The sequence below is a fragment of the Halichoeres trimaculatus genome, unplaced genomic scaffold (assembly GCF_033239565.1).
Source record: "Halichoeres trimaculatus isolate MK-OKI-2021-1 unplaced genomic scaffold, fHalTri1.1 fHalTri1_scaffold_7, whole genome shotgun sequence".
Lineage (NCBI taxonomy): Eukaryota > Metazoa > Chordata > Actinopteri > Labriformes > Labridae > Halichoeres > Halichoeres trimaculatus.
Window position 1 is genome coordinate 4,568,572 of NW_027437185.1, and position 72,089 is coordinate 4,640,660.

The 72,089-nt window shown below is 41.4% G+C and overlaps 3 protein-coding genes and 1 non-coding gene across 8 annotated transcripts in view; all 4 read left to right on the top strand.

Annotated features, from left to right (window-relative positions):
• The window catches only part of abhd18 (abhydrolase domain containing 18), a 14,960-nt gene extending 10,742 nt beyond the window's left edge, over nt 1-4,218 (top strand). The window contains exons 13-14 of the mRNA XM_074674730.1: nt 2,268-2,430; nt 3,135-4,218. Coding sequence (XP_074530831.1) covers nt 2,268-2,430; nt 3,135-3,192 — 221 coding nt within the window. The 3' untranslated portion in view covers nt 3,193-4,218. The remainder of the gene's footprint in view (nt 1-2,267; nt 2,431-3,134) is intronic.
• A 5,300-nt stretch (nt 4,219-9,518) lies between these two features.
• rnf103 (ring finger protein 103) lies at nt 9,519-18,696 on the top strand. 5 transcript variants are annotated; one of them, XR_012598407.1, is made up of 10 exons: nt 9,519-9,883; nt 10,079-10,384; nt 12,202-12,350; nt 14,474-14,589; nt 14,992-15,438; nt 15,517-15,649; nt 15,742-15,828; nt 15,964-17,286; nt 17,324-17,344; nt 17,545-18,696. XR_012598407.1 is itself a non-coding variant. In XM_074674056.1 (8 exons), the coding sequence occupies exons 2-8, from the start codon at nt 10,159-10,161 to the stop codon at nt 16,861-16,863; spliced, it is 2,058 nt and encodes a 685-aa protein (XP_074530157.1). In that variant the 5' UTR covers nt 9,519-9,883; nt 10,079-10,158; the 3' UTR covers nt 16,864-18,696. The 5 variants fall into 5 exon arrangements, 2 of the variants coding, with proteins under 2 accessions (XP_074530157.1, XP_074530158.1); XR_012598405.1 differs by having other exon boundaries at nt 15,964-17,344; XR_012598406.1 differs by having other exon boundaries at nt 17,324-18,696.
• Nucleotides 18,697-23,294: 4,598 nt separating this feature from the next.
• On the top strand, nt 23,295-38,079 carry hspa9 (heat shock protein 9). Its single transcript, XM_074674369.1, has 16 exons — nt 23,295-23,614; nt 24,865-24,923; nt 25,356-25,443; nt 28,925-29,106; nt 29,713-29,837; nt 29,921-29,994; nt 30,722-30,828; nt 30,905-31,067; nt 31,156-31,248; nt 31,628-31,837; nt 33,802-34,029; nt 34,130-34,352; nt 34,500-34,594; nt 36,246-36,338; nt 36,745-36,885; nt 37,728-38,079. The coding sequence occupies exons 1-16, from the start codon at nt 23,534-23,536 to the stop codon at nt 37,809-37,811; spliced, it is 2,046 nt and encodes a 681-aa protein (XP_074530470.1). The 5' UTR covers nt 23,295-23,533; the 3' UTR covers nt 37,812-38,079.
• LOC141794040 (small nucleolar RNA SNORA74) lies at nt 31,350-31,552 on the top strand. The gene has a single exon (XR_012598487.1). It is a non-coding gene; the product is annotated as a small nucleolar RNA SNORA74 (small nucleolar RNA).
• Nucleotides 38,080-72,089: the final 34,010 nt, after the last annotated feature.

Consider the following 72,089-nt stretch of genomic DNA (forward strand, 5'->3'; position numbering starts at 1 on the left):
TTTATGAACAGATCAACTATTTTCAGATCATCCAGAGGTGACCTGTTGTTTTGATCTCTGGAAAATGTTTGCATAAGAAACACTGGTGCACAGAGACACTGGTTGACCTGCAGTGCTGTTTGAGGAGCATTAGAGGATCTCTTATTGGCTCCTTTGAACTGGTGTAGAGGCAAAAAGCTGCACACTCCTTGAGTGAATCAGGGTCTTAGTGTGTGGGCAGACAAAGCCCTGATTCCAGCCCTGTCTGATGGACAGTTCTTAACTTATTGTCTGCCATTGACTGCGTCTGTAAACATCTATTATGTTTTTCAGGCGTCTGATGGAGTGTGACCATCAAAATCAGGCTTGTAAACTAGTGTGGGTGCACTAAGCTCATATCAGTCTAGTGTAACATGCAACTTCCAACATTTTTAGTCTTCTTTCAAAAAGATATAAAGAGACCTAGGGCCTATAGCACGAAGCGCGATTAACTTACTATGGGTAACTCACATCTATCCATTGTGGACTAATCCCAACAGCAGCAATCAGGATAGTCAATAGCACCATGCAAGTTATCAACACGGTAACTCAACCCAGGTTTGTCTCATCAAGAGCCGTGAACGCACACGTATGAAGGGAGGGCTCAGAGACAGCTGACCAATCGTAATCGTGAGCGCAACAAACACAGAGAAGCAGAGTGACAGAGCGTCCTATTTTTCCTGTGAGGAACAACGTCTGATCATGATTGAATATGAAGAGGAAAGAGCCCGAGTAACAAAAAAGGAAACACCGTGGCAGCTGCCAATCACAGGCAAAATGCGAGGAAACACATAGCAGACTGATCAATGACTCAATCTGACACTGATCACACTCATGAATCTAAACAATATACTGTACAGATGAATTGTGTGTATCACAATTATCATCTCATTCTCCAGATGTAATCCCTCTGGAATAAAAAGAGCATGGGGTAAATAATTTTTATATAAAAATGTATTTAGAAAATAATAATTTGTATAAAAATTAAGCACAAACACATTGTTGCTTCTGGTAAGTTGGTCTGTTTCATGTCATAACATCATCAACAATTGAGCTTCAAGTTGTCCCCATAATGGAATCATGTCAAAATACCGAGGTGACGTCAGACCCAAATGAACAATTCACAAATCAGCTGCACTGAAATACACTGTCCCCTTTAAACAAAGAAACCCCTCAAAGACAATGTATGAAGTTTAGGAATAACATGATAGAATATTCTGCTGTTTCAGCATTACATCTTTTTTTGTTTTGATAAGCACTTTGCATTAGTATGAAAGAGGCTGTATAAAATGATATTTGATTTCTTTGATTATCCCTTCCTAGTTTGATACCTTTGGGACAGTCAGTGTCCTGCTCCTGTGGACGTAGATAAGTCCGGGCTGCGAGAACCAGTACCTCTCATAAAGCGTGTCATCGGGTAGATGCAGTGGGTCAGAAAGGTACCGGAACAACCTCTCACGTCTCAATGCTTGTTATACACGTTGTGTGCCTCTGTCTTCTGGGTACAAAAGAAAAGGACAGTTCATTGTTTCGGAGAAGCTGATTGGCCAGTGAGAGGAGCATTTTATAGGATCAGATTCAACCACCAACTTACTCTGCTCCAGAGCAGGTCAGCTGTTCAGAGTAAGTCACCGTGGTGATCCATCCCAATAAGAAATGAACCAGCTTCCTGCTATCGATAAACCAGGGTTAACCCTGAAGTTACCTAGCTAAGACATTAATCCTGCTTCATGATATAGGCCCCTGCTCCTTCGAGCCCAGCGGCTCCTGCAACAGGTTCCTCGTTGCAGGAGCCGCATATCAAAGAGTCATTTTTTTCCACATTTCAAGACTACCTTTTGAAAGAGACATCAAGAATATATCTTGTGGATGACAGACAGTGAAGACTTTAAGTTCCAACATTTCTCAACTGGAAACAATCACATAAATAAATAAGAGGGACACAACAGACAACATAGGCCAACCAACTTGAGAATACTGTTTTTGGATCAAAAACAGGACCAGAGACATGAAAGAAGAGCGTCTCCTCTTCTCTTAGTAGTTTGGGTGTTTACGTAGTCATAGATCATGATACTCTGTAGGTCTTGACGGATGGGTCAAAATGCTCTGGCAGCCGATGAGTTAACGTGTGACAGAGGAGCAGGAGCTGCTGTTTGTAGATTTCAGACTGTGGAGCTTCAGAGTCTCACATGAGACACACTGATGAGCTGAATGTTGTGTTAATGTCAAATGTCCTCTGTCCTTCTCAGTTCCAGTGGACACAAGTCTGATCATTGTGGTTCAGGCCAAAGAGGACGCCTACATCCCTCGCACAGGGGTCCTCAGTCTGCAGGAGATCTGGCCTGGCTGTGAGGTCCGCTACCTGAACGGAGGACATATCAGTGCATACCTGTTCAAACAGAACGTCTTCAGGTACACCAGGACTTAGACGATGTGTGTCAGTAGCCACGGTTACATGAGGAGTTTTTCGTCTTTCCGAATGGAATCTTTTCAAATGACTTTTCAGAAAGCACTAGTATACATGGAAAGGAATATTCCAATCTCTGGTCTACATGCACCGCTGTAATCAGAGTAGTCAATGGGGCATGCGCAGAAAAACGTAAACATCACGAGATTTATCAAAGCTGAAGGACGACAGTTTGTTTATCATACTGTTGCAATACTCTGTATTGGGAGTTTGTCGTCCGTCCAGTCTTGAAATTATGTTCATTTCTTTCAAAGTTTGGATCAAAAAAAAAACTTTCCGCAGCAGTCCAGTGCTGACGGCTCGCTGCCATTTTTAAAGTTGAGGAACGTCTCTAGTTGCGTCTTACATCATATCTGAGCATGCGCTGAAAGAACGCACCCTGACAACTTTCCGTTTGAGTGGATACATGATACCTCAATCGGTTTGGGGAAAGGAATATTCCACCCCTGTGAAACTGATTAAATGTCCATTCAGGTTGGCACTTTTCTTTCAGAATGAGGTGTATACAAAGGTTAAATTCTTTCTGTTTGAGCAAATAAACTGAATGCAAGCGGAATATTTGGGTTCATGTATACGTGGCTAATTTCTGTTTCTGTCTTCAGACTCCGTGTGTGGTGTTTCAGTGGGTTTTTCTGTGTTGTGTTTGCAGGCAGGCCATATATGATGCATTCAACAGATTCTGTGTGAAGTATCCCAACCTGCATTAACACAGACATCCAGAAAGATGACCAGAGCCAGGACCTGGACCAAAACCTGGACCTGGAAATGGACCAGAGAGACCAGAACATCTGCAGTCCACTGTTGATGTGTTTTTACTGAAACGTGAAGATCCTGACTGAGCAGGTCGGGTCAGCAAAGGGGCTGTATGTGTGTGTGTGTGTGTGTGTGTGTGTGTGTGTGAGTTTGTGTGTCTGTTTTGTACTAATTTTACTGGTCTCAGTGGTTCAGCAGACTGGATTGTGACTCTCACACTGATATCAGTAAAACACCCTCTGACTGTTGCTGACAGAAAGTTGCACACGCACAGGAAGTGTGAGGTTGAACCACTGATGGCCGCTCAGCCGTACCATTGTGACCTCCTCTGCTCGGTGTGAGGTAACGTTGCACTGTTCAGTCCCATCTTTATCTGTTAATACAACCAAAATCAGTCCTCAAACTCACCCATTTCTCCTGCTTCGACACACGAACTTCAAGCACAAGATGTTCACCTGCTGCCTAACATATCCCACCCAATGACAGGTGAGCCTGAAGAGAGATGCTGGTATTCCCTCCACCCATCAGAGGTCACAATGTCACGGATGAGCTGCGTGTATCAGTAGTGTTTTATAAATCATAATAATTCCATCCTTTTTCACCTTCCCTCCCTCTTTTTGACGTGTCTGTGTCAGAGTCTGGACTCCCTTCACTTTGAATCACCGTCTGTTTAAACAAACTGTATTCTCTTCTAAACTATCACTACTCACTAACCTGTGAAGGCATGGACAGTGATTCGATTTGTGGTACCTTCTCTGTAGAATAAAATCCAATTACTATTTCTGAAGGCATGATGGGGAAATAACAAAAGATTGATTTGTTTGGTCGTACGGTAACCAAACAACAGGGAACTGTGTATGTAAAACCTGGGTTATGACATCAGTTGAACTGTTTGACCCTGACGGTCGATGATAGCGAAGGAGGAGAAGAAGGAGCTGCTGATAGTTTCCCGGACACAGTTAAAGGGATAGTCTGTGTTTTTTAAAGTCAGTGTGCATGAGGCACTAATCAATATTTTTTCCAAGGAGAACCAGGTCAGCTCAGCCCCTTCACTGAGACACCAACAGAGAATCAATACAGAAGCTATGCTAACGCCGTCTGCAGACAGGCTCAGCTCTACAAACTCCAAACAAACACAAAAACAGCTTTGTGTAACTCAACACCACGTTTTGAAAATATTAACTTTGCTGTCAGACAGCTGGACTGCTTCTGTGCTGTAGGATGCAGCACATTCATGTTCCTCCGTCGGCCCACCTACATCTACAGTCTGTATCACACACCATCCAGGGTTCCCTGACTCCACTGAATGCAGCTGTTTTACCCACTTTCTTTAATTCCAAAACCTTCAATCAGAAAAAAGTAGAGCTGAACTGAAGTGTGTCTTCTTTAATGCATACAGACACAACCCATGGGCCTTATATGGAAGACTGGGATGAGATAAACTCAACACACATCACCGTGCCAACATGTTCAGACTGAGGTGTTTCAAAATAACTCAAAAAGAGATGTAAAAAGATTAAGATCTACAATATATCAGTGGTTTGTACATCTGATCCCAAAGCCTCAAACAACTACACTTAAAAAAGTGACTAAAAACAAAAGGACTATCCCTTTAACTAGCTCTCCCTGATGCCAACACTGGCAAACAAACTACTGATACTCAACTCAACATGAGGAGGCAAACTCATTGAATATCACAGGAGAACAGAGCTAAGCTCGGTCAGAAACATGGATAGATTTCTTTTCAGTGTTTGTATTTGGTTTAAAAAGTGCTCTGATGTGACCCTTTGGTGTGCCATCCTGTTGTTGTTTATGTTGTTTTGTTGTTTCCATTAGCCCGTTTGTATGAACTACAGCTACACTATGTCCTTTTTTATAAATCTCTATGTTTGTATGACTTACATAGAAAATTAGATTGAATTATTTCAGATTTGTTTGAAAATCTGTTTAAAGTTGGATTTGAAATGTTTTTATCTTGAAAGAGAGAACTCTGATTTTTATATTGAAAATTATAAATATTTATAGAAATAAAACCGGAATAATCTTATTGAAAGAACTCACCCAAAAAAAAAACGTAAAAGCCTTTTTACCCCTGAGATAATGAACACAAATAAACCTGGTGATCACTCAATGTTTCCTATGTGCCAAAACCTAAAAAAAATAAACTCATCCTTATCAAGACTGCATGACTGACTGCTGTTTTTTTTTTTTTTTTAACTACATAACACACATTTACCTGGATTTCTGTACAAATTGGATATAAAACGTGTTCTGATCTTCACATTCATTATTTTATTAAACACACCATGGAAACATTCACAGGGCAGGCTGGAAAAGGACCAATGACTTCTCTGAGAGTCAAGTGAAGTCAGGAGTCAGCCAACGTGGTTGAAGCTGCCTTACCCTGTAAAAACCACACACCAGTTTGAAGTTTGTTGTTCTCAAGAAGAATCACCTGGTATGAACCATGCCTCACACAAAGGAGCCCTCAGAAAACCTCAGATTAAGAGTGATTGACTTGTATGAAGCTGGACCAGGTTGCAAAGGTATTTTTAAAGACCTTGATATTCACCAGTCCACAGTAACTGCCTGTCACTGTAAATAAATGGAAAAACTTCAGCACCGTTGCTGCTCTCCTTCAGAGTGGACCTCCTGTAAAGATGACAGAGTACAGCGCAGAATGCTCAGTGAGGTGAAGAAGAATCCTTAAGACTCACACAAATCTCTGGGACATGCTGTTAACATCTCTGTAGATTAATCTATGATACATAAAATACTCAACAAGACTGGGGTTCATGGGAGGACACCACAAAGAAAGTCACCGCTGTCAAAAACAACACTGCTGCATGTAGAAGAGCTTCTAGATGTTCCCCAGCTCTACTGGAAAAAATGTTCTGAAGACGGATGGAACCAAAGTGGAGTTGTTTGGAAGGAGGAAAAAGGCCCAGCCAGGGGTGTAGCCACAATTAGGCAAATGCAGGCAGTTGCCTGGGGCCCCAAGATTCCCAGGGGCCCCCAAAGCATCTCTTAAAAACTGATTTATGAAGTTCTCTTCAATTGAAAGCATTTCTTTTTTCTAAACCTTACTTCACATGCTTTAAAATACATCAAAAGGCTTAATCTTTAATGATGGTTTTGGTTACTCCCCCTCCCTTCTTATTCAATGGGCTATTCCATGTTACAACACATCTGAAAATTTGATTCAGGAAGAAAGTGGTAAAAAAATAAAAATAAATCCCTTTTTTTTCTTATTTTCAACCAAGTCGAAATCTAAAACAATGTTGCTCTGAGATCTGAGATAAACATATAAGACTTTTAGGATTTTAAGGACTTTATCTAGCCCAGGAAACAGGATAATTTTCTCAAAATCAAACATTTTGAGTTGGTGATAAACATCATTGTACAAAATCTCTTTTTTGGATACATAACTCACTGGACAGGGGGTCAAATAAAAATACATTCACTTTAAAATAATAGTACCAAAAAGTATGGTAACTGTAAATATCACCTCTTTCAGTAGATTTTTTTCCAGTTTTATGTTGTGCTTGATATTTACATATTTTTTCTTAACTAAATTATTTTTTTCAATATTTACCTATTATAATGTTTTTCACTTCATATTTTCTTGTTTGTTACTGTTACTCTGTAAATTCCCCACTGTGGGACAAATAAGCTGTCAATTGACCATAAAAGATTTTAAATCCAGGTCAAAGTTAACTAAATTATGTATTCACTTTTTTCAAAATCAAACTAAAGTACAGACCTTGAGGAAATGCATTTAGTTGCGTTACGTTACCATGTACAAGATAAGCACTGTCTCATGCCTTGATTCTGGGAAACAGACAGTGGACCCAGGGAAGGCCAGTCTACCTCTGAGGAAGATGAGTTACAAGGACATGGAGGGCCCTGTTGACTGGGTTTGCCTTGGGCCCCCAAACCACTAAATATGCCCCTGGGCCCAGCACACCAACATCAAAACCTCATCCTAGCAGTGAGGTATGGAGGAGATACATTATGGTTTGGTACTGTTTGTTGAATCAGAGCCTGGAACTGATTGCTATCATCAAAGGAAAAATGAAGTCCCAAGTTTATAAAGACATTTTACAAGAGAACCTTAAGCCATCTCTCTGCCAGCTGAAGCTCAACAGGAGAAAGGAAATCTAACTAACATTCAAAGCGCAGAATCGAATCAACTACAGACTGGCTTTAGAGTGAGCTGTAATTAGGGTTTTATTTCAGGCTTACAAAACTGTGAAAAAATGTGCTTTTCTTCTTATTTTTTTTTCTTCATAATCTGTTTGTTTGCAAAGTATTTACCTGTAATATTCTAAATTTATTAGTTGGCAAGCTAAAGCTCTAATGAATTTCTGATAAAAATATTGGTTCATCATTTTGTCAACTGTGTTGTTTTTTTTTAACATAAATCCACTTTATTCTGAATTTAGGGTTTCTATGTCAGACTATGCTCCCTAGAAATGACCTTCATCATTTATATCACAGTTTAGCCAAAATTTAAAATAATTATGGCACAAAAATCCCAGTAACCCAGCTGACAGCACAAGAAGAGAGAAACCTGTCTCTACAACACTACATTTAGTGATGCAAACACAGTCAACATTTCCTCCATTTTTTGTTCCCTGTGCTAACTGCAGACCTTGAACATGCCACCACCTGACCTCCATCAGCTCATATTTCTGCTAACTTTCTTCACAGTTTGGTCTCCATAACATCTATAGTAAGAACAGCAGAAATTGTTGATAACACAGTTGATGGAAAATTAATGCGCCCCATGTACAGACAATCACTCAGATTAAATATTGATAAGTAGGATTTAAAATAGGCAACATTTTCTTTGAGGTTCCCACCAAAACAGATGTGAACTCAGTTGATTTAGGTTATTTGACTTTGTGGCAAACATTGCTGATTTAAAGGGTTTCCATTGGGTAACATAGTTGACGCAGATTTCTCGGACGTAAAGTAAATTATTTTATCTATATTAATTATTTAGATACTTTTTAAAACAGCTAATGCTGAAAACTAGAGGTAGACTGATATTTCGGCCGGCCGATATATCGGGCTGATATTTGGACATTTGTGTCTATCGGCCATCGGCCGTATTTTCTTTTAAAAAGCAGATTTTTGATCCGTTGTATAAAATGACGCAATTTTTGATCAGGCACAAAAAAGATGAGCCCCTCAAACTTGTGGAACCACTTGGATACATTACATACTTTTGTTCAAATTATATTAATAAGTTTAAATTTCTTTTTTGACATTTTAAGAAGAGTGTGAATGTTTACTACTGCTTGTTACATTGTGTGTTTACTTAGCCAAAGTATTTCATTGTTTTGAAAGCTGAATAAATGTTCAGAGGACTGGACACGACTTGTTGTAATAGATTTCTTTTAGTTGCTCAGAAATTGCTGGGTTTCACAAAAATGTGATAAATATATATTTATTTAACAATCGGCCTGAATATCAAATTGGAAAAATCGGCTATGCATATCGGCATCGGCTGCCCAAATTTGGAAAGCATCGGCATCGGCATCGGCCCCCAAAAAACCCCTATCGGTCGACCTCTACTGAAAACAAAAACCCAAACATGTATTCTTATGTTAATTTTGAAGAGCAAACTTGACATTTGAGAAACCAGACAGCAAACCTGCAAATTCCAAAGCATGATTTGCATGTTTTGTTAAACAAACAAAGAAATTATGGAACCTGTTTACTTTCTGTAGGCTATTTAATAAATGTGAAATATCACCTAAATTACCCACTGTAAAATTGGTCATTGCTTGAAATCAATATTTGGTAAAATTAATACGTATACCCCATGGACTTGAAATGTACTCTTATAGAATCACTCTTCAACAGAAGAAAAGTGAACCAGTCAGAGTCCTGACCTCAACCTTATTGAGATGCTGTGGCATGACATCAAGAGAGCCATTGCACCAGACAGATGCTACCGAAGGAGTGTCAATTAGTTATAAAATCCAAGTATTTACTTCCTTCTTACAGGCTGCCATGAGAAAGTTTCCACGGTGTGTTCAATAAAATCATGAAACCTATCGCCGTTTGTGTAGTTTGCAGGCTGTTTTTGTCGGTTGTGATTCAGATGAAGATCAGAAAATATTCTATGACCAGTTTATGCAGAAATCCAGGTAACTCCAAAGAGTCAAAGACTTTATCTTCTAAATAAATCTCATCTCGACTTCAGTGTTATGTAAATTTGCGGCTTTTATTTTGTAGCTTGTTTACATATACGAGGTGGAGCCGGACGTGACGTCAGCTCCACGGTGTACAGCTGATCGGAGCGGACCCAGACCCCCGTCACTGTTGTTGTTTTTAATGTGAACACCTGGAGCTCACAGCAGCACGCGCAGCGGACTCTCAGCGGGAACCTGCAGCGCGTGCAGCGGACACCCGAGATACGTTTCCAGAGCCGTTACCTGTTCGTTTGGACTGTGACATCACCAAGGCCTACCTGTCAGGCTAACGAGCTAGCTGTCACCGTTAGCAACAGACATGAAATGCTGCGTTCAGGGACGATAACGGACTACGGGAAAACGGGTTCGAGAGCCAGCCGAGCTAAGCTACGCTAACAGCTGCACAAGAGTTTGTGTGCGCTGAGATGTTAGCCTGAAGGTAGACGGACACACACACACACACACACACACACACACACACACACACACACACACACACACACACACACACACACACACACACACAGAGGAGTTAATCCAGGATGTGGTTCTGGTCCCTGAAGCCAATCCACATATCCACTGTGGTCACCAACAGACTCTGAGCAGCTCTGTGACTGGTTCTTTTTCTCTGCAGGTCTCTGGGAGTGTCTGGGGGTCTCGTGGGTTCTCTGAGAGCGTCTGGGTGTCTCTGAGGGTGACCAGTCAAGCTTCAGGATGTGGCTCCGCCTCTTCTTCCTCCTGCTTTACTTCCTGCTTCTCTTCCTGCTGGCAAGGATCTTTGAGGCCGTGGTCTGGTACGAAACTGGGATGTTTTCCACACAGCTGGTGGACCCGGTCTCTCTGAGCTACAAGAAGCTGAAGACCATCCTGGAGACTCGGGGACTCGGATACTCAGGTCTCGCTGAGAAGAGGGATGTGAGTGAGCTGGTGGAGAAGTCAGGTACGAGTGTTCTGTCCAAACCTGTAAAACTAGACCTGCAGCCTGACCCACAATCAGTCCACCCCTTCATCTGCTCATTCACAACCACTGCCATGGGATGGGGGAGAGTTTTAGATTCTCCCAATACACTAGATTGTCCTTTATCAGCTTCTGTAGGACACACTCAGCCATACATCATGAAAACAGCTGATCACCTGCTGTCAGGTGATCTGAGGCCTGGAAACATCAATTGTTGCCCACAATTTAATCTTCACGTTGAGAAATGCTGAAGGAGAAAAGGGTGAGCTGAGAGACAGAGCCTTACAAATCTTTACCTCACACATGGGTCGTAATCACTTTTTAGATTCCAGCTGTGGAATAAACAATAACTAATTATTCAGGCAGTATGTGTGTCCTCAGTTTCATTTTGACCAGGTTACTGCACCCAAACTTAATTTCTGTCAGCATAAATGGAAGCAATAAGAGATTTTTTATACATCTACATCAGGCTGATAATGAGATGTGAAGCCAGGTGTTCTCACAGTCTGTCTCATCCTGCTACAAGAGCACTCTGGTTCTCCAAACTCCGCTGTTATCTTGTCTCAACTCTTGATAGACTCCTTTCCTTAACTTTTTGATGTTCCCTGTCCTATCCCTCCCTATCCTTTCTTATCTACCCAGGAAAAGTACACAAGAAAGGATCAGTAAGTATCATAGACTAAACAATATATGGACGCAGGAGCAAATCGGCCTCTAAACTGCAGAGTTAGAAAAAAATCACCCCCTGTACAGTGTGTGCCAATAATGAAATTAGTGACTCAGACAGGAGATATTTTTTGTACCATAAACCTGTAAATATGTTTATTTCTGCTGTGAAAATAGCTTTTTGGCTAGGTGTGTGTGTGTGTGTGTGTGACTTCTGGTACTTTTGGAGCCAGCCTCCAGCGGATACTCGAGAAAACACCAGATTCTAGCACTTCCACATCGTCTCATATTTTCAGATCGGCGGTTGCTGCTCTGTCAGAGTATGAACCAGCACAGAGATAAACAAGGGAAAAAATTAGACCAAAATTACATCAAAGCATCTAAGAACTACTGAGTGGCTGAAAAACACTGCTGCAACTAAACAGTTTGCTCAGCTGCTGGGGAAAAAGTCACTCCCAGCTCAGATGCCTTAATACTCAGGCTGCTCTGCAGGGAACCTGTCAGTCAAGAGATCTTCACAAGATCTTCAGGAGAGCTTCATGAGACTTGTTTAAATGATGAGGTTAGCACATAAGGGTAGGCCTCAAACACCAAGGTCTGTCCATAAAAAGAGGCCTTAAAGAGACCGCAGCTAAAGTCAAGTGTTTCAGACAGAGGCTGAACTAAGAGTTTTCTAAAACACTAGAGAGGGAAAAATAGATTTTTTTTTTAGCCGTAAATAATGTGAAGCTACAGCAGGGGAACCAGAGGGACAGAATAAAGCCTACTAAAGCCCAATACCCCCTCTTTAAGGTCAACAATTTGGTCTTCACACATGCAGGCAAACTTTACAGAGAAGTTAAGTGATGACTCTGGATTTGGATGAGGGAGTTTAAACTGGGTAGAGGGACCTACTGCAGCTTAGCAAACAGAGCAGGTTTAGGAGCTACAATCCTTTTTGCACTGATCATCCAATAGCCCCCCTCTCCCTCTCTTGAGCTTTTAAAACAAAAGCTGAAATTTCACAAAATCTCAGGAAAAGGGGTTGTTCTCTATTTCAGATATTGTACTTGATCTTTATAGTAACTTTATTGTTTGTTGTTATCATGTGATAGCATTACATCATGACAGTCTTTTTGGCCCCACCCCCTCAGGTGAGCTGACTCATGGTGAGCTGTACTCCGCCATAAAGAAGGAGACGGAGCAGACGGAGGCCGGGGACCTGAGCAGCACTAACTTCAGTGGAGAGATGCACTTTTACGAGTTGGTGGAGGACACTAAAGATGGCATCTGGCTTGTTCAGGTGAAATCACACCTGGTTCACAAGATCACCTGTTGGAATGTTTAAAACAACATCACTTACACATGAAAGGTGTCTGCTCTCCAAACATCTATATCAGGCAGTGAAGACTCAGGGCTTATTTTGGGAAACACCTTTTAAGACTTGGCAAAAAAAAAACTTTTCAGACAGGGAGACACAAGGGACAAGAGAGTTACAGCAGAGAAACACAAGAAAGATACTGGAAAGACAACGAGACATGTGAAAGCATTACCAGAGAGATACAAGAAGGACAAGAGAGTTACATGACAGATATAAACACACGCTAGTTACACCAGGGAGACACTAGAGTGACATTTTAGAGACACGAGAGACAAGAGAGTTACAGCAGAGAGGCACAAGAAAGACACAAAAGAGACATGAGAGATACCAGACATGAAAGCTACTGCACAAAGACGTGAGAGGGACACTAGAGAAACACGAGAGGGACCCTCGAGAGTAACTTGAGAGACATACAAGAACAACAGACAAACACCAGAGTTACATGTGAGAGACATATGAGGTTATATTTGTTTAGGCTCTTGCACCCGCCCCGCAACCCCGGAAGGGATAGCCGGTATAGAAATGAATGAAATTACATATGCGCCCCGTTAGTCTGAGCCATAGACTGTGTGTAGAGTGGACAGCGTGGCTGCCGCCATTTGTCATTGTATGGTTTTGAAGCCAAAACACCGCCGTCACAGGCGCCACCATTGTGGCAGTTTGGAGCCAGATTCTACGCAGTAGAGACTTTGAGGGATTCTGGGAGAATCTGAGTTGAGCTGGGTGACAAAAATAATAATAATTTTTTTTCTTTCGAGAGCCTAATCACTTCCTGACTCTACCTCCCGACATATTTTACGATCCCCGGAAAAAATACACGAGAACGGCCGCCGTCAATCATCGTTAAACGTTACTTGAAGCCTTGTTTTTAACCTCGTATAACTAATGAAAATGAAACTTTTCAGAAAAAAGAGGACTTGAATACAAGACAGCCAAATGATATCTTCAAATCACCACAACAATCGGACGTGAGAAACATTTCTAAGAGGTGTAATAATTTTTTAAAGTTTGACCACAGCCCATCTGGATTGGCAGGAGAGCCAGATTTTTTTTTACCTATACTGCAGCCAGCCACCAGGGGGAGCAGTTTTTGAGGAGACCTCACTTTAAGCCGAGCAAGCACGTCCATTTTTTTTACAGTCTATGGTCTGAGCAAAATGACTGGAACACCTGAGGTCGGAATTTCCTACTGGGAACTCGGAGGATCCTCACCACCTCTGAGTTGACAATCAAAGATGGCTGCCTCCCATTCTAAACAGTTATTAAGCTCCTGTAATAATAAGTTCATAAGCACTTCTGACAAATGTTTGTAACACTAAATCAGCCATATACATAGTATTGTCCAACTTATATTTGTAGAAATGCCTCCACAGTGTTATTTACATCCCTTGTGTGGTATTTGTGAACTAAAACACAGGGCATGCTAACAATGGCTAACACAACAGCCCTGGTATGTCGGCACATTTTTTTCCAACTTAACGCTGATTCGGTAAAGACGTCACTCCAAGTTCTGAGGTGAATGGAGCGCATCACCACAGGAGAGTCCACAGATGTGTAGAGAGTGTCTGTGAATCTGTGCTCAATTAGTCTCCCTTAGGGGCACAAGATGACGTAATGGTCATGCCGCTCTGAATTGAAACTGAATAGTAAAACTGAATCTGCCTTTTGTGAATTAAAATTGAAATTTGCATTTTTGAATTGAAAGTATAAAAGAGTTGAATTTTCATAAGTAAAATACAATTTCAAAATCAATGAAAATAATAAATGTAATTTAAAAAACATTAAATTCACACATCATGCTTTTCAAATTCAATATTTTAATTCAGTTTCTGGTGGCACAAATACAATCTCAATGAGACACGAAGGGGGATGAAAGGTGAATTTTCTCTTAGAGTGCGGTAAATACCATGCGTACCTGCTCTGGTCTTTTTTATGTTCTCTTTCCAAACTTCTGAGGCCAGATTCAGGGTCCTAAACATACAGCTCTATTTCACCGTCAGTTGTTTTCAGCAGAGATCCAGTCTGGTTCCTGTGTGTCCCTGCAGGTCATTGCCCAGAACCGGGATGCTCTGCTCAGTCAGTCTAACTGGGGCAAGATGGTGCAGAAGGTGTCCCAGTTTGGGATCAGAACTGGAACCTTCAACTGCTCCAATGACCACAGGTGAGACACACCTTACTCCTAGAACCAGAACCTGTTTCACTAGCTGTGTTTCCGTTACACCTAGAATTGCACAAAACGTAAAAATCGCAACAAAAGATGTTAATGGAAACACCAGCAAGGAGAAATCGTTGTTTATCGAAACTTCAGAAGTATCGCTTTTATTGTGCGAAAAACTGTAATGAAAATGCAGCTTCTGACAGCAGATCCTTTTTTCTGGTTATACATACAACATCACTGATCTGCTGATGCTGGAGATTCAGATGAGTCCAGTCAGTCAGTAGATCCTAGACCCTGTAGTCCAGTAGTCCAGTGTAGAGACGCTGAAGCAGTCACATGCTGTTTACTCTTAGATGATTGGTGCTCCAAATAAATATCTGTGTGTGTGACCCCCTCCTGGTTCAGGTTCCTCTTTGCTCCACCCCTCAGGTCATGTATCAGGCGCGGCTGGCAGCGGTCCACCCTCATCATGGCGGTTCCTCAGACATCAGCATCAAAGGGTAAAGTCATGCTCCGAGAATATGACGGCCGGCGCATCGAAACAGAACACATTTTCCGCTGGATGACCTCACACGTTTCCCAGCGAATCAAAACCCTTCGCTGCTCTGAGCAGCTGAAGGAGGAGTGGCGCTCCGACCCCGCTCACCCGGTGAAGATGTTTTTGTTTGCACGTCTGTCACAGCCCCCTGCCTTCTTCTCCTCACTGTCTGTGAAGTTCACCGGCAGGATAGACTTCATCTTTGTCGACATCCGTCACTGGGACAACCACAGCAGCCTATCAGAGATTGGGGTGACACAGAGTCCCGCCTACATACTCAAGATGCCTGAAGGCATTTACCGCTACGGCAACAGGTAATCACTGATCATGAAAATGATAATCAATCGTTTCAGCAAAGAAATGCACAAGTTTTAACTCCCATCCCCTCTCAGTAAGGGGGAGTTCATGTCTCTGGTTGCCATGGACACTTTCTTGCGATCCGTCCAACCAGAAGTCAACGACCTGTTCATCCTCAGTCTGGTACTGATCAACCTGCTGGCCTGGATGGACCTTTTCATCACTCAGGTGACTTCCTGTGTTTTCTTCAGAGCCAGAGATTAGGATGAAAAAGGATTTGTTTGTTTTTTATTAGTAAAGTGTTTTTTGATTACCGACAGGGTGCGACGGTGAAGCGGTTTGTGGTTCTGATCCGGACTCTGGGAACATATAACTCAATTCTTCTGGTGTCCTGGCTTCCTGTCCTGGTATGAAATCATTTTGTCTTCTGTTTTTTTTCTTATTTATCAAAGTCATTGGTGAACTCTGCTCACAAACTGATCTCTACAAACTGGGTTAACTGCTTTAATGCCGTATACTTTTCCCTGAATGGTCACCCCCAGGCTCTCCTGCAGCTGCCGTACCTAGACGCTCTGTACGGCTACAGTCTGAAGCTGCTCAGGTACGCTGACACCACCACACTGGCCAGTCTGGTGAGAGCAGACTGGACCTTCTACTCATCGCATCCTGCTCTCTTCCTGTCCACGTACCTGGCTCACGGCCTCCTGGTCGACTACTTTGAGAAGAAACGCCGCTGTGGTGTCAGGAGTCAGGAGGACAGCACCACCAACCTGGAGTGGCTGGCCAGTCTGTGGGACTGGTACACCTCTTACCTGCTCCACCCAATCACCTCACTGCAGCAGATCCCATCTGACCAGTCAGACTGGGACGAGGATCCAAACTTCCTACTGGAACGTCTGGCTTTCCCTGACCTCTGGCTCCGCCCTTTAGTAAACACAGACTATATAAAAGCCCTGCCCACATGGAGGTTTCAGGCTCGGAGCAGAGCAGAGGGGGCAGGGTCTGATGAAGAAGTGGATAAAGAGACAGATGGTTCTCGTTCAGACTCAGAGAGTAGTGAACATGACGGACTCAGCAGCTGGTCATCATCAGCCCAGGACAGCAGCCCACACACTGACCCTGCAGCGCCCCGCTGTCCTCCTGAAGACTTACCGTGTGACGGGCCACTGGAGCATCAGCCCTGTGATTGGTCGGTTTGGCCATGTGGCATGCTGCACTGCTCAGAGTGCGTGGTCTGTCTGGAAAACTTTATGAGTGAGGAGCTGCTCATGGGTCTGCCATGTGGCCACGCCTTCCACCAGCAATGCATCATGGTCTGGTTAGCATCAAGCCAACACTGCTGCCCCGTGTGTCGCTGGCCAAGCTACAAAAAGAGACAGCAGAGGGCAGTGGTGAGCAGTGGCGAGCAGCTGGGCCCAACACTCACTGATGACACTCACTAACTGTTGATCCTGGATCTGGTCAGTCCTCATTCACAGGCATCAAAGCTAGCTTAGCAGGAGAAAACTGTAGGTCTGCTAAAACTGAACCTTTTTTACTTTCAGTCTCCTCTGAACTCATGGACTCTGAGCTGTCTGTGTGAAAAACACCTTTACAACATGCCCGACACACACTCACTCAGCAACCATACCGTTAGCATTATGGCTAGCTTACCGCTTCTCTGTTACCTCAACGAGGGAGGAGTGACCGCAGTGTGGGACTGTGAGGGCTGCTGTTGTATATGTTCATGTTAAAAGCCCTGAGCAGCCAATCACCATGAAGGGATGAAACTTATCTGCTGAACGTAGAGCAAACATTTGAGTGCAATAAAACATCCTTTAGTTTAGCTCTTGTCGTCCTAAACCCTGACTTCACCATGCTAACAGGTGAATTACCTGAACCCTGACCTCACCATGCTAACAGGTGATTTCATAATGCTAACAGGTGACTTCATCATGCTAATAGGTGAATTACCTGAACCCTTACTTCACCATGCTAATAGGTGATTTCATCATGCTAAAAGGTGGCTTCCCTATGCAAGCAGGTAAATCCCCTGAACCCTGACTTCACCATGCAAACAGGTGACTTCACCATGTGAACAGGTGACTTCACCATGTGAACAGGTGACTTCATCATGCTAACAGGTGACTTCACCATGTGAACAGGTAAATTCACCATGCTAACAGGTGAGTCCACCATGCTAACAGGTGACTTCACCATGTGAACAGGTAAATTCATCATGCTAACAGGTGACTTCATCATGCTAACAGGTGACTTCACCATGTGAACAGGTAAATTCACCATGCTAACCGGTGACTTCATCATGCTAACAGGTGAATTACCTGAACCCTTACTACACTATGCTTAGGTGACTTCCCCATGCTACTAGGTGACTTCATCATGCTAACAGGTGACATCATCATGCTAACAGGTGAATTTCCTAGACCCTTACTTCACCATGCTAACAGGTGACTTCCCCATGCTAGCAGGTGAATTACCTGAACCCTAACTTCACCATGCTAACAGGTTACTTCATCATGCTAACAGATGACCTCCCCATGCTAACAGGTGAATTACCTGAACCCTGACTTGAACAGGCCCATCCACAGGCTGACTGGTTTCAGTATAGGTCATCAATCCTTCCTCTGAGAGCTAAGTTCAGAGTCTAAATACAGGTCAAATCAACATTTTAAGTCATCATCAGAGTTATGCTGATTAAAGTGTTTATTTTACTGTTGAGTTTAGTTTGAATTAATAACTGTCAAACTAAGGCTGATGTCACACTATGATTGACACCTGTGTTGACCTATAGGGCTCCTGCAGTGCTGTGTGCTCTAGATTATCAGAGAAGAGGAGGAACAGTGATAGGAAACAAACACTAACACAAGAGTCATCGAACCTACCCAACTCTGTGTGTGTGTCTGCTTCAAACCCACACAAGAGTCTGTTCTGCTGTGGAATTGGCACACAGAAGGGAATGACGTCACTATCTGTAAGTTTATTGCGTGTTTTGGTTATTGTTGCAGGTGTAGTACCGTGAATCATTGAGCCAGGTCACTTGTGTGCATGCCTTGGCTCCAAGAAGTGAATGAAGTGACGCTGTCCATCCTATATACAGCCGCCGGGCTCACCTCATTAGGCTAGCTACAGACACAGAAACACTGTTTTCTCCATGCTTCATCCCTTACAGCTTCTTGTGTTTAAGGATTTTCATTTTCCTTCTTTAACCTCTGATTTATCTGTCAGCATAAAATATATTAATAAATGAAATAAATTATACGACTATTAAAAGAAAACGTAGCAATGTTGGTCTGTACATGTTTTTTTTTTCCATTTGACCTCAGAGACAATCTACTTTTTCAACGACTTGGTGTTTGTGTTCCCATGAAAACCCAGTGACATTTAAAAGTGCTGAGCACTCTCCATTTGAAGCGACTTCTGCGACACTGTTTCCTATGAAGACCATCACCCACTGTCGTAAAGATGTAACTCTTTCCAAGGCATAAGTTTGTTTTGGATGCAGAATCTGAAGCAGGATTGGTTTACTGTAAACCCAAGCAGCAACCTCTAGTCTTGAAATATGAGATAAGAAAGACTCCATCAATGTTTCTCTGTCTAGATGCTGAGAAAGCATTTGACAGGCTGGACTGGACATTTTTGGAGCAAACATTGGCCCATATGGGCTTCAAGAAATTTTTTTTTGAGATGGATTGGAGTGTTTTATATGAACCCGCAGTCAAGAGTCAGAGTTAATGGCCAATGTTCTGATTTTTTGTCTGTGGGATGGGGGACGAGGCAAGGGGACGCACTGTTGCCAGCATTGATAGCGCTTAGTATTGAACCCTTGCAGAATTAATCCGAGGCAAACCCAGTATACAAGGAATTAGAGGTGAGGGTGGACATCAACATAAAATAGCATTATATGCAGACGACATACTATTATTTATTGAGAACCCCATCCATTCAATTCCGGCCCTTCTACAAAATCTCGAGGACTATGGTCTAGTATCTGAGTATAAAGTCAACCCTAGTAAATCAGAGGCGATGATGACGTCCGGGGAATGGCCTAGTCAACTTGATGATATAGTGTCCTTTTGCATATCTAAACAGGGTTTCAAATATTTAGGGATTACACTCACTCCCCAGGTCACACCACTATATAAGGCAAACTATAAAAAGTAATTGAGACATTTAGGGATGAACTGACAAGATGGGATGCACTGCCACTATCTTTCCTGGGCAGAGTAGAGGCTGTTAAAATGAATCTATTACCAAGAATTTTGTTTCTGTTTCAGTCTTTACCAGTTGGACTTCCAGCATCAGCCTTTAATATGTTGGACAAACTTATATCTAGATTCATTTGGCAGAATAAGAGATCAAGGGTGAGACTTAAAACACTCACTCTTGGGAAGAATAGGGGTGGACTCAGTCTCCCTAACTTAAAATACTACTTTTGGGCAGCACAGTTAATAGCAGTGGTAGCCTGGATTAACAATGATTTGGAGACGGGATGGGTAAACATAGAGCAGATGTCATTGCCAGGTATTACTCTATCGAACTTAGTGATTTTTGAGTAAGTAATCCCAGAAGAAATTGGAAATTAAAAATATATGGGTCAAACACATGGTAAAAGTTTGGTCGACTGTCCAAAAAAGAATCAGGGGAATAGCTGCCCTCTAATGGGCTATGCAGATTGCTGGAAATACAGATTTTCCTCCCTCAACAATGGATACTACTTTTAAAAGCTGGGCTGGAAGAGAATTAAAGGTTATTGACCAGTTGTTTCATGACAGTGTATTACAGCCGTTCTCTTACCTGAAAGAAAAATTCTCTTTAACTCAAAGCGATATGTTTCGATATTTCCCGGTTAGGCATTACATCACAAATCATTAAGACTGGAATATTATTAAAGATCCCCATTGAACATAGAAACTTGCTTTGTTACTATAACTAAACATCATTTGCCAAATAAAAAAACATGTTTCCCATTTATACAGAAATCTGTTGGGTGATACACTAGACAATTCCCTTCATATTAGAACTAACTGGGAATTGGAGTTGAATGTTATAATTAAGGATGAAGTATGGGAAATAATATGCTCTGGTTGTCACAAGGGTATTGATAATAGAACATGTAAGGAATTCGACTAGAAGATGAAGATTAGGTTTTTTCTCATTTATATTAAAAAAATATTCACTTTGAAAGTAACTTTATATCATTGGGTCTGAAACTAAAAAGCCAATGAGCAGAGTTACGGGCAGAGATTACAGTTTAAGCCATTGACTTTTATAAACCAAATGAATAAACCAATAGTCTGAAAGTTGTCAAAAAGGCTCAGGTTATCCAAAATCATAAGAAAAGAAAGAGTCTGTTGTAAGAAGTTAGAAAAAAGTCAAGGAAGGCAGTTAGGAGAACTAGCAGGTTTAGGCCAGAACTCATCCCTGCTAGCCTCTGGCTCCTGACAAGAGAAAAGGAAGAGAAAGAAGGAACAGGCATGTAGAGAAATGTTTTCTGTTATTTGATCCCCAACTTGTAAAATTCCTCCTCATCCAAATCCACTGACGCGTCATAACTGCCTCGTCCGACATTTCCTGTGCTGTCCTTCTGTAATTCTGTCCTCACACTCCCAGTTCCACCAGCGGTGAGGAAGGACAAACTCTCTGTGGTAAGAACTACAATTCTACAGTTCTACAGTTTCATTTAGCAGAAGCTTTTGTCCAAAGGGATGTACAACTCAAGCAAAAATTCAAAAAGGGGGCAAAACCTTAGAGTGACAAATTCAGTGTGTCAAGTTATTTGGCTGCGGGCGCTGCCATCTGGTGCCAGAAGTGCATCTTTTTTTTTTTTTTTTTAATTCATCATACTGTTGTAAGCAATGTCAAAAAGATTTGCTCTCCATTCATTTGCTTCCTTTCCAATGTCTACGTTGGTAGGAGTCAAGTCTTTACAACAGTGGGTAAAGGTGCTCTTGGGAAATGGAGTCTTGGACCACGGGTGTCACTACAATCAGTGCCAAACATATAGTTCCCACAGAGCCTTCAAAGGGGCTTCACTGAATGTGGGCTGCACAGGTTGTATCAGGAGGCTTGTTTTAGTCCTCATTAGCAGACTACATGACTTCTGGATTTTAAGAGACTGGCTTATCCTTCAGGGAAGTCTGGACATGAGCTCCTTGACATGATTGTTCTCTGTTCATTTTGATTTTTTCTTTCTTTCATTCTTTCTTTCAATCTTTTCGAGTTGAGTCTCTATTGCTACTTTGCCTTATTAGCTTTCCTAAAATAATAAACTTAAAAAATACTGCTGTTAGAAAGAGAAATCAGCTTCAGCTTCAAAACTTGATTGAGCTGGTAGTTTAAAGTTGTATCTGAATAATCAGTTAACCAACATGCAATTTTCAATTTGTGAATGAATGAATTTTTGAAAGGGTGCATCTCCCAATGTTGAGACAAAAGAAAAAGAGCCAGGACCAGGAGGGTGTATGCCAATGCTTTTGAACAGTCCTATATAAAACTGTTCACTTTTAAACTTATTGTTAACACTTTCAAGTTAATTGTTGTATCTTTATATTTCTTAATATACAGTGAAAACATTTTTAAAATTCTTTTTAGAGTTTAATTCTATTTAATTTTTCCACTGCATACTTGTTGCACATCTGTTGTGTGTTCAACTGTGGACATTTGTTCCATGACACACTTGCTTTGGCAATGTAAACACGTTTACCAAACCAATAGAGCTGCTTTTATTTAAATGATATTGATAAGATTTTCCCAAATAGATATAGGCCTACGGTAGAGTTATTTTACAATTTGTACAACAAACTGCTTTAACTCGATCTGGGTTACCTTGTGCTGTCTCATTTGACACACCTGCTTTATTACCGTTTCTTGCTGCCACCAAGTGGTCGAAACGAGGAAGTGGATAATTGAATTTCTAACTCCATTTCTGCCAAAAGACATTTTGTGTCATTGCAGCTTAAATGTCTGATAAATAATGACATATTGAACTTTTAACGTTGGTGATGATTTGTATATCCAGCTCAGTCAAGTTTTACACGACTAAAACACAATCTAAACGACATTAAATTAAAACTTTTATTATAATGTCCTCTTTTCCATTTGTGGACACCAATGGGCCTTTGTTAAGACCGTGATATTTATATGATAACTCCTTAGGAAAGATAAATAGATGTGTTTTATATATTTTAAAGTCTCAGAAGCAATTTTCTTAGTTACAATACTTCTGAAACAAAAAGAAAACGGTCTCTGCAGTTGATCAGGGTACTCTTTCTGGACTTCAGACTCAGTTGCCCATTTATTTTAAATATCTCCAGTATGTCACTTCCATGTGTCTAGATTCCAAGATAGGCACATGATGCTTCTCAGGTCATCTCTTCAAACTCTTCTTTAGGCATTGTTGTTGAACCGAGTGTGAAGGATGCTTTCAGGTAAAGGTACTCCATGCGCAGCGTGTGGTATTGAACAATGGCAAAGACAGCACGTATGTTTCATTAGACACGCGATCAGGTTTCTACAGCAACTACACAACGTTACTACGATCTGTCTGATATGAAGGTAGGTATGTTCATTCAAGTGTCCCTGATGTAACGCACGTGAAACCCCCGCGTCCCACTCCTTACATCATGACCTTCACATGCCCACTATGCGTAACTGTCCCTACTTGTTCCTGAACAGAAAAGACATGATGATTAGAGATTTGTGACAAGTGTTTGAATCTTAGTTGTTTGATATTGTATTCGAAGCCTCATATTTATCATTATTATCGGATTATTAAAAATTAAAATGAAAAATGGTTTTTATACAGAGTAAAATGAGTCAGGCAGATAGTTGTCTGCCTAATATGGGGGCCTTCGGCGGTGCATGGTGCAACATGTGTTGGATAATTCCAGAAAGAGCTTCACACTTCTTGCTTCATACGGCGGTCCATAGCTGCATCAGACCTGACCATCAGCTCCAGATTCACCTTGGAATCAGCACCTTGGGTCTAAAAACACTGGGGATCGGACATCCGAGAGCGCTCTTCACCGATTAACAAACACAAGCTTGGTTTGACTTTCGACCGCTTCGGACGTTTTTATTGAGATTCATTACCCTGAAAGCCGAACTGTCAAAATGTTGAGCGTCGCAAGAAGCGTTTCAAGGACTCTTCCTACAAGCAGCTGCACACGAAATGTATCCTCTCTGATCAAGAAGGTGAGTTTCAGTCGAGCTCAATCATTACTCAAAATACGCATATGTTGAGTTTTGGTCAGGAGACATGTCAGAGTAAACGAGGTGTTCCGGCGAGTTGTGCTACCCCATCAGAAATTTCCTTTTAATGGCGTTCCAGCTGTGCACATCACGTATAAGCAAACTTTATGGTATTATGATACATCTATGTATTTTGCTTATTGAAGTGAGGTCTGCTTTAATGTGAAGTGAATATTTGTCTATTCCCTTATCAAATCTTTTATCAGTTAAATAAGGTGAAGCGTCATTTTTTAGATATCCACTATGCTTTCTGCTGATTAGGTAGATTTCGTTATAACCTTTAATTTACAAGCTGTGTTTCAATATACTAAAATTGGGAGCATGTATTAACTGTCACGATCCTTGCTAACGTTAAACGGAAACTGCGCCAGCTTTGCGCAAGCGCAGAGCCGCTCGATATCACATCTCGCCGGGTAGCATGATTCCGCAGAACACCGGCTAGCATATCATGCTAACACTTTAGCACAAGGCCGTCTAACTCACTCGTGACAGTGTTAATGTCCTTTATTATTGCCTTTCAGGAACTATACTGTATGCTTAATCGACAAGTGACACCAATGTGTGTCACTATTAAAGACAAACTGAGGACTGTCACTTCTAAATGCAGCTGAATATGTGCGAGTTTCCATTTTAAAAGCCGACATGATACGGTATGCTATGCTAGGCTATCGGCTCACATTGCATAACTAGTCGTTGTGTTATTGGAGTTTATTAAAAAAAACACACTTTGTCTTGAAATAACCACCGAGGGAACCGGCGTGAGTGACGTAACATGAACGTTCACTTGTTAACAAACTGAACCTGGTGACTGTCTCAGTGACCTTCAGTGGGCTCGTCCCCCTCCCTGCAAGCTCCCCTCACCTCTCACATGTTGTTCCAAAATTTGACACAACCATTTATAAGCTCTTTGTTATCCTAGGTACCTATTTCCTGTTTGATTGCAACAAATTTTTCATGTATTACCTACACAATTTCATCTTTTAAGCCCATGAAAACTTATCAGCTGTTCGAGACACTGTAATTTTTTGCATTCACTTTTGTGAGAATTAGTCTGTCTTGTTAGTTGGTTTACACGTGCTGTTATTGTGTAATGAATAATGATTTTTTTTTTCATTTTGCCAATTAAAAGACATCACCTAACATGGGATTTTTCTTCATTCATGTGGTATAATCCTCTTTTTGGTGTGTTACAGGCATGCTGGAGTGGTTTCCAGCCAGATGCTCTCAGAGCTCTCTCCAGGAGAGACTATGCGTAAGTATCAGCACACTGAATGATTATGTCTTGTTAGAAAATTTTGACCTGAGAAAGCAGCAGCAGTACAGACATCCGAATAAAGCTGCGTGAAATTGTAGTTTTTTCACATAATAAAATTGTGATTGTCCATAAGAGGAACATCATTGCACAATGATTGATAAGAAGGTGAAACACATCTTCCCATATTGACTGTAACAATAAAAAAGAGTGATGCTGGGTGACCTTTGGGCAGTGCAGAGGACAAATTTAAATGCTCATGTGGAAGGTGAAAACTATGATTATACAGATATTATTTCCAAGGATGTTTGTAGTAATGATTAGAGGAGCCATGTGAGCTAATGTAAATGTCTGTGTTGTTTTTGGATTAAAATCTAAACATATCTGTAATAATTAAAAGGGTAACGTGTGTCTGTACTGTGTGTGTTGTAGGTCAGAAGCAGTCAAGGGTGCAGTTATTGGCATCGACCTGGGAACCACCAACTCCTGTGTTGCAGTCATGGAGGGTAAACAGGCCAAGGTGAGGATGAACTATAGAGCATAAGGAAATATCAATGCAGCCTCTGAACGAGAATAAGGATGCTTGGATATTAAAAATGCAAACACATTCTTATGTCCAGCAGATTTTTTTAACGAAAGGAACCGAGCTGGTCTCCCATTGTCGTCATCAGCTTTGAGGATGTTTAATACTTCTTGCAGAATGAGGGTTTAATTTGGGCTCCTATTTGCTTTTGGACCAGGCCTCTAGTGGATGCTCGTGGAACTGCAGTCTTTGTGCAGACTTGAGCTGAATCTGCTACTTGAGCTGAACACTCACTGTTATTGTGTGATGGGTTAGATGATGGTTTAGCTAAGGGACAGTGTTCCCCCTTATAAGTCTTTCTGGAGATTTTGGAGTCTTTGTTTGACCTCTAATAAGGGATGGGTACTGAATTTGGTACTTTTATGGGTACCAACTGGGTACCATGTAAAATCAAACGGTACCATGTTTCGGTACCTAAACACATCCTTGTGACTGTGAGGGATGGAAGAGTAGGTTTTCCATGCTGGACATGAACATAGCATTGCAGGTTTAAATGCTATGAAATAAATATCTTAAATTGAAAAACTTTGAGAATTTATTACTTATCAAATTAATATTCATCACCACATAAACACACACAAAAGTACAGAAAGCTGGTACTGTAGAGTATCAGTACAGTTTGCCAGGTGCTGGGCATCGGTACCGTATCATTTCAGATGTGAATGGTACTCATCCCTATCACTACCTCCATCATTTCACATGTAAACTCTTCCTGCCGATGCTGGTCTGCTGATCAGAGGCTGAGCTCCTCTCTGCCTCTTATTGTTTTTAAACCTGTTTCCTTTAATGTCAAAACTGGAGTTGACACAATCAGTGTCTCCAGGTGAGACGTCGGGTGTCCAAATTTAACCCTGTATTGAAATGACATCTCTTCCCTCATTCTGCCTTGATAATCAGCTTCTCTCTAAATTGGATTGAGCTATGCATGTGAGGACTTTGTAAACACTGACCTCAGTGTGGTGCTGGCTCTCTGGCCTTCAGATCTTTCTGTATAACTGATTAGGGATCATACACACACACACTGGCTTTTGACTTAAGGTGATGGTACTCCTGAAGCTGCGGGGATTGTGACAGTCTCCTGACCTGTTTCAGAGTGTTTCTGTTGCTGCTTCTCACCCCAATAACTAACTGTTGCTGCCTGCAGCATGTAAACTAAGAAAACAGGTCACAGTGCCTTGAGGAAGTCTGCAGGTTTGTCTTGATTGCTGATCTTTTTGTGGGTAACAGTTGGTTGTTGTCTTGTAGTCTCTGTGTCATCTTTTAAAATCTACTGAAGAAGTAGAAAAGACTGCACACTTCTGATATATCTTCATTTTAACAACTGAAAGGTCAGCTGTGCCCTTCACACTGATGCAGACATTATACCAGCACTGAATGTAGAGAGGTATTTTATCCAGAAGGTGGCACTCTAACTTAAATCAAGCTTAAGTCATGACTGTGAGTCTCTGTGACGTCACATGTTTCTGATACCAAACTGATTGGTTAAGAGAATCATTGATCCTGCAGCTTGAATCCCGTCAGTTGGCGAGTTGTTTGCCCTCGGTGTGTGGCCCTAACCGTGACGCTGCCTCTCTTTGTTTGTTGGTGTTTGTCTTCTTCTTTTGTCCGAGCATCATGCAGTGGAGCTGAATTGCAACACTCACTGTTTGCTCAGCAAAAGAGTGTTTTAGGTCAAACAGAAGTGTCTGATAAGGATGTTCTTATCTTGCTTTGGGGTTTTGGTGAAGTTTCATGAAAACAGTTCTCTTTGTAAACAAAACGTATCTTGGCCCTGAAAGCTTAGAAATCACCCCAGACTCAGTCAGAGCAGTTTTTCCTCCTATTGGTCGGTTTTATCTGCTGGTGTCATGGCCTTTCGGTGAAAGCAGGTTTTGGTACAACTGTTCAGAATAAAACATTGAACATTAAAGCCCAGTTTTCACCACGTGGTTCAGTTTGGTTCATCTCAGTATGGCACACATTATGTGGCATTTCCTCTGACTAAACCCTAAATTACTGACTCGTACCGTTCCACATTTTGGTACCTTCCTGTTGTTTGACCAGACACACTGGTCCAACCCCAGAAAAGGAGCTAGAAAAACTACAGTCTTTCAAAGCAAAAGAATCGTCACTTCCCATGCGATATCTATAATGAAGAACAACACATAACACTGCCATGTTGAAATCTCCGGTCGACTTTGTGAAAAGAACTTACTTTTATGTTTGGTAAATGGCATCACCAAACAGTTTTTCATTTACTGTGTCGTGTTTTTCTTCTTCGTGGGATTTATTAGCAGGGTACACCGTGTCGCGCTGCTATGCAGTCAAACTGACGCAGCTATCGGCATCCAGCTTACACACCACCTACCAAGAAGGGCACAGTTGACTGTGGAAATGCAAACAGGATCAAGCTTTACCGATCCGTACCAAACTGTACTGATCCATACTGGACCACTTAATTCTCATGAACCCGGGCTACTCATGCTGTCAACAAGAACTCTTTACTACTCACATCTTTTCAGTGACTTAACAGATAATTCACTCAGGCAAATCATTATATTCCTATCTGGTGTGAACTTAAAGTAACAACAGCCTAAACCCTGATAAATAATGAATATGTTGTTTTCCACGGTAATTCTAAAGGTTATTTAAAACCCAGTATTCACTTGAAATCAGAGACTGTCTCTAAAGCCGCGTTTCCACCAAGCAGTCCAGTTCGGTTCAGTACGGTTTGGCACGGTTTGGTACAGTTAAGCCTGACTGTGCCCTCTAGTGGTAGGCAGCGTGTAAGCTGGATGCTGAAAGCCGCAGTTGTTAAACAACAGCGTGATGCCGTAGCAGCACGACACAGTTCACCCCACTAATAAATCCAACAAAGAAGAAAAACGCAACACAGTAAACAAAGAGCACAGATGGAAGACATGCAGCATTTCGTCCTCTCTGTGATTGGCATGTAGCTCTTTGATACAAAGAACAATCAAGCTTTGTTTCAGAGAAGACTGTGTGCGACCAGGAGAAATGAAGCCGCTGCCAGGGTTAGTGATGATTCTTTTGACCAATTAACGGTCTGCAGTGTTGTTGCTCCACCTTCCGAGAGTGGATCTGTTCAGTCTGGCACCCATACGAAAGGGTCCCAAAAAGGTAGGCCGGCTCGTCTCGGTTTTTGGGGATCTGTCCCGGGATAAATCAGTGGAAACGCTGCAAACTGAGACGAACTGAACCGGTCTGCTTGGTGGAAAAGCAGCTCAAAAACTGTTACTGGAACGCTTTCATTTTGCCTCATTATGTGGTTAAATGCGACTCGGCAGTAAAAGGTGTTTGGTGTTTTGATCCCCCCTGAAGAGATTTCAGCTCTGACATTTTAACATAGTGTAATGAAGGTAAAGAGCAGCAGGCCACGAGCTGTGTGGTCTGAGACTCATTCCTGTTTTTCTTCCAGGTGTTGGAGAACGCAGAGGGAGCCAGGACGACTCCCTCAGTCGTCGCCTTCACAGCAGATGGGGAGCGCCTGGTGGGCATGCCGGCTAAACGTCAGGCTGTCACTAATCCTCAGAACACTCTGTACGCCACCAAGAGGCTCATCGGACGCCGCTTTGATGACCCAGAAGTGCAGAAGGACCTGTGAGTGCCTCATTATTACATACAGCACGTAACAGACAGACTCAGAGCCATGTCCACATGTTACCGGGTATTTGGGAAACCGGATATATTTTTATTCCTTCATGCCTGCTGTCCACACGAAACCACAGCTTAACGTCTCTAAAAATAGTGTTTTATGAAAACTCCGGTCAAAGTGAAGATTTTGGAAAACTGGTTTCATGGTTTTTGTGTAGTTGCTGGTAAACAGAGATTTTGGTTCTCAAACATCACAGCTAAATGATAGGGGTTTATTCTGATTGGCTGACGGGTTTTACGTCTGGAACAGTAACAATTATGGGTTTGACATGCCTCGAGCTGCACTTATTGGCGGATTTGCGAATGAGAGGGGCGGTATTATTTTTTGAAAATAAGGCTGTGTGGACACGGCCTCAGTCTTTGTGACTCTTTTTTGTTTTAGTCCACATTCATTTTATTTCTTAAATCATTTTTAGAATTTATTCACCTTTTTAATCCTGCGTGATTTATTTCAGCTCGTCTTTGTCCTTCTGTTGCTGAACATTTATCGTTCTGTTTGTTAAAGTGATCATCACTCAACTGAAATGTCTGTCTGTGTTTTGTTTTCAACAGGAAGAACGTCCCCTTTAAGATTGTTCGAGCATCTAACGGCGATGCTTGGGTGGAGGCTCATGGGAAAATGTACTCCCCCAGCCAGGCTGGAGCCTTCGTCCTGATGAAGATGAAAGAGACTGCAGGTACGGCAGCTGCTTTTGTTTCTTTCACATCATCTTCATCATCATCATGGAGTTGGGTTCATGATTTGATGTTTGTGTTGCAGAGAGCTACCTGGGAACCACAGTGAAGAACGCCGTGGTCACTGTACCAGCCTACTTCAACGACTCACAGAGACAGGTACTCTGACATACACGTGTGCCTATGAACTGCTCAAAACGGTTTGTCCTGAAACAAGCACCAGATCTTAACAAGAGGGCTACCCACAGCTCTGCCCCTGACAGGCCTCCACAGGGCTGGCCAATCAGAGGGAAGGGGGTCTGTGAAGCTGGGATACTTAAAGAGACAGCAGCTAAAACAAAATGTTTCAGACAGAGGCTAAAATAAAGATTTATAAGACAGCAAGAAAGAAGAGAAATAGAGATTTATTTTTGAGTTTTGATAAAGATACTACAAGGTTCCAGAGGTGCAACAGAAAGTCTTAAACACAATACCCCTTCTTTAAAGGGACTGTGAGAACTGTCTGTGTAAAGTAGATTGCAATGACACTTTTCGCTCAGAGTCTCATGCACACTGTTGTGTTGACATTAATTTTTTTGTTAATTAATTAAAAAAAAAATGTATATATTTTTTGGTCTTTTGTGCCTTAAGCTGGATAGGAGAGAGGGCTGTGGATAGAGCAGGAAATGGGGAGTGGGGACTGACATGCGGGGAAGGGGCCACAGGCCAGAAACGGATCAGCCAGCCCCCCCAGACGTGACTCTTAACAAAGCTTGCGTTTGTTTTGGAAATGAATGGAGATCAGATTTTCTTTAAAACACTACTTTCAGAACCTAACTGAAGAAGTGTTTCACAGTATCAGTCACTCAACATTCCCAGGTCTCTCATGTGTTTCTTTAACTTCCAGGCTACGAAAGATGCGGGTCAGATCTCTGGTCTGAACGTCCTGCGTGTGATCAATGAGCCGACAGCTGCCGCTCTGGCCTACGGTCTGGACAAAACTCAGGATAAGATGTAAGTAAAACTACAGAAGGAACAGTTGTTTATGGGGAAACACTGCCAGCTCTCTAACCAACTCGTCTGTTTCCAGTATCGCTGTGTATGATCTGGGCGGAGGAACATTTGATATCTCAGTCCTGGAGATCCAGAAAGGAGTGTTTGAGGTCAAGTCTACCAATGGAGACACCTTCCTGGGAGGAGAGGACTTCGATCAGCACCTCCTCACACATATTGTCAAGGAGTTTAAGAGAGAGGTAAACTCTTTGAGCCTACAGCTGGTTCCCGCTCCTCCAGGTCTGTCCCCACTCAGGATTTCATGTATGTGATCTGTTCTCTCCACAGTCTGGTGTGGATCTGACCAAAGACAACATGGCTCTGCAGAGAGTCAGAGAGGCTGCGGAGAAGGCCAAGTGTGAGCTCTCCTCTTCACTGCAGGTACACAGATCTTTTTAATCCTCAGAGGTGTGGCATCAGAAACACATTAAAGTGGATCAGAGTCAGGATTTGAGTTGTACACCTGAAACTAGCTCCCTCAGTCCAGCTCTCAGTCAGCTGTCCGGACTGTCCCTGTGTCTGGTTCAGTGTTACAGCGCTGGAAGAGAAGGTCCTGTGTCGCAGCTCTCTGCAGCTGGTTCTGTTTTAGGGTCTGCTGCTGCTGAGCTGCTGCAGGACTTGGCCCGGTGAGAGTGGTCTGTCCTGGTACTGACCACAGGATAGACCTAGTACAGGGCCACACAAACACATTAGGCTCCACCCCCAGTGTAATGAAGTGTGACATAAACAGTGAACTCGTGGCGTTTCATCTCTCTTCCAGACCGACATCAACCTGCCGTACCTGACCATGGACGCCTCTGGTCCAAAACATCTCAACATGAAGCTGACCCGCTCTCAGTTTGAAGGAATCGTAGCTGACCTGATCCGCCGCACCGTGGCTCCCTGCCAGAAAGCCATGCAGGACGCCGAGGTGTCAAAGGGAGACATTGGAGAGGTGCTGCTGGTCGGGGGAATGAGCCGCATGCCCAAGGTAGGAGCATGAGTCTGCAGACCCTTCACAGTGAACTCTTTGACCTCTCAGCAGGCTGAGACTTGATGTAGGGAGCATCTGCAAAGGTCAAAAGCAAAACAAAGTGGGAGAGCAAACACTTAGGAGCTTCAGCCTGAGTCTGCAAGTTGGGTCCTATCACAAGGTTTAGGGCAGAAATTACCCCTACAGCAGTGTTTTTGTGCAGCAGAAGCCCAGAGCACTCGCACCAAACACCCCCTCCCTGCTCCTCTGCCGGTTTCCTCTGCACTCAGACGGGGCCATATTTTACTTGACCAAAAACACAAATAAACGGACTCCCACCGAAAAAATCTGATATCGGTCTGCATTCACGCTTTATTTAGAGAATTTTCAGCGCGTTACTTTCACACAAAAACACCGCTAAATAAGGCTCTAGTTCTCATCGTGTCGTAAAACGGCGCAACCTCCGTCGCAGAACCACAGCTGGGTACGAGGCGCTCGCCGCTTAGTGTATCAGTCCGCGCGGCGTGCCAGATATAAACAAACACAGGTAGTCTGCCAGGATGAAGAGACTCCTGCTAAAAAAATAAACATAAGGTTTGTGGATCGTTTCATTGGACACAGTTTGTCCAGAAATTGTGGAAAACTTTGTTCTGTACTAAAATTATTTTCACTGATACTATAGTAATACGTTGTTTACCTAAGTGTCTGCAACAATGTGACGTTCAAAAAAACATACAAAAAGGATTTCTGATTCTGACTCCAATAACTAAACAATAAGAACCAGTCAACACAGATTGTTAGCATGTAGCTATAGTTTTTTTAAAATATTTTTAATCTTCTTGGTCGGTAGCAGTTTTAATTCTCTGCAAGTTTTGGAGAAAGTTAGTTGTAAAAAAGGCTGTTATGGGGCTAAACATGTAGAAAATGAAGAACACAGGCTGGAGCTATTTGTGTGAATTACTCTGAGAAAACAAGTTTTGAATAAAAATTTAGCCACAATTAAAAAACAGATTTTCAAGAAATGTTTGGGGCTAGTTTGAGTAAAATAGAATTAACTGTATTCATTCACAATGTGGGAAAATTAATTTGACCTTACAAAAAACAAAACACCTGAAAACCTCAGGATCAAAAAACAACAATCGACGAGGATAAGCTGACAGAGCGTGTGCTGCTCCTCAATCATCCATTGTCAACATAATACATCATCAGCTACGAGAACAACATGTGTGTTATAATTATTGTAGCTTGTAAACAGTTTAAAATTGGAAACAGAATTATTTAGTAACTGAACATGAGCTCATCAACGACTCTTTTGAAAGATGAGTTTAATGATCAGAAAGGGAAATCCACCGTGAACCTGGGACACTTTGAGAGTTTTATCTTTTGAATTTAAGACATCAGTCATTTATTTGCTAACTGGACAAGTTTAGGAACATGTTTGGTGGCTCATGGCAGTCTATAGAATCGACCTGATGGGAGCGGCTCAAAGTTGCACCCCATTTACAGAAGCTTTAGCCCTCATCATCTGTCGTATCCTCCCCAAATAAAGACATTAAAGCCCCAAAACAAATTAAAATATGGTTGGTTCATTAATGAAAGAAGATGATTGGTGATAAAGTGACACAACTGCTACCCACATGCAGTCACCTTCTTCTCATGTGCTGTGGTTAGCAAACAGCTCAGGGACGTCATACAGCCACCATCTAGCAGGAATACAGTGTGTCAGTATTGTACAGTATGACTTGATAAACATAACCCATCCCTGGTCAGAAGAAATTTAATCCATGTCCAAAGAAAATAGACTTTAAGTCCCAAACAGCAAAAACTGAAAAGTTTTTATTCTTTTTTTGTGCATAAAAACTCAAATGTCATTGATCTGATGGAGAGGGAAGTGTCTCTTTGTTCAGCAGCAGCAGTAAGACTCTGGTCTGGTGGTGGTTGTAGAAGGAGAGCTGCAGATTTAATGCTCTGTTCGTCTGCAGGTTCAACAAACAGTCCAGGACCTTTTCGGCCGCGCTCCCAGCAAGTCCGTGAACCCTGACGAGGCGGTCGCCATTGGAGCAGCCATCCAGGGTGGAGTTCTGGCTGGTGATGTCACTGACGTGCTGCTGTTGGATGTGACGCCTCTGTCCCTGGGTATCGAGACACTCGGTGGAGTCTTCACCAAACTCATCAACAGGAACACGACGATCCCCACCAAGAAGAGCCAGGTACTTACAGAGATGGAGGAAACCAGAGCAGCGTTAACCTTTGACCTCTGTGTAAAAGACGAAGACAGGTGCCTCACTTCTCTGCTCTGCTCTCCTCCAGGTGTTCTCCACAGCTGCCGACGGTCAGACTCAGGTAGAGATCAAGGTGTGTCAGGGTGAGAGAGAGATGGCGTTGGACAACAAGGTCCTGGGTCAGTTCACCCTGGTGGGAATCCCCCCGGCCCCCCGCGGCGTTCCTCAGATCGAGGTCACCTTCGACATTGATGCCAACGGCATCGTTCACGTCTCAGCCAAGGACAAGGGCACCGGCCGGGAGCAGCAGAGTACGCATCAGTCATGACTCCTCAGCATAACCTGGTGTTTGCTGTAGCAGAGATTTATCACACATGTTGATGATCAAATTAGCAGATTGACCTCTGGAAGCCTGCGTCTGACATTTCTGTCCTCTGTTCTGTGGTTTCTCTCCTCAGTTGTGATCCAGTCATCAGGAGGACTCAGCAAAGACGACATCGAGAACATGATCAAGAATGCTGAGAAGTACGCAGAGGAGGACAGGAGGAGGAAGGTAAAGATGTCCTGACTGAACCGTCAGTGCTGATTCATCCTGTTTCAGTCTTGTTCTTATTTACACTGAGGAGCTTCAGATTCAGCTGTTCATGACTTAGTGTTTAAATCATGTCAAACCAAGCTCCGACACTAATCTACATGACAGAGAGCAGAGCAGAGACACACTGAAAAGTGAAACAGTCATTGTTTTGTGTCTGTGGCTCTTTTATTTGAATCAAGACGTTAAAAATAGAGCCACAATGTTTCTTACAGAGCGTTATCTCTTTACTTGACCTGGACTAAGGATTAGAGATAGACTGATGTGGATTTTTCCGGGCCGATAGCGATTATTAGTTGTCAAGGAGGCCGATATCAATTTGCAGTCAAAGTGCAAATATTGGTGTCAAAATCTTGAACAATACAAACTCCAACACTTCTTTCAAATACCTTCAAGCATATGTTTATTAAACAGCTCCCAGGCTTAGCAGCATGTTTTAAAAAGTTAAATTAAGACTTAAGAAAAAAAAAAGCTCAAGTTTTCTACAGTAAATAAAGTTTTCCAAAATGTCAACGTAACTGCAAAAACTGAAGTAACTGCACTGCTGATTTGCTGTTTCCCAAGCCATGGCTCTGCTTGTAACCAATCAGATGGTACTGTGGGTGGGACAGTGCTAGGGACTGAGTAGTGACTGCAGACAGCGTAGCGGCTGCATCAGAGCCGCAACAACAGAGTTTTAAATTTGTTTCTTGTCGGCCGTCGGATTTAAAAAAAAAAAGGCAGATGCCGATATGCTACAAAATGCCAAATATCGGCCCCGATAACCAGCCTAGCCGGTAAGCGGTTCATCCCTACTTAGGATCTTTCCTTTATGGCTCCACTTGTATATTTCCTTACTCTATAGACCATTTTACAGGCAGCATCAAAATATGTGTATGCATTTTGGCTGCAGAAGAGACATTTAGCGTCATTCATTCAGACGAGTTAGCGTTCTTTAAACACTAGATTCAAACTGAGCAGCATAAAAATGTCTGTTTTTCTGCGGTCAGTTGTCAGAACAATACTACACCATGAAGTCAACTTCTAATGAGCTCTGGTCATTTCAGAGCCACTGGTGTTCTTGAGTTAAGAGTGACCATGCTAGCTGTTGACCCTCAGCCAAACATGTCAGTGATGGTTAGCTGATAAGTCACCAGTTAACAGGGTCACACTTTACACTGTAACACCAGCATCATCTGCAGCTGTATTATTAAATGTGTCTTCTTTATCTAACCTTAGTTAACCAGGTTTGACCCTAAAGAAATAATATTTACAGTACATTATCAAGCTGTTAACCAGGCTTATTAGTAATCTATAAATACAAACCGTTAATATTCTGTTGTGTTTGGAGCAGCTCTCTGTCAAGACGTAGTTCTCTGGGTCCTCTGTTATAACCCAGATCTTAGCGGTCGGTGTGCTTGTCTTTGATTTGGGAGGGTTTCTGGTTCATTGACACAAGTATATGTCTTTATAGTTCACAATCCAGTAAGTGTGCAAAGATAATGCAGTCACAAGCATCGAGTCACTGATGTGTTTAAACTCCTCTCTGGGCACATGCTGGATTTCTCCTCTAAAAACGTCTGTCCCCTTGATGATGTTTACCATCCACTCACTGATTCCTCTTTGTGAACAGGACCGTGTGGAGGCCGTCAACATGGCTGAGGGCATCATCCATGACACAGAATCCAAGATGGAGGAGTTCAAGGACCAGCTGCCCGCTGATGAGGTAAAAATTCTTTGAGCTACTTCCTGCAAGATTTAGAAGAAATGCCAATAAATGAGAAATGAGATTTGGAACAGAGTGGAGATGAAGAATATGATTAAATTCAATCTGCTTAAGAATAACAATGCAGTCCCTAGTTACATTTTTCACCAGGGCACAGTTGTTTCTTAAAGTTGAAATACATTTGTGAGGAGCATGTGTTGGCCTCAAACACTGCTCAATCTCCTCTAAACTTTGTGAATGAAAATCTGACAATTTAAAGAGAAACTTCCCAAAGGTTTGTTTTTGTTTTGGCTTGATCCTGAAATCACCAGCCGTTAACTTCTGTTAAGTAAAGCTTGACCAATTTGATTAAATTAATAAAACCATCACTGGTGGTGTCTAATTTCTCTGGTTTGCCTGTTTTCAGTGCACCAAGCTGAAGGAGGAGATCACAAAGGTCCGGGACCTTCTGGCCAACAAGGACTCAGAGACGGGAGAGAACATCAAACAGGCAGCCTCCACCCTGCAGCAGGCGTCTCTCAAACTCTTCGAAATGGCTTACAAGAAGGTAAGAGAAACTCAACAAACACCTGAAATCAAATACAACCTCTGGAATCTGCTGAACCTCACAGGAGGTATCCAACATTTTATATCACGCCAGAAGAAACAGAATGAACAAAGAAGAAAACACAAATCTGCTTAAGAGTTTGACATGAGGGAAAAACGCCCAGGAATATAAGTCATCTGTGGCTACGATGGATTCCCATCAATTTCAGAATTGTTTTTTTTTTGTCAGTGTGAATCAGACAGAAAAAAGTGGAGCAGACTGTTGTTTTTAATGTGGGTAATTAATCTGAATCCTGTAACACAAGTGTTGTTTTGCGTCTGAGGCATTTCAGTGTAGGTACAGTTTGAACTTTTCTCTGCTTGCTGAAGTCTGCTCTGTGTAGGAGACTTTTATTCTGGTAGCAAGCATTAGAGTGCACTGCATGTCCAGACTTTTATTTTTGGGCTCTGGTGTTGATTTATTTGCCTTAAAGTACCTGGGAATAACAATCTGTAGCATCACGGAGTTTATCGTTAAAGTTTGTTCATGTACAGGCAGAGCAGTCAGAGACAGACACACTCCATTTAGGAGCAGGCATCAGGACAACAGGTGATACAAAAAAAAAATTTCTGGATCCAGACGGTGATCCTGATCACCTCCAAAAATTAATCACTTCCTCCTTATCCCATTTTGAACATTTCCTGAAAATTTCATCCAGATCCGTCTGTGACTTTTTGAGTCATGTTGTTCACAGACAAACAACCAGACAAACTGTCCCAGAAACATAACCTCCTTGGTGGATATAATAAACATTCACCCTGTCATTATGGTCACTCACCTCTTGTTTCCTTTCCCTCCTGCAGATGGCAGCAGAGCGAGAAGGCAGCAGCAGCAGCAGCAGCAGCTCGGGCTCATCAGAGGGAGAGAAGAAGGAGGGCCAGCAGTAGAGCCTTTGCACTCTTGTTTCACTGGGTTTCCATGGTAACAGAGGACTGTTGAACTGGGTGGGGAGGGGTCGCAGCCAGGAGTGACAAACTGAATCTTGGTCAATCTCACCGTAATAAATTATTCTACTGTGTTTTGGCAGTAAAATACTCTAGGTTAATGTCAGTGTATGCTCCTCCATGTCCTATGATATCCTGTTTGTAATTTAATTGTCTCATTATGATGTCATGTTTGTTTATTTTTACACAGCTGATCATTCACTTTCTGACATAGTAAACGTTATTTTGTTGTCTACGACATCATGTAGGTTCATGTTTGTTTTCTGTCATCTGAAGCAGTTCAGCTTTTCCATGTTTGTACCTGAAGAGCTAAGTTCAGACGCTTTGATAATTATAATAATAATAATAATATTGTACAGTGCTCTGCATTGATTATAGCCATCTTTGAATTGTGCTCTCATTACATCTAGAGTTAAAGTCCCAACATACTGAAGTATATTTGACTGAGTGTCAGAAACTTGTCCTGGGTGCTCTCTGAAGACTTCCAGGACTGTGGTCAGGAGGCGTATTTTAATTTCATCAGTTTTATTCTTTGGATCTGTAAAAAAAAAAGCATCTGCAGCACTCACAGAGGAGACCTGGACATAAGGGATCAGTCTCGTCTGAGTGACCTTTAGGGGACAGAGAGAATCTATAGTCTGAGTGTCTGTGAGAGGGTGAGGCCGAGCTTTAATTTCATTCTTCTTTGTTGACGAAATGAATGCAGGCCCTCAAAGTGTGTGAGATTTTTGCATCCTGGTTTGTAGCGTTGCTCTGAAGCAGGACGGCCTCCAGTTAAAGCAGAAACACCTGGAGGTTTAAAACTGCAGAATAAAGGATGAGGTCTTGGTCTTTCTTGTGTCAAACAGCAGAAGCTGAGGAAGAGGAGGAGGAAGAGGAGGAGTGGGTTGTCATTCCCCTTCAGAAAGACGTGTTGTTGCTGCCACACACCTCTTTCCCTCGCTGTTCTGTGATTGTGTGACTGTTGCTGCATGCTGATGAACAGTGGAAGCAGCAGACTGATTGAAATTTGAGGGGAGTTGTTTTTTTTTCTTTCTTTTCTAAGGAGCGTGATTCTATCACTGGAGTGAAAATTGAGGGTTGTGAGAAGTGTTGATGTCTTTTCTAATAAAATTGTGAAACATAAAGGTGTGTGGTTAATTGTGGGTCATTAGCACCACATCATAACGAATAGTATCTCATGACACTTTCTGAAAACATAAAACAATTGTATTATATCAACAGAAACCCAACATGAAGACAAGAAGTCTGATGTCACCTGAACCCACCATGAGTACAGAGCTTAACCCTGCAGCATTTTACAAGTTACAGTGGAGAGGAATGACTTCATGAAGCAAACTTGCTGCCAAATCCTCACAAAGAACAAGGAAATGTTTTTCAAAGACGATTCAATTCATGTGCAAAGAGTGTGTGCTTTGCTTAAAACTCACATCTCTGTCCTCTGAGTACAAAAAACATCTCTTTACAAGACAAAGAAACTTTTTACGACTCTTCATCTGCAAGGTCATCAAAAATATTTCCTTTGAGTACTATTTTTTTCTTCTAATATGTGGATAAAAAGATACCATGTGAAATTTGGCTCAAATTTTTCTAACAGGGGTTAATCTCAAGATTTTTGAATGGAATTGGTTGGTAATTTCTCAACCAGCAGGTGGTGCTGAGGCTCGGTTCACTGACAATGAGAGTCTGAGGGTAACCTACAGTCTGACCTGACTTAAAGTGCAGCACAGTGACATCCAGCAGGATGGAATTATGGGATTTTTTTCTTCTAAAATTCACTGAAAGTTCATTTACAATCATCTGGCAGTAGAAATAACAGTGAATGATATTAACAGCATTATAAGTAGTACAAGTCATTTCTTTGCTACAACCAGAATGACACAAGCTGGTTTCAGCTGGACCCCAACTGAGCCACCAGTTCAACCGGCTTGATAACAACTTCATTATAGAACACAGAGCCTCTTACAATAAATTACCATAAATTTATGTTACCATTTGTTTTCAACAAGTATTTCTATTCTTGTTCATTCTTACACTGGTTATAGCTGCTTTTGTTTGTTTGTTTTAAAGGTTAAGAGTGTGTTTCCAACCTTTGCTACAATTTAGTATTCACTGAAGTAATATAAATCATTTTGTGTCCATCTTGTGCAGGTAAATAGAGGTATTACGGCTTTATCCTGCTCCAAATGTATCATATTTATGATTCTACAGACTTACAACAACCCAAATGGACCAAAAAACTCTTCATATCTCACTCTAGCATCAGCAGGCAATGCCTTTGAATATGGAACCCCAAAAGCTTCATAATTAAATAAATAAAAACAACATTTTGAAATAAATACCATTTTGATGAAATAACAGACAAGCATATAATATGGCAATTAAATTGTGAAATAAGGCAATGCTATTATGAAATATGTTTTATATCCTTTAATATCGAATTATTATAATTAAATATTTCATGATGATCATTTAAACAATTTCATACTTTTTTCAAATAAATACTTTTTATTCATTTTCCAAGCTTTTATAAAATAAAAAAAAACGTTTTTTTACAAAGTCAATTTTATTTCAAAATGTTCTTTTTCACAACGGCCTTTTTATTTCATAATGTCGTTTTTCAGCATAATATCTTGGTCTGTCAATCAAAGCTTGAAGGCGGAGCCAGTTCAGTAATTGGCTGATCCTATACACAGACATTGCAGCAGCACTTGCAACATCGGTTCAAACATGAAGACGCTAAGTCTGGAAAACCTATGAATGCATGCTACCCTTCAGAAAGAATGGCTGCAGAACAGAAGACCGTTTCCGAGTTGCTCAGGGAAGTTGCAAATCGGTTGGACAGCAGCAGAAGACCTGAGCCTGAGAGAGGACTTCAGCAGCAGCAGCAGCGTGTTTTTAATGCGGTGGTGTCTGGAAGTTCACAAAACAACAGCCCAGCAACAACGCTACCAAATGCTAGCACAGGTCCCACCCTCTAGCTTTGATTGACTGACCAAGTCATTCTTATGAAAAAGGACATTATGAAATAAAAAAAGCCATTGTAGAAAAGGACATTATGAAATGAAAATGGACTTTGTTAAACACGTTTTTTTTTTTAAATAAAATCTTGAAAATTAGGTAAAAAGTAATTATTTAAAAAAAGTATGAAATTGTTAAAATAATCATTATGAAATATTTTATCATAATAATTCAATATTAAAGAATAATAAAACATATATCATAATAACATTGCCTTATTTTACAATTAAACGGCCATATTATGTATTTGTCTGTTATTTATCGAAATGGTATTAATTTCAAAATGTCGATTTTATTTCTTTAATTATGAATATTTTGGGGTTCCATATTTGAATACTGACTTGAATTATTGAACTCCATCACCTTGTCCCCAGCCATTCTTGCCAGCTTCTCCTCAGGAACAGCTCTTTGTCTAAGGCTGACAGAAACTGCTCCACAGCAATCTGTGGGATTCAAAAGTCAGTGTAGTCATTGTTAGCAGCTGCTAAAAAGTTGTTGAATTCTTGACCGCTGTCTCTTATCCATAAGGGTTGTTTTAGTTCTTCTGATGATTTAAAGGCCACATTTTGAGTTGACTGTTGTGATATTATGTCACAGACCGTAATGAGCACCAAGTACTTTTAAATGAACTGTTAAATTTTTAATTACATTTCCCATTACATTGCAAAGTTAATGCTTGCCTACATCCTGAAGTCTGTTCTGTTTTGGTAAACATTACTCTGTCAGTCACAATAACAGAGACACAGTCCTGCCTCTGTCCCCGTCCTCTGACTCTGACAGAGTAGCAGTGTATGTGGACTCGTGGCCAGTGAATTTTGAAGCTGGCCATTGGGGGTGAAAATACAAGAAATAATAATTTAAAAAAAATGCTGTTTTTATTTTAGGTTTTAGGTCCCAGAAAGACACAAAGGAATAGATGAATTTGGGGTCAAAAATTGCTTTTCTGAAAGCCAAGTAATCTGTTTTCTGCTTGAAGTCCTTGTGAGAAAAAGAGGTGTAACTTTCCACCAAGTTGTATCTAAGGGCATCTAAGAAAGACTAACATCTCTGAAAATGTCAGTTTTTGATTTGATGTGGATTTGATGGCAGGAAAATGAGGAATCCAAATTATGATGGCCAAGGTTATTCAGGTACAACATGATTTTGGGGGATTATTGTAAATTACAACCATGAATTTACACAAAATTTGCCATCGACCATGAATCAGATTTACTTTTTAAATCTGCCAAATCTGATTCTCCTGCTTCAGCAATGAGTGTTTTTGGTTTGTAAGACAAAGTAACTTACATTATAAAGTATTTAATCCTCTGGTCCATCCTTCAACAGTTCATTTTAATGATTAATAATAGATGTACACATTACTGTCTGACACAATGTCTTCCTTTTGCACACAGGATGTGAGAAAAACAACTTTGTTTAAAGTCACATTTAATAGATCAAACTGAGGGCGCGTTTTATGCAAATTCAACCAATAATTTCTGGCAAACCACAGCTCATTTCATGGCTTCATTTCAGTTGCAAAGTGAAAGTGTAAGTGTCAGTGTAAGTATAAAAAGAAGAGGAGGGGACATCAGCTCAGACTGATCCTCTGACAGCCGTTGACTGCACGTTGTGAATGCACTCTGGTCCAAAAAGAAAAGTTCTTCACAAAAAGCTGCAAGTTTGAAATGAGAACACCTATTTCACAAAGGTGAGTTTTCTAGATTACTCTTTGATGGGTAATTTTCTCCTGAGAGTTTTGTTGAATTGTTTCGAGGCGCACCATTTTAATGGGACATTTTTTGTATCGCTGTCGTGTAAAAAAAACAAAAAAACAAACCTGTTGAGCATTTAACCAATATATGTCGACTAGAATTGAGGACTGTGGGCGACCGCCCGGTAGTGATGTGAGGTTCGTGACGTTTTGCCTCTAACATCTTCCCGCCATGACTGCAAATTCTGAGGAAGAAGCACATATTTCATTAAACATTAGGTATCACGAAATTTTTGTGCTTTTACGTGTTTCCCCCTACTATTATTTTGGGATGGGGGAGGGGTCGCCTATGTATCTGGCCTAGATCTTCTTTAACAGCCTTGTGTTATCTTATTTAGCCTACGTGACAGGATGTCATTTGTCTGTACATTCTCGTGTTCACGTCTCTTTTTCTCTGTGTCACACACACACACACACACACACAGACACACACACAGACACACAGACACACACACACACACACACACACACACACACACAGACACACACACACACACACACACACACACACACACACACACACACACACACACACACACACACACACACACACACACACACTCTGTATAGCAAGCACTGAAAACAACCGCAAGAAACGGTAGAAACAGTTCCCAGCCTTCTCGGTGAAGATGCTCGTGATGTGTCTGTCGTGAATGAGCCGGCTCGTGGAGCCGGCTCTTCAAAGTGAACGACGGGAGCCGACCCCTGATTGGGACACAATTCGTTTTTTTTGGCTCCTGGATTTTTTCTTTTTCTTTCTTTTTCTTTTTCAAAGCCGCACGTGATTGGTTAAGATGTTTGGTGTCATCTGTGTGTCTACACTTGGCAGAAGGGGGAGGGGCGGCAGTTACACACAAACGGAGAACAGGAAGAAGGGGGTCAGGGCGACAAGAGAGAAGAAGACAGCACAAATGCACTGTAGAGGTACTGTTAAGAAAATGAGTGACAGCAGGAAAAGGAGTAAAGTCTGCAGGATTAAAATCTCTTAGCTTTTTACTACTGAACTATTTAAGTGAAACAACACAGAATCAGTGGCTTGATAAAAGTTAAATTGTAAATAGTTACACGTTTGTTATACATTTTATGATTAATTTTTTTGGCACCCTGTAGAGTGAGTAAATAAAGGCAAATTATATATAAATGCTCAACAAAAAGAAATGTTTTTTTTTTTACATCAATAATTACTTTTGCACACAGTTTTACATTATTGTTGGTAATTAATAGATTTAAGCAATAAAAAAAAATTGAAGAGCAGCTTGGGAACCAGCTCCTTTGGCTCTTTCAAGTGAGCCGAGTCAAAGGAGCTGGTTCTCCAAAAAGAGCCATAATTTCCATCACCAGAAGTTGCATCACTCTGTCCTGCCCTCCCCGCAGCAGGGGAAGGGGCTCATACCCCCCCGCTCCTCATCTCTGTCAGCGCTGCCGCTCAGTCACGTCACTCAGCAGCGCTCTGCTGGCTGCAGAGAAGATCACTGTTTGGTGTACAACTGAATACCAAAATACTGCAAGCCACTGTGTTTTCAGAAAACAAATAAGATTCAGTGGCGACACCACAAACGTATACAAACGTCTAATTACACACCAAGAAGAGAACTCTGAGCAGCAACGTGAAGAGAGAAGGAGAAGAACAGGAATCCTCAAACCACAGACCCCAGGCTCAGGGAAAGAATTCAAAAGCACAGTCATTTCAGCATCATCCAGGAGGCTGATGATGTATAGAAATGGAAGAGAGATTTAATCAACTCCGTGGCATGCTGTTTTACATCTAAAGGAGACCGATTTCACTGCTGCTGAGTCTTACACATGGAAACATTTAGGTTGTTTTTCTTTTGTCTGCTACAAAAAGTACAAACCATTTGTCATCTTCTCATCAGGAGTCAGATTCACAGAAACACTGCAGTCTGTTCTCAAAGAACCAGGTTCTGTAACCTGAAGCTTTCTCAGTCGAGTCCTGACAAGAAGTCTCTGCAGGTTCCTGCTCCGTGATTGGAGCTGCACTCTGCTCATAGGTCACACATGTTCTCTTCATGTTTCCAGACTTTGACTGTTCAGTGGTGAGAGCGTGAAAGAGTCCCCTGATTGATGATGATGATGATGATGATGATGATGATGATGAACTGAAGGAGGATCAGCTGCAGTGTCTCTCTACATGTGAAGGAGAAAGTCATTCTTAATCCAGCTGGTGAGTATTTCTTCCCTCTGCCAAACATCAAAATGAAAGTTTTTTCATGACTTCATTCTGAACAGAACTAGATGTTGATCCAGATCAGCCCCTGGCTCATCAAGATGTGAAGTTATAAAAGAGGAACAGAATGAATGTGGCTCCATCTGGTGGTTGGATCAGGAAAGAGTCTGTGTCAGAGAGCAGTGTGTGTGTCCTGTGCTGTGAAGACTGTTGTAACGAATCAACATGTTGTTGTTGTTGTTGTTGTTGTTGTGTTTCTGTGTGTGTGTGTGTGTGTGTGTGTGTGTGTGTGTGTGTGTGTGTGTGTGTGTGTGTGTGTGTGTGTGTGTGTGTGTGTGTGTTTTGTTTTCTGCTTTTTCAAACAATATTTGATTAAATTTAGATCTGTGATTAAAATAAAAAACATACAAATAACATAGACACCAGTGTAGTGAAGTCGGGCCTGAGTGTCGTGGAAGGTGGTAGGAAGGCAATCACAGACCAGGGCCATGTTCTACGAAGCAAGTTCAGCCTAGTGAGATAGCCTTGGAGCTACCTTGCTGAACTGAGCGCGGTAGCCGGCGGTCTCGCTACACGGTTTTATGACGCTGGTTATCAACCTCATAAGTTGATCCAGCTAGGCAATGAGAGCGTGCACACATATAAGGCGGAGCCCGCTGCATCTGAACAATCACGAACATGGAGCAGTCTGGAGCGTCAGAGCAGGCCGGAGAGAGAAGGACCACATACTTCATACAGGAGGAGCAGGAGGTGATCATGAGGAAGTATGACGAGCTGAAACATGTAATTAACGTTAAAAGCAGCACCGTCGCCGCTGCTAAAGCACGGAAGGAGTGCTGGCAGAAAATTTCTGACAGTCTAAATGCGTAAGTGTAGTGCAAACAAAATCTTTTGTGCCATTATCATCCTGAAATAGCACTGTTCACCATGCACTTTTACTGTAACATGCACCACACCTAGTTTATTTCTTAGATTAATTTATTCATTTGTTCATTCCTATCGTGTTTACTTTTTTTGTGTGATATGTAGCCCACATGAGCCCTACATGAATTCCTGTCACAATTTTAAGACGGGCAATAAAATATTGTCATGGAACAGAAGTGTTGGCATTGAAGATCTTATTACGGCAATGAGAGTTCTTCATTCCCTTTAACTACCTGTAGAAAGTGTCATGTACTACCAACCCCTCCCTGGAAAACCGGTACCTTTCATAAAGGTGGTCATCCGAAAAAGAGAGTGGGTCGGGCTCTGATGTCCACGGGATCCTCTGAGAATGGACAAGCCATTTTTTCGTGAGGGCTCATTGGTCAGTGGGCGGGGTTTTTATAGTCCACGAGTTCAATCTGGAACCTAACCTGCCCCGGAGCAGGTTAGCCGTTCAGCATGTGTTGCCATGGAGACTCGCCTCGCTGAGGAGTGATCCTGTGTCGTAGAACAGGGAATCCAAAACCTATCCTCAAAGCTACCTCGCTAGGCAGTAATCCTGCTTCGTAGAACAGGGCCCAGTTCTTTTCCAACCCGGCGTGTCTTTATTTACAGTGGGTTAAAACACGTGCTAACTTAACCAAAACAACAAAAGTTTAAACTGAAATAAGGCTAACGAACTCATAACTAGTGATGGTCCACTGATACCCGAGGCTCCGACACATGCGTCGTAGCTCATGAAGCAAACGTATTGAAGCACTGTGCCGGAGCGTGTATCGGTCTCGTGCCGAGTGACGTCTGTAACAGTTGAGTGACGTATGAAACAGTTGAGTGTATCGAACCAGTGCTGTGGCTTGGACATCAAACAAAGCACCTGATTGGCAGAGGTTCGGTTTGACAATTACATTCAGTACTGAAGATCCAACATAACATGATTGACTACTCTGAGTAAAGTAAAACAGTTATTGTAGGGCTAAGCATCATAATATGAGAGTTATATATCACACAGAATCATGTCTCATAAAGGTGCTGCTATAATGGACTCGTAACTGGCATTTGTGAGTTCAATTCCTGTCCAAACATGCCAATGATAATATATTTTAATTAACAATATTAGACATCTGGCGTCAAAATCATCATCAAAATCTTTTAAGCACTGTGATATTTAAATTTGTTTTAGGGTGTAAAATGACTACTGTCAGGCTTAAGTATGGAGCTACTGTGAACTTCAATTAGACGTCACAAATACATTGTCTTTATTTTCATTTTTCAATATGTATTTTATTGTGTGAGTGAGCGTGAAACCATTCATCCATGCAGTGTACGCGAACAAAAACGCATTAACGGCTCAAATCCCAAATGACTCATGAAACAATGACTTCATCATCATTTCAATTGCACTTCATTTTATTGACCACTAGATGACCTACTTGAGCATTGTATCATTGAAGCCTCGAGCAATGAAGCATTTTTTCGAATCAGGTGTCGGAGCCTCAACAAAGCCTCGAGCGCCCATCACTACTCATAATTAAATTCAAAATAAGGCACATGTTTGAGGCAGCACGGCCCCCTGCTGTCTCCTCTCTAATTGCAACTCTCCCCCTGCTTTATAACCTGCCCCAAGTGCCGATTAGTTGCAGCTGAGTGGATGACCTGACTCACAGGGGAGTGCTTGCAGCATCCTTGAAATTAACCCAAGAAACAAACTCTTAAATTTATTTATTACTAATCTACTCACTTAAATGAGTCACCACAAAGATATCTCAAACTTCTAATGAAACAAAATGCATTAATTAAACCTAAAAAAAAAAGAATCTCCAAACAAGAAACCCCTGCAGATGGTTTGGCCCTGTGATGTCACCAATGACATCACCAACTCTATAAAAAGACAGTGCTGCTGTTTGTTGTTCTCCAGCCAGCTCTTCGTCTCTCTCCCTCTGCATCCTTCATTTATGGAGCTCCTAGTCCGTGTACTCAGGCTCAAACCAGTAAGGACAACGGTCAAACTCGAAGTCGTAGTCTGAGGATGGTAGACGAGCTGACTTTGTGATAACACTGGCAATGGATGAAAAAATATAGCCGAAATGCCCCTCTTCTCCATGCTTGTTTAGGTTACTCATCGTGTTTTTCCGCCAATTTCACTTCCGGTCAGGGACAGACATTTACAAAATAAAAGCATGTGAGCAACATGCACTAATGTGCGATAAAATATTTAAAGGGATTAATAGATCGACGGTTTAACGTGAAAATAACGCGTTAACTTGCCCAGCACTATAAAAAATATAAAGACAGGGAGAAATTATAAAAAAAAAACAAATGACAAAAACAACAAAAAACAGCAACAACTTCAACAGCAATAGTAAAATAATTAAAAACAAAAGAAAATCAAAGGTGCAAGCAGCGTTGGACAGGTTCTCGTGCTTTGGCTGGCCCCTTTATGCCCGTTGCTCATGCCCTTTTTTAGACCTCTGTCAAGGTTTCATCTTTTTATAACGTGTGTGTTTGAAAACATAGCATTTTCCCTCCTTCAGTGACTCACATGACCAGCTGCACTGAGCTTCTAATGAGTATGTGACATCATCCCAGAACTGCTGCACTACCGAAAGAAATCGACAGAAGTTTTGGAAACACCTCCTCATAGATGCCACAGTTTTACCCAAAATCTGATATTTTTGTTGGAAGGATGTCAGGAATCCATCCATGTCATTTTCAAAGCGGAACAATTTTTACTTTTTTGTCTAGAGGCCCAAAAGTTGCAGCTTGCATGGAGCTGTTTCTTCTGCTCCTGTTCATTCTAATGGAGGGAGCTGGGTGTGCTTCTTTGGTGTTGACTGCCTTTGAGGGCTCGTCATTTGAAAACCAGGTCCGGGAAATAACTTCCATGCAAACTTTCGTAAGGCAGGATGTAGTCTGTCGTGAGCAAATTTCAAGCCGATACCACTGGTCCATATAGGCATGTGTAATGCGAGGTGAAGGAGTACAGCAGGACACTTTGTGGGAAGTGTGTGTGTTTACATGACGAGCAGAGAAGACACAGTTAGAGTGTGTACCTGTGGTGTTGTGTTGTGGAGGATAAAACCGCGACTGATTGTTGCCAACGTAGAGGCTTTGTCGCTACATTTAATTACTACTCTTGCGAGATTTTTTTCTTAAAAACAACAATTCTTGTGACTTTTCTGGAGTTTGAAGAATCTGAGGATACAGCATGTTTTGATCTCCTCTGTGTTCAGCGTGTGAGTCCCTCCCCTATCCAAAACACAGACAGTCCTCCTCACTCACAGTCGTCTCCTCCTGATGACAACTGCTTTCACATAAATCACGCTGGTGTGTGCCTTATCATGGTCACTTCTGCTGGTCAGCCCAGATTAAGGAGGAGGGTTGATATGTACATATTAAAAGAACAAGTTAATTTGTAGCTCTAAACATATTTATGATGTTGTTTTTCCTGCTTTTTGTCTCTCCCACGTTATTTCTCTCTTTCCTCCAGAGTCTGTGACAATAACATGCAATTGGATTATTATAAAAATTAGACAGCAGCGTCATTTAGTGGCTTTCAGTGTCAGTGGGTCAGACAATAGTGACTTTCCTTACTGAGGAGCTGGCATGTTGAAACTAGCAATGTTTCACTCAGCTTTAATGATGTTTGAAATGGAAAACAGCCTCATTCTTTCAGGTTTTTCATGACTATACATCAGTGGCAAGCAGTGACCTGTTACAGTGGTCATGCTGAAGTGTTAACCACAGGGAGCACCCATTTTATAGCTTTTTATTCATCAATAAAAACTAGTGCTGTCAGGCGATTAAAAAAATTAATCTAATTAATTACGGGATTTGTAATTAATTAATCTAATTAATCGCATTTAATCTCATATCTGCTTAAGGTCCCAAAATAAAGAATTTGAATTCCAGGACATTAAAATTACATTAAAATTACATTAAAAGACTTTAAAAAATAAGCTGGGAATATATACAACACATTTTTAGGTACCCTGAGGCATAAGGAACAAATGAAAAAAGTTTTATGGTTCTATCTTTACAAAATCTACACAGTCCTGCACCTTAGATAAGCTGATTTGATTTTTAGGACGTTTTTTGCTTCTGTCACATTTTCACTCGATGTGGACTCAATTTTTTCACTGCAATATGAACTTCTATACTTCTATGAGGTCAGGAGAACCAGGGCTAAAGCTGTGAGGAACTATGTACAAAACACTTAATTCAAGTCTTGGATCAAATAAAAGTGAAGTATTTTCAGTTTTACATGCTCTGAACACACAAACTGTTGCTCATTGGTGCAGACAGCCCCAAGCTGAAAACACCAGGAAGATGGAAGCAAATTTTCAAAGAATTCTTTAGATTTAAATACAAGACCTTTTTCGATCATTCAGGGCTTGTTTGATGCGAGTAAAGAGTGTAAAATTACCTGTTTTTTACAGAATTGAGCAAACCGTTGATTTTCTGTAGATTTTAAAAAAGGACGTGTGAATAAACGAGATGTGGACGGCAGTCCCCTTAAAGGATAAGTTCAGTTTATACAGCTTTTACATTGTTTATAGAATGAAGTAGAACAAAATACTCACCAAGAAGGTTTTCCTGATCCAAGCAGTGCTTCGGGAGATATTTAGATCCAAAATCGTGCAGCGGACGCCCGTATGATGGGATCCATCAGGGCAGAGACAGCGCCACTCCTTAAAACGGCATTAATCGTCCAAAAACTCATGTTTTTCACCAATATTCCATCATTGTCGGCTGCGAGACAGTCCTCTGCTGCAGTCTGTGTCACTCCAGACAGCGCTGTGCGGCTGTAATGACCTCTGAACTGACGAAGACTTTGTTTACGTTTGCCCCTCAAAGAAAGGAGTCAGTGCTCCAGAGAGTACTGCGCAGTTTTAGGAGTGGCGCTGTCTATGCCCCGATGGATCCCACTATATGGACGTCCGCTGCACGATTTTGGATCTAAATATCTCCTGAAGCACTGCTTGGATCAGGAAAGCCTTCTGGGTGAGTATTTTGCTCTATTTCATTCTATAAACAATGTAAAAGCTGTATAAACCGAACTTATCCCTTGACAGCACTCTCTCTTCCCCCCGGTTCAAAGCATGTTGCTAGATGTGATCCATTCAGGGGCCGTCGGAAATTTGAAAATCTGACGAGAACACCACTTTTTTCATGTAGGACAAACGGTTTGTAAATGCTAGACATTTGAAAATAAGTGCGTCTTTGAACGCCTCGCGGGTTTGGGATCCAGATCAATCTGTGTTAATTTTTATGACGCGTTAATTTGCGGTGTAATTAATTAATCTAATTAACGCGTTAAAATGACAGCCCTAATAAAAACTTGTAATTTATTTTTCACGGAGACCTGGAGGTGTCAGGCTGCAGAATATTTTATTGAGGCACAGGAATGCCTTCCATGCATTAATAAAGCGTTCCCTCCACGCTATAGTTTAGTGAGAGAACGGGATATATAAAGCTTTACCTCGCTATATTATGGTGCGACACCTCCGGGCTCCGAAGTTTTTTAACTACTACATCAACTTGATTTTAATAGACACTCTCACACTCACACTCTCCCATGTTACCAACAACAATGTTGGAATTTACTGTACAAAGTACGGAGATGCACGCTCATGCTTGCTCATAGCAGTGTGAAGGTTGTTTAAATCACTATAACCTGTTGAAGTCCAGACTGCGTGTTCCGTGGAAAAAAGTAGACATGGCCAACAGAACAATTTGCTAACCTGTGGACAGCCACAGGGCTTGAAGCAGGAAAAAATCCTGTGCCTGAAAGCGAGGGGGGGGGGGGGTTGCATCTATTATTATCATTATTATCAATAATAATAATAAAAATAATAATATTAAATACAGTTAAACTATTTTGTTCACACATACGGTCTGTCAGCAATACAGCAGCAGTATCTGTGGCCATCGCTTCTAGCGCATTTTGTTGATGGATAATTATGCTTAATATGATTAAAGCGGATGATGACATGCAAAAGTTTACTTGAAATAAATTTACAACCTTTTTAAATATAAATGACCCCTGAGCACACTCAAAGACTACAAAAATCAGGTATTCAGCTCTGAAATGGTTGTGCTCCTTAAATATGAAAATATGCAGATTATTGAAACAAAGTAATTAAAGGAGGAGCATAATATTGCATATAATGAAAGTTGTGAAGGTTGAAGATTAATTGAAAAAATAAAAACTAAACTGAAAAAGCTTTTCGGAAACACTGCTTTAATATTTATTTACAACAGTTATTTTTCACTAATAAACTAAGTACCATACTTTCTGGACAACAAGTGACTTTGTAGTACTATCATACATTTTTTGAGGTCGTATCAGACAAAAAATGCGTCATGAAGACGAAAACAACGTACATAAGTCACACTGGACCACAAGTTTCATTTATTTAGAATGATCTGGTTTGTTCACAGTATTTCCAAAGTGAACATTTTACATAAAACTTTTGAAATGTTTGTTTATTAGGAGGTTTAAATACTGTTCCTACAACTTCTCATCTATGATCAGTTTCTCTTCTCTACGTGCGCTCCTCTCCCCCTCCCCTGCTCTAGGTGAGTGTCACTGGTGAGATCGGTGCAGTGTGAGCTTAAATGAGCTCCGTCTGATAAATGTCCAGACTTTTAAAAAGTTACGGGATTTTTGGCGCTAGATTGTGGCTTAAATCCCGGAATCCGTTTACCATAGATGGCAAACAAGACGCGAGTGAAGTTTTAAATCACGTTATCAGGCGCTAAACACCGGGAGCTGTCAGGGTGTCCAAGACAGAGGCTGGAGACCAGCGCGTGTGGGGCGCCTCTCAGTAAAAGACTTTGCGAACGGACCAATGAGCAAACACTGTGTGCAGGCAGTGCTCGTGGCACTTGTGGTGTTGTAGTCTCATACTGCAATGGGTTTAGTATTTCAGATACCGTTTCAGAAAACTTATTATAATTCAACCCGCCGAAGTCGCTAGTAGGAGTGACAGTTTTACCCGCCCAGCTGAAATTCGCATGGATGAAAAATACATCCATGCGCGCTCGATTGCGTGATGACAGACTCGCTGGCGGCGCAGTTTTTGAGCGGGTATCCCGATTCCGTGCTAAGCTTGCTCTCTGAAGCCTTAAAAAGCTTCTTCGTTGTCCACAAACATCTCTCAACATCACTGCTATTGCAGGTGGTTGCTACGCCGCTTCTGCTCTCCGCCTCCGTCATTAATTACTCTCTTCACGAAGCACATTAATCTGACAAATCAGATGGACAGTTCCATATTGGACGATTGTTCTGCCAGTCACACTCATCTTAGACCAATACGCATCAAGCCACGGTATGACGTAGCGGATTTGGGCCGCTGCTGCTTGTTTGTGAAAGAGAGGCGGGAGGTGCTCCTCTGCAGCTCCCGCCTCTCTTTCCTGACTGGTTCAGCCGGAACTCGATCGGGTAAAATCGGATTTTACAATCAGGCAGGTTTGTCTGCGCCGGATTTCCGGCACTATGCCGGAGGTCTTCAAGCCCTGCAGCCAGCTAGCCATTTCTGTTTGTCTTGAGTAGAGCCTGACCGATACAGGAATTTTGGGGCTGATGCCAATACCGATACTGGGGGCAAAAAAAGCCGATATCCAATATATCGACCGATATCCAATATATCGACCGATATCCAATATATCGACCGATATCCAATATATTGACCGATATCCAATATATCCGCCGATATCTGATATATCAGCATATAAATATAATAAATTCATTGATATACACAGGACATATACTGTATATAATCACAAACCATTATAATAGCCTTGAATGACTCGTTGTCCTTCTTCAGGGCTGCACATTCACCTTTGAGTTGTTGGAGATGTATGTAGGCCTCAGTGGCGTTAGTTTGCAGGGAAGTGATACACTGACCATGGGATGTAACCATGCAGTGTCCAGCCTGGATGCCAGGGGCTCAAATGAGGACTTAAAGTCAGCCGCCAGAGCCTCTCTGTGGTCGTTTGGTAGCGAGCTCAACCATAGTTATGCTAGCTGGTGGCAAAGACATAGAATCCGTGTCTTTATCTGCCAATTTTCCTTTTGGCTTGGTCATTTCTGGATGAATGTACAGAAAGCACAAACTTCTAACAAAAACCAGCACTTAACAACTGAAACAGTTTTAAATGTAAATGAAAGACCAGTTGCGGGAGCGAACTACACATACGTTTACTCCGTCCTGCTCATACCGGAAGTCAAAAAGGCTGTATACTTTGGCAAGGAAATGCACCATACCAACTGGAATCTGTCAGTAATTATTACTTGAACTTCCAATTAGTGCAAACCAACATCAGCTGGGCTAGAGCAAATTGATGGTCCTATACAAAAGGTCATTTTTTTCACCAAGCAGTTAAACACCACACACCTCATGATGGGTGAAGGCAAAGAGCTCTCTGAAGACATTCACTACCTGATTGTTGCTCAGCAACAGAATGGAACTGGTTACAGACTTAAATCAAAGAACCTGAATATTACAGTCAGCACCGTTGGGGTCATTATTCACAAGTGGAAGAAGCACCACCTTACCATCAACAGGCCACGCACAAGAGCTCCTGGAAGATTTCTGACCAGCGAGGCAGAGAGATAGTCTGAAGAATATGCAACCAGCCAAGGACCACCCTGAAAGTGCTCCAGAAAGACTTGGAGGCAGCAGGTACAATTGTTACAGAGAAAACAATAGGCAATGCACCCTACCGCCATGGCCTCCGTGGACGCTCAGCCCACAACACTCCATACCTCAAGAAAAAGCATATTGAAGCTTGTTAAAAGTTTGCTAAACAGCATCTTGACAAGCCTGTAGAATACTGGGAGAATGTTGTCTGGTCAGATGAAACCAAAATTGAACTTTTTGGCTGTCATATTACAAACCTTGTGTGGAGGAGAAGTGGCACTGCACATCAGCCCAAAAAAACACTACACCAACAGTGAAGTTTGGAGGAGGCTCATGGTATTAGCAAACTTCATATAATTGACGGAGCAATGAATGGAGCCATGTATGTGGAAATTCTTGATCTGAATCTGCTGCCATCCACCAGGATGATGAAGATGAGACGTGGCTGGACCTTCCAGCAGGACAACGATCCAAGGCACACAGCAAAGTTGACTCTGAGATGGTTTCAAAAAAAGAAAATCAATCTGTTAGAATGGCCTAGTCAATCACCTGACTTAAATCCAACTGAACATTTGTGGAAAGAACTAAAGAAAAGGGTTCACCAGAGGGCACCAAAGAATATTCCAGATTTAAAGACAATTAGTGTGTCCCAAATCGCATACTTCCATACTGTGTACTCAAAATTTTCAAATTGAGTGTACTAAGCATACTACATACTCACTGGCTTAGTGCGCAAATTTTGAGGGTGTAGTGCTGTCCCAAATCGCATACTGCCGAGCGCCGTACTTACCGGGAATGATGACATGATGTCGACCTCTTCTTCTTCTACATCTAATTGTGACCGGCTTCCAGCGCGTTTCCGCCAAACACCGCCACTATTTGCCCGCAAATTTTCAAAGCCTTTTCAGTAGTATATTAAACACTGCTAATAACATGATCAGCGGTGTAGAGTTTATTAATGGGGGTCGGTGCAGCTGACTGAAGCTACCAAGAGAGCTACCGGGGCGCTGTGGCAGTTAAAATACATCCACAAATTAAATGTCTGAGTGGTGCTTCTGGTCATGTATTCACTGTGCAGGGTCTAACCTGCTTGTTATTATATTTACCTGGATCACTGGGTAATGCTAGGGCCCCGGTAACTGTTAGCCCTATGAGCTTTGGCATTTGAGATAGCTGTTAGCTCAACTAGCATTAGCATAGCCCAGTGTTTCTCAATCCTGGTCCTGGGGACCCCTGCCCTGCATGTCTTAGATGTTACCTCACTCCAACACACCTGATTCAAATGAATGGCTCGTTATCAGGCTCGAGCAGAGCTTGATGACGAGCTGATCATTTGAATCAGGTGTGCTGGAGTGTCCACAGCTGCATACTCAAAATCCGGGCCGATTTGAGTACATCATCCTGGTACTTTTGCATACTCATTTCTCGCATACTATGCATACTGTTTTTCATTTTGACGTAGTATACTCAAAATTTTGAGTATTTGAGTATGGAAGTATGCGATTTGGGACGCACTAAATCTGTGCAGAGGAATGGGCCAAAATCACACTTGAGCAGTGTGGGCCATTAGTTCAAACATACAAGAAGCTTCTGGGAGCTGTCACTGCAAACAAGGGTTTCTCCACTAAGTATTAGATGAGTCTCAGTTAGCGTGTTCAATACTTTTTTCCTGTGTTATCGTACTTAATTCCACATAATAATTATTTATTGACCTGAACGTTGTGGTTTCTTTTCATGTGTGGATTATTTGAGTTAATACCAATGTCTGGTAGAAATTTTGTTTAAATTACAGCTTTGGAAATAAATGTGATGAGAAAAAAGTTGACGCTTTCAATACTTATTTTTTCCATTGTATTTATAATTTTTGTAAAGCTCTTGCTTCCTTCTTTTACAGTATGGTATGATATCATGGAAAAAAAAAACAAACTATCACTTACTCATGATAAACCCTGTCTGTGTTAAGTTATCTGTTGTATAATTGTTATAAAATAATAAAAAATAAAGTTAAAAAAAAGACAAAAAAAACACGAGTTTATATTGAGCATAATTATCAGAGTTTCTTTTGGTGTTCCAATGCTGTTTATTGCCCTGTCAGTTTGTTGTTGTTTTTATTCTCCAGACTCAAAGTTTTCCAGTCTTCTCTCCTTGATCATGGTAGCCTTGCTTTTACGACATTAAACTTTTGGCACTTTCATCTGTGGAACTTACTTAGCTCTCAATATAATCAGCTCCTTTTGTTTTAAAGGATATTTTTTGTCACATCCTTTTTTAATAGTTTTATTTTAATTTCAGAATTTTCCATTTTAGTTTTATTGTCAGGAATTCCTAGGAAAACAAGCAAGGAGGACCCAGATGCAGATAAAATAAAACTTTATTTTACGAAACTCAAAAATCAAAGTAAACCCAAAAACTCTAAAAAAAGAAACAAACCAAAAACACTTGAAAACTCACTAGAGAATATCCAAGAGGCACGGGGAACACACGAGACACGAGGCAACAGCAGACAGCAAACAATGAACCAACAGAGAACCAAGGAAACACATATAGTGCGTCCCAAATCGCATACTTCCATACTCAAATACTCAAAATTTTGAGTATACTATGTCAAAATGAAAAACAGTATGCATAGTATGCGAAAAATGAGTATGCAAAAGTACCAGGATGATGTACTCAAATCGGCCCGGATTTTGAGTATGCAGCTGTGGACACTTAAAGCACTCATTTCATCCTCTGGCAGCATGTATAAATGTAACTTATTGATGTTGTTTTTTACACTTGTTGTTTCCACCAAGCACCATCAGCTGTTGACGTTGTGTATGTGGTGTAACTTGTTTTTGTTTGTTTTGTTCTGCGAATGATAGGCTATGCCAGTGTTTCTCAAATCTGGTCCTGGGGACCCACTGCCCTGCATGTTTTAGATGTTACCTGACTCCAACACACCTGATTCAAATGATCAGCCCGTCATCAAGCTCTGCTCGAGTCTGATAACGAGCCATTCATTTGAATCAGGTGTGTTGGAGTGAGGTAACATCTAAGACATGCAGGGCAGGGGTCCCCAGGACCAGGATTGAGAAACACTGGGCTATGCTAATGCTAGTTGAGCTAACAGCTATCTCGAATGCTAAAGCTCATTGGGCTAACAGTTACCGGGGCCCTAGCATTACCCGGTGAACCAGGTAAATATAATAACAAGTGGGTTAGACCCTGCACAGTGAGTACATGACCAGAAGCACCACTCAGACATTTAATTTGTGGATGTATTTTAACTGCCACAGCGCCCCGGTAGCTCTCTTGGTAGCTTCAGTCAGCTGCATCGACCCCCATTAATAAACTCTACACCGCTGATTGTGTTATTAGCTGTGTTTAATATACTACTGAAAAGGCTTTGAAAATTTGCGGGCAAATAGTGGCGGTGTTTGGCGGAAATGCGCTGGAAGCCGGTCACAATTAGACGAAGAAGAAGAAGAGGTCGACATCATGTCATCATTCCCGGTAAGTACGGCGCTCGGCAGTATGCGATTTGGGACAGCACTACACCCTCAAAATTTGCGCACTAAGCCAGTGAGTATGTAGTATGCTTAGTACACTCAATTTGAAAATTTTGAGTACACAGTATGGAAGTATGCGATTTGGGACACACTAACAGAGACTTAATAGATAGGGGAGTGATCAACACAGGTGTGAAACAAGACACAGGTGAAACACATGAGGAGCAATCAACAAGGAGGGAAACACATGGAGAACCAAACCAAACCAAACACAGGGAAACTAAAGACAGAGACTAATCAATCAATCAATCAATCAATTAATCACGTTTATTTATAAAGCACATTTAAAAACAACCAAGGTTGACCAAATTGCTGCACAGACTAAATACATTAAAGACACTGAAAAACCAAAGACAAACACAAAAAGACATACACATGACAAGAACCAAATCAAAACCACAAGGGACACAAACCAAGGAGAAAAACAGGAAACACAGAACACCTTAGAACAACCAAGATCGACACAGGTTACAAAGAAACACAGGAAAAACACAGAACCACAAAGAAACACAAGAAGACCAAAACACAAGAAAACCCAGAAGTACAGAAACCAAAAACTCGAACCATGACATTTATAGTGTTTTGTTTTATCCCTGGTGTAACTAATAATCTCTCCCCTAGAGTAAGGTCCTCCATAACTTGCTGCAGTAATTTTCTGGTATGAGTTTCATTCATGTCATGGCCTGTTGGACAATCTATTATACATGTTGTTGTGTTTGTGTGAAGGTGGGGGCTCTGCTATGAGTCAGTGTGAGGACAGAGGAAAGGGAAAATCCCTCCAAAAGCTCTCTGTGTGGAGACCACGAGAACCAGACTAGAGCTCAGAGGTGTGACCAGGATCTCTGTACTGGCCATGCACTAACATCACTGTACCATCATTATGCACACTCACAGCTGTGTGTGTGTGTGTTTGTGTGTGTGTGTGTGTGTGTGTGTGTGTGTGTGTGTGTGTGTGTGTGTGTGTGTGTAAAGCAAAAAGCTGCAGCATGGACAAGACAGCCCCTGGACCTGCTCCCAGCGATGACTCCTCAGATAGTGATAAGTCTATGGGTAATCCTCCAGACATCAAAGCTGTCCCTTGCTCTAAACGTCTGAAGTAAGAATCCATCACAGTGTTTTTATCAGAATTCAAACTTTTGAAAAGTCTGTGGTGAATTTCAGCAGCACTCAAACCTGTAAGATTTTCAGTGTTTCAGTGTTTGTAGGAGAATCCAGTAGATAGAGTCTGTCACATGAATACTGTAATTATATCATAAACAGAGGTGTAAAAAAAATGATACGGCAGTATATCGCAATACTTTGACCTGTGATAAAAAAAATATTGATATTTTAACTCTTGATTTTAATACTTTTGTTAAAATAAAAATTCATATTTTACGTGAGTTTGAAGTACAATACGTCTCCTGCACCTACACTGCTGTAGATGGCATCAAAAAGCTACTCTGCTGAATGTTGCCCATAAACTGTCTAAACAGGACATGATCTTCTGTTTGTTCCAGAGTCCAGCCGCAGAGACCAGAGGCTCCCATTGGTCAGTCTGCCCAGCAGCATCTAACACAGCTGGACTCCAAAATGGTGGTGAGCAAATGTACAATCAGTTCCCCTGGTGGGAGTTTTGTAGAATTGTTTTGATGTGAACTGTGTTAATGACAAGTTATTGTATAATTTCTTGTTGTGGTAAAAAAATAAATAAATAACTTGTTGAACATTTAACTGATATATGTTGGCTGAACTGAAGACTGTCACACTCCAAGGCAGGGACGGTTTATGCCATGAGTAATATGGGTAACTGCCCAGGGCAGTTAAACAGTTGAAATGAGTGGAAGTTTAAGGGTTAAGCTGAGGGATCTCATATTGTAGCTCCTCAGTTGTATTGTGAAGCAAAAGGAAGTAAAAGTTTTTTCTCACAAAATGCGGGACTGCAGGGATTCCAAGCTATCCCGTGCATTACGAAACAACTTTCTTTGGAAACCCTTTCTCCTGCTGTTCTCCAGACTTATGAATTCTGTTGATTATCCCCCATTTTTAAGGCCCTGTTCCCTAATATTGATTTTTTTTTGCTAAGTCAAATCAAGTCCTGCACTTGTGTCTTATATTGAAATTTCAAAAAACATGAATAACCCCTCTCCCTCGAGTTGGTTTGATCCAAAGACTGTGCATAGACCGACACACACAGACAGGTAGCTGAGGGACACTTAGGGCTGCACCATTTGGCAAAATTGTGCAGTTGTGATTAGCTCTGTCAATATTGCGATTGCTGTTTTGATTTGCCATTATAATGACAAATGGCTAAATGCTTAGTTATAAAAAAAATACAGGATTTATTGCTTGTTGTGAAATGTGTACTTTTCAATTAAAACATGTATATAATAATTTATTCATTTTGAATTTAAAAATACAGCTAAAAAGCTTCTGTACTGTTTTCAGTGTATGACAGTGCTGTTATATTCTACTTTAAAATTATTTTTAAAAAATGCTTTGTTATAGTCCAGTTTTTAGGGTCCTCTAGGGTCCTTTAGGGAAAAAAGTATAACTTGTACAGCTTTCAAAAAAGCCAAAAAATGGATTCCTGACAAAATCTACTATCAAATGTGATATTTTTGACACAGATTGGGGTAAAATTGTGGACTCCGTGGGGACTTCTTTACATTAGATGCCTGATAAACTCTCATTCCACACTCTACTGGGGCTTTGTCTCACCCTAATTAGGAGTCCAAGCATGCAACAAATGATGATGTAACTCAGCATAGCAGAGGATACGTTACCATGTTATCAACTGACTGCCTGACATCCCATAGTATTCTCTCAGAGCCATTAGGCTCACTTCCACCCTATGCACAACAAAACACCCATAACTGGGGCTAGGAATGTCCTAGAGAGATGAAACCAACACCGAAATGTTCATCTCATTTTGTTGGACACATTGGAGAGAAAACCGGCTGGAGCCCGAGGACCCGTCTAACGCTGCTTGCAGCTTTAATATTTTCTATTTGTTTGTTTCTTCACTGTCTAAAGCAAAAAATGATCAGAGTAGTAATTTTGAAGAGTTGCAGGTTTTTACACACATGTCAAACACATCATTAATAATCTGCAGGTGAACCAAAAAGGGTCCTGGCTCAGTGAATGTTTTAGTAAAAGATATTTAGAAATCTCCTGAGAAGTGCCACATAGAAGACAGAGTTCTGAAGGAAAGGAGTTTAAATGTTGACTGATAATAGGACTAATTTACAGTCATGGAAAAAACTATTCGACCACTTTTGCTTTCTTCAATTTCTTGTTCATTTTAATTCCTGGTACAACTTGAGGTACATTTGTTTAGATGAACGATAATTAAGATCTGGTGATTGAGGTGCCCAAGGCAGGGTTCGAATGCTCAGGTTCTCCATCCAGGCTGTGACTGACCGTGCCGTGTGGTACGGGGCATTGTTGTGTTAGAAAATAAAGTCATTTGAGTCAGGAAAGACTTTTCCAGCTGATGATGGGAGAAGACTATTTTCAGGAGTAGCCCTGTATATGACCTGGGTCATTCGCCCTTCACACAGTTGCATTTGCCCCGTTCCACCCAAAGTGAACCCACCCCAGACCATCACTGATCGACCCCCATATTTTACTGTAGGGGTAAGGCAGTCTGGTTTGCAGGCTTCTCCAGGCCTCCTCCTAACCAGTAAGTTGGCTGAAGTGGACATCAACTCGAAACTGGATTCATCCCTGAAGAGAACCTTCACCCAATCATCAACAGTCCAATCTTGTGACCCCTTACAAGGAGTAACCGATCTTCCTCTGCCTCTTGTTGAGGAAGGGCTTCTTCCATGTCCTGTGTGACTTCAGACCAGCTTCAAGAAGTCGTATTCAAACTATCCTTGCTGAACAAGTGGCATACACAGGACGACACAGGAACGGATGAGTGCACCATCATCTCTTGAGGTAGAAAGACGTGTCCTGCCTCGACCAGTCAGCAGTTTTTGGTGGTACCATGTTGGGCTTGCTTTTTCTTGGTGTGATGAACGGCTGTCTTAGAGAGTTTTTGTTTTTTGGCTACCTGTCTCTCACTCAGGCCAGTTTCCAGCAGGACCAAGATGGCTGCCTTTGTGGCTTCCCATAATTCTTTTGTTTTAGACATAATGTGAGATGAGCTACAGCTTAAATGTCAGCAGGAAACCACTCTTGGCCTTTGCATCTGCAGAGCTGCTCATGACATGAAATGTCCTCCTATAAACCCTGGGAATACAAGAAAGCTTTAGCATGTCAAATAGGACAGAAATTATGATCAAAGCTGCATTTTTTTCATGTTCATTGTACTCTTCAGGTGATATACACTGAAAAAAATGTTTTGTTGAATTAACCCAATTTTATTAATTTTAGCAGTTGCACGCAATATCTTTATCTAGATCTAGATAATTTATTTAATCCTAATGTACATGTTATATAGAAGCTATTTCAAATTAAAAACGTTTGTTGTTGTAACTCAAATACACCTAGTAGATTTTACTCAAATTTTCTAAGAGTTCACAACTAAACCCATGTTCATCGAACTAAATTGTATTGTGTTGCCTTGACTGCAATAAACCTTTTGCAATAAACCGTGAGTGAGGAGGGAATGCAGTGGATATAAGACCCCGCTGTACATTAAGATGTTAACCTGCCAAGGGCACAAGCTTTCTGTGCTTCACATTGCATGGACCTGCTGTCTGTGCCCTGTGGCATGGACCGTGTACTTTTTAGCATGTTTAATATTTTATATGTTAATAAATGGGATGTGTTGATGAGCTAAAATTATGATCAGAAATGACAAACTGGGTTTGGTCTTCAGTTATATTCAAATCACCATTACTGAGAGTGTTTTAATTGGAGCCCTCACTGTCATGGAGCACAGACAGCCAGGCAGCCTATGCTGTGTTGCACAGATAGCCAGCCAGCCAGCCAGCCAGCCAGCCAGCCAGCTAGCACGCTGTCCCACAGACAGGCAGCTGGTCCATGCCATGGAGCACAGACACACTGTCCCTGCGTGGTATCTTAATGTGCATCAGAGTCTCATATCCACAGTGTTCCCTCCTCACCCACGGTTTTTCCTTTTAGGTTTTGCAGATTATTGAGTTGAAACAACTTAAAACTTTGAGTTGGATCGATGCAAAATATTGATTTGAGAAGAATTAAAATATTTAATTTATTTGACCTATTAAGTTGGGTTGATAAAACTTGTTAATTTCATTTCAAAGAACTTAAATTATTTAGGTGTGACCAATTGAAGCAATTCATTTAAGTTGGTCCAACTACTTCTTTTATTAGTTGTATCAACGCAGAATTTCAGATTGATATGATCCACAAAAATACATTGGAAACCTTAACTTAAATTTTGAGTTGGATTGATTAAAAAAATTATATCACTTCAACTGATTGACAGATTTTTACAGTGCAGGTTATCCTCTGGCTCTGCTCTCTGATGAATAGGGCCTATTGCACATTACTGCCACCTCCTGCTCTGGAGAGGTGTTGCAGATGGGATTCCTACCTAAACCAATTAGGTTGAGTTAACATAAAGTGATCTAGTTGTTTTAACAGTTTTGCACATCATGCTGAAACAACATGATTTAATCATGTTTAACCACTGAACATGAAATAATCTAGTAGAAGCTACATGTTTTATTTATGCTGATTGAACAAACACCAAAGTTCCTTTTTTGAGTGTACCTTAAGTTATACCAGGCATTAAAATGAACAAGAAGTTTAAGAAAACAAAGGTGGTCTAATAAAATTTCCCATGTCTGTATGTTAAACTCTTGTCCTGTTGACAGGATCATAAAGAATGTGTCTCTATCAGGGTGCTGGTTGTCAAAGATGCACAAGACCATTTTTGTGGCACACTGTAAAAAATTACCAGGATTTCACAATATTTCACTGTATTTTCTCACAGTAAATTGCTGTATTACAACTTTACAGGACTTAACTGTAATAATTACAATATAAGACTGTAATTTTAAAATTTACAATAAAAACAGTATTAGTACAGTCAACTGCTGTGATATTTGCCGTTTCAATTATTACCAGGATTTTACAGCATTTTATTGCATTATTTCACCATGAAATGCTGTATTAAGACTATCCACTGCAAAAACACAGCAAATTCCATGAACTGAATTGTGGGACATGCAGCAGATTTTCAACATTTTCAAGGTTGATGCCACCAAAGTAAGTTTAACATATTCTGTCAAGTTATTGTACCCTTGTTTTCCACCTTTGCTTTATCTACATATTGTCATTTTGAACTAGTGTGAAGTTCACCATATTAATTCCTCTTTTCTCTGACGCTTTTTTATTTGCTTTTCTGACGCTTTTTTATTGCGGCCGAGGCGCAGTGACTGCTCGGTCTGGATGATCCATGCCAGCGCAGAAAAAGTGTGCTGGAAAGACCCGGTAGTGGAGACGGTCGGAGCCTCTGTTACCTCAGCAACCGGGAGAACAGACTGACCATCGGGGCGCACATCAGAGGCCATGAAGCGCGTCACCGTGTGGGCCAGCTCCCAGCACAGATGTAAACTGTTCCTTTGTCAATAATAGGAGTACAAAATCTTTTTTAGATCACGTTAGAAACAAAGACTGTATGTCAGCTTACACTGTAAAAAGGGAATCTCTAGTCATTTGAGGTGATGTAATTTTTTTAATCAATCCAACTCAAAATTTTTAGATTAAGGTTTCCAATGTATTTTTGTGGATCATGTCAACTTGAAATTCTGCGTTAGTACAACTAATAAAAAGAAGACGTTGGACCAACTTAAATGAATTGCTTCAATTGGTCACACCTAAATAAATTAAGTTCTTTGAAATGAAATTAACTAGTTCATTTAACACAAATTAATAGGTCAAATAAACTAAATATTTTAATTATTCTTAAATCAACATTTTTGCATCAGTCCAACTTAAAGTTTTCAGTTGTTTCAACTCAATAATCTGCAAAACCCGAAAGGAAAACCATGGGTGAGGTGGTAACACTGTAGGTATGAGACCCTGATGCACATTAAAGCCGCGTTTCCACCAAGCAGTCCAGGTCGGTTCGTCTCGGTACGGTGCGCTTTTAGCGGCGTTTCCACAGACTCATCCCGGGACGGATCCCTAAAAACCGAGACGAGCCGACCCACTTTTTTGGGACCCTTTCGTATGGGTGCCAGACTGAACCGATCCGCTCTCGGGAGGTGGAGCAACACACTGCAGACGGATGATTGGTCAAAAGAATCGTCACTCACCCCGACAGCGGCTGCATGTCTCCTGGCGGCAGACAGACTTCTCTGAAACGAAGCTTGATTGCACTTTGTAACAGAGTGTTTCATGAAAATCACAGAGAGGACGAAATGCTGCATGTCTTCCATCCGTGCTCTTTGTTTACTGTGTCGCGTTTTCTTTGTTGGATTTAATCGCGGGGTAAGCTGCTACGGCGTCGCACTATTGTTTACCAGCTGTGGCTTCCGGCATGCGGCTTACACGCCGCCCACCACAAGACGGCACAGTTTGCTGTGGAAACGCAAACGGGATGAGACTTAACTGTCCCAAACCGTCCCAAACCGTACTGAACCGACCCGTACTGCTTGGTGGAAACGCAGCTTAAGATACCACACAGGGCCAGTGTGTCTGTGCTCCATGGCATGGACCAGCTGCCTGTCTATGGGTCACTGCGCTGGCTGGCTGTGTGTGCTCAACAGCATAGACTGCCTGGCTGTGCTCCACAGCATAGGCTGCTTGTCTTGGCTGCCTGGCTGTGCTCCATGACATAGGCTGCTTGTCTTGGCTGCCTGGCTGCCTGGTTGTGCTCCACAGCATAGGCTGCTTGTCCTGTTTTACGGTAATTCCTTGGGCCTGGCAACCGTGAATTAACAGTAAAGTGTTGTTGTTTTAATGTAAACTACTGTGAAACAATTACAGTAAACTACTGTGTATTACTTACGGTAAATTGCTGTGAAAATATTTGCAGCAACTTGCTGTGAAAGTAATGCAATTATTAACCAGTAACTTACTGTAATTTTACAGTGAAATTTTTTACAGTGCAGTCTCACTTTTGTTGTTTTATTAGTTTACTGTCGTCATCACACACGTGGAGTCAATGCAGCAGACAAGCTTCAGAGAGTTTGGAATGCTTAAATACACAGGGGTGAACAATTAGCCATTAAAATGATAATTTGCAGCCTTTTGTGCAATTACATAATTGCACTTCCTCAAACTGCGATTGTGATTAGATCAATCTAATCAGCTCTAATGACAGTTCCTGCTAAAGAGTGTATCAGAGCATGAGCTCATTTAATGTATGGAGAACTTAAGAAAAAATATTGTAACTATAACTAGAACTAGAATAGAATAGAAAATACTTTATTAACCCCGAGGGGAAATTCAGGAGTCGCAGCAGCAATCAAGAAAACAAAAGTAAGAAAGAGTATAGAAAGTGCAAAAGGGTCCACAAGAAAATAGATGACGACAGCCCGTCCACCACTCTCCAGCCCAGCCAGTCTCCACCTCCACAGGGTCCAGGACTGAGCCTCCACAGCAGTCTGTTCAGTCTCTGTCTCCTGGATCCTGTCTGCCCACAGCAGGCGAAGCTCCTCCAATGATGTGGTGCCGGTGTCCGATGTCAGCTCCGTCAGCCACGTCCGTGAACAGCATGATGCCACTCTGCCCTCCAGCAGCCCCTCTGCTGCTGGGCTAGCACGCTAGCTTGTTCATCCCACCGGAGATAGATCCCACGTTCCCAACAACGATGGATGGAAGGACAGGTCCACGTTGTCGCTTCTTAGCTCACACCTGAGAACCAGCACGTCGTCCTCACCTCCTCCTCCTCACCTTGAGGGAAATCATCAAGCCCTACACTAGTTAGCATTGACATGCTACATGCTGCTAACAGCTAATTTTACATGTAAACAATGCCACCATGGTTACATGTAGGATCTCCAGATAAACACAGGAGAAAAGCAGTAAAAATATCACTGAAGCCACAAAAAGTTTGGTGTCCATGACCAACAATGAGCCATACAAAGTAACTAGAAAATCAATTTCTGAAGAAATTGCGCTGTGAATGCAGAATGCTGAAGCAGCTTGTGCTGAACTGCTAATGCAGAATGCTGAACATAATTGACTGAAGGTATGTCTAAAAATGGCTGAATGAAGTGTTAAAAAGCTTGCGTTGATCTGCTAATGCAGAATGCTGAACATGATTCACTGAAGGTATGTCTGAAAATGGCTGAATGAAGTGTTAAAAAGCTTGCACTGTACTGCTTATGCTGATACTGAACATCAATGACAGAAGGTATGTCTGAAAATGGTTGAATGAAGTCTTGAAAAGCTTGCACTGAAATGCTAATGCAGAATGCTGAACATGAATGACTGAAGATATGTCTGAAAATGGTTGAAAAAGTCTTGAAAAGCTTGTGCTCTACAACTAATGTAGAATGCTGAACATGAATGACTGAGGATATGTCTGAAAATTGTTTTAAGAACTCCTGAAAAGCTTGCGCTCAACTGCTAATGCAGAATGCTGAATTAGCCTGCCATAAACTCTTGGATGAAAGGAAATGAATGGACGAATAAACGGAATGGATGAATGAGTTTTAAGTTGAAATGGTTGCGTCTCTTCAAAAATTAAAGGAATGAATTAAATTTTAAAGAACATTGATGGAAATAATGACCTGACCGGGGGAAAATGCAAGTCGGATATCTTAAACGCTGTTAAAATGTAATCCTGCTTGTCCTGTGTGTGAGTTTTTTAACCATGTAAGCCTGTAGGCTGAGGCCCATCTGAAGCCAGATGTTGCCATGGTGATCATTGTTTTCCAACTGCCATCAGAGAGCTGGTGGAGTCTGTTTATTCACATTCCCTTTGAAATTAGGGTGTAAAGGTGCTTGCAAGTCTGACAAAAAGAATGATAATGAAGCATGAATCAGTGTAATCTAAAATTGGATTTAAAAGTTTGAATGGCTGAATCAATTCAAGAATTAGAGGAAGGAATTTAAATTTAAAGAAAAAAATCTCGAACAACAAGGAGCTGACTCAGGGAAATGGAAGTGAAATGCTGTGAAAGTGTGATACTTTCTGCCCTGTGTGTGTGTGTGTGTGTGTGTGTGTGTGTGTGTGTGTGTGCGTGTGTGTGTGTGTGTGTGTGCGTGTGTGTGTGTGTGTGTGTGTTCAATCATGTAAACCTGTCTGGTGAGGCTTTTCTGAAGCCAGGTTTTGCATTGGTGGTCAATGATAAATTAACACACACATGTGTGTCTTTGTTCCTGGATGTTTTGATGAGTTACTATAAACAGCTGCGTGAGATGAAACGTTTCCACGGAGACCTGCTCCCTGCTCGTTAAGGCAGCAGGTGCAGAACTTTGCCCTTGTTACTGTAATCTTCTGAAGATTTTGTGGCAAAGCAAGAGTCCGAATGTCTTGTCACCTTGCTAAAACCGTGAGGGCTAGAATAAAAATGAACACACCGTAGGAATCCTGAGACCCAGAGGAAGCTGTTCGTGTAACTTTCATGTCTGAAGGCCAAGAAATGGACCCATGAGAGTGATAGATAGATGAGGGAAATTTTACTGATCTCTGAGAAAACCCCTCAGGAATTAACATGGAGGTATATGGGTTTTTTTTTTTTTACTTCTCATGACAGTTGGCCATTTTGTGAATAAGTGCTCCATCCTTTTGCTTTGAAAAACCACTTTGTCAGAATCAGGACAAACCTACCTACATTTTGACATATAATATGCGTATGTGGGGCAAAAATTGTGACCAAGAGAGCAGTTTACCCAGAAATTTTCCAGGTTTTGTTTCCCCCTCTCCCTGCTCTGTCGTTTGAATCTCCCACTCTAAGCCAAAACATTCCGTCCAATACACACCAATGTTAAACGGCTCGAAGAGCTGAAATGCATCATGACCTTTTAAGGGTCATTGTGAAGAAACTATGAATGCCAGGAAACATTTGAAACCCACTGAATGAAGCCAAAAGATAGCTGAATATTTTGAAGTTTGAATGGAGTTTGTAGCTGAAATGTATGACTGAATGAGGAGGGTTTGAAGCAGGCAGAAAAAATGTCCTGGAGAAAATTTTGAAAATTCCGCATTCATCTCTATGAGACCAAAAAACGCACAAATTTTGAAATATCTCGGGAAGTATTTGATAAAAGTTTCTGAGGGGTCATAGCCCCCTTGTCCCCACTGAAACACACGTTTTGAAGTTTGAATGGTGAAAATCGGTTTGTAGGAGCCTTAGCGGTCCAAAAAAGAGGCGGGAGAATGAAGAAGAAGAAGAAGAAGAAGAAGAAATTTTTTTGTCACAGAAGAACGTATGCTGTGAATGCATTGCTGCATTCACAGCAATGATCTACTCCAAATACAAAGATGACCAAAATGATACGAAAAAGAATTACAAAAAACAGACAAAGAAGAGAGAGCTGCTGCAACAGGCAGCTACTTGGGCAGCACCTAGCAACAAAAAACAAAAAACAAACAATATAAAAACACTAGAAAAGCAATTTCTGAAGAAATTGCGCTGTGAATGCAGAACGCTGAAGCAGCTTGCGCTGAGCTGCTAATGCAACAAAAGCTGAACCTGAATGACTGAAGACATGTCTGAAAATGGTTGAATAAGTCTTGAAAAGCTTGCGCTCAACTGCTAATGCAGAATGCTGAACATGAATGACTGAAGGTTTGTCTGAAAATGGCTGAATGAAGTCTTAAAATGCTTGCGCTGAACTGCTAAAGCAAAATTCTGAACAAGAATGACTAAAGTTATGTATGAAATCATTTGAATTAAGTCTTGAAATGCTTTTGCTCAACAGCTAAAGCAGAATGCTAAACATGAATGACTGTAGGTTTGTCTGAAAATGGCTGAATGAAGTCGTAAAAAGCTAGTGCTGAACTGCTAAAGCAGAATACTGAACATGAATGACTGAAGTTATGTCTAAAAATATTTAAATTAAGTCTTGAAAAGCTTGTGCTCAACTGCTAATGCAGAATGCTGAACATGAATGACTGAAGTTATGTCTAAAAATATTTAAATTAAGTCATGACAAGCTGGCACTCAACTGCTAATGCCAAATGCTAAATTAACCTGCTATGAACTCTTGGATGAAAGGAAATTAATGGATGAATCAGTTAAATGGATAAATGAATTTAAAGTTGAAATGGCTGCATCTTTTCAAATTTTGAAACAATGAATTAAATTTTAAAGAACATTTATGGAAGAAATGACCCGACTGAGGGAAAATGCAAGTCTCATCTCTGAAACGCTGTTAAAATGAAATTCTGTGTGTCCTGTGAGTGAGTTTTTAATCATGTAAGCCTGTCAGCTGAGGCTCATCTGAAGCCAGATGTTGCCATGGTGATCATTGTTACCAACTGCCATCAGAGAGCTGGTGGAGTCTGTTGATTCCCAACACATTTCCACTGAAATCAGGGTGTCAAACTGCCTAAAACTGTGAAAAACCATAGGGCCGATCAGAAAAATGATCACACCGTAGGAATCCTGAGACCCTGAGGAAGGTATCCACGTAAAATTCATGTCTAAAGATGCAGAAATACGCCCATGACAGCGATAGATAGATGAGGGAAATTTGACTGATCTCTGAGAAAACCACTCAGGAACTAGAAAAGCAATTTCTGAAGAAATTGCGCTGTGAATGCAGAATGCTGAAGCAGCTTGCGCTGAACTGCTAATGCAGAATGCTGAACATGGATGACTGAAGATATGTCTGAAAATGGCTGAATGAAGTCTTAAATAACTCGCGCTGAAATGCTAAAGCAGAAGCTGAACATGAATGACTGAAGATGTGTCTGAAAATGGTTGAATAAAGTCAGGCAAGGCTTGCACTGAAATGCTAATGCAGAACGCTGAACATGAATGACTGAAGATGTGTTTTAAAATGGTTGAATGAAGTCTTGAAAAGCTTGTGCTCAACTGCTGATGCAGAATGCTGATCATGAATGACTGAGGATATGTCTGAAAATTGTTTAAAGAAGTCCTGTAAAAGCTTGCGCTCAACTGCTAATGCAGAATGCTGAATTAGCCTGCCATGAACTCTTGGATGAAAGGAAATGAATGGTCGAATAAATAGAATGGATGAAGAAATTTAAAGTTGAAATGGTTGCGTCTATTCAAAAATTAAAGGAATAATTCAAATTTTAAAGAACATTGATGGAAATAATGACCTGACTGAGGGTAAATGTAAGTCGGCTTTCTAAAACGCTGTTAAAATGAAATTCTGTGTGTCCTGTGTGTAAGTTTTTAATCATGTAAGCCTGTCAGCTGAGGCTCATCTGAAGCCAGATGTTGCCATGGTGATCATTGTTTACCAACTGCCATCAGAGAGCTGGTGGAGTCTGTTGATTCCCAACACATTTCCACTGAAATCAGGGTGTCAAACTGCCTGCAACTGTGACTAAACCAAAGGGCCGATAAGAAAAATGATCACACCGTAGGAATCCTGAGACCCAGAGGAAGCTGTCGATCTAAATTTCATGTCTAAAGATGCAGAAATAGGCCCATGACAGCGATAGATAGATGAGGGAAATTTGACTGATCTCTGAGAAAACCCCTCAGGAATTAACATTGGAGTACATGGGTGCCGGAGCTGACTTTGCCCGACAGTTGGTCATTTTGTGAAAAAGGGCTCCATCCTTTTGCTTTAAAAACCACTTTGTCAGAAGCAGGACAAGACTACTTACATGCTGAGGGCTTATTTGTGTTGATAGCTCAAAAAATGTGGCCAAGAGAGCAGTTTACCCAGAAGTTTCTCAGGTCTTGTTTCCCCCTCTCCCTGCTCTGTCGTTTGAATCTCCCACTCTGAGGTGAAACATTCCGTCCAATACACACCAATGTTAAATGGCTTGAAGAGCTGAAATGCATCATGACCTTTGAAGGGTCATTGTGAAGTAACTATGAATGCTAGGAAACATTTGAAACCCACTGAATGAAGCCAAAAGATAGCTGAATATTTTGAAGTTTGAATGGAGTTTGTAGCTGAATGTATGACTGAATGAGGAGGGTTTGAAGCAGGCTGAAAAAATGTCCTGAAGAGAGGAAATTTTGAAAATTCCGCATTCATCTCTATGGGACCGAAATCTCGTAAAACGTTGAATATCTCGGAAAGTATTTGTGAAAAGTTTCTGAAGAGTCATAGCCCCCT

Bases quoted from the DNA above. Each gene is read 5' to 3' on its own strand.
- hspa9 (XM_074674369.1), top strand. From the start codon at position 23,534: ATGTTGAGCGTCGCAAGAAGCGTTTCAAGGACTCTTCCTACAAGCAGC. The intron at 30,829-30,904 runs GTAAGTAAAACT...GTCTGTTTCCAG, and splicing joins GACAAAACTCAGGATAAGAT to TATCGCTGTGTATGATCTGG. The intron at 31,249-31,627 runs GTACACAGATCT...TCTCTCTTCCAG, and splicing joins AGCTCTCCTCTTCACTGCAG to ACCGACATCAACCTGCCGTA.
- rnf103 (XM_074674056.1), top strand. From the start codon at position 10,159: ATGTGGCTCCGCCTCTTCTTCCTCCTGCTTTACTTCCTGCTTCTCTTC. The intron at 10,385-12,201 runs GTACGAGTGTTC...CCACCCCCTCAG, and splicing joins TGAGCTGGTGGAGAAGTCAG to GTGAGCTGACTCATGGTGAG. The intron at 15,829-15,963 runs GTATGAAATCAT...GGTCACCCCCAG, and splicing joins TGTCCTGGCTTCCTGTCCTG to GCTCTCCTGCAGCTGCCGTA.